Here is a 72089-nt window from a genome sequence, read left to right as displayed (position 1 = left end):
ATGTTTAGCAAATATGATTTGTAGTATTCCTGAATAATGGGTTCATCATACCATTCTTTAAAACCACATTAATTTTTCTCCTACCAATGGGGATGATAACAAAAGACTATTAATTAACATGTTATATAAAAACTATTAACAAACATAACTTTTAATAATAACTTACAACTTGTTAACACATCCAACGTGTGCGCCCTAGATTGCAATTTGACCGACATGGCTTTAAAATCACACGTTTGCCACAGTAACACCTTGGTACGTCATTGCGTCCAAATATGTCATAATTCTTAAAAATGAAAAATTAATGGAAAGTTGTTTTCTTCGTTTGATTACAACGCAAATAATAACTAAAATGTGGGGGATTTTTACAGGCAGATAAGAGTGATTTTAGGTTACCTAATGCATATTGGTGATGTGTTATGTTTCGTGTGCTAATGATTCTTTAGGGTACAAGTAGGTGCAGTTTTTTCAAGTCGACGTGACAATACACATAACACATATTGGCGATGCGCTACGTTTCGCGTGCTAATAATTCTTTAGGGTACAAGTGGGTGGAGCTTTTTCAGGTCGACATGACAATACACATAATGCATATTGGTTATGCGCTACGTTTCACGTACTAATGATTCTTTAGGGTACAAGTGGGTGCAACTTTATAGATCGATAGCTTTTTCAGGTTGACATGACAATACACATAACGCATATGGGTAATGCGCTACGTTTAACATACAAGTTCGTGCGGTTTAGTTTTTCTTAATTTGAACCAACATTTTAGTATTCAAAGACCATTTCAAGAACCATTATAACATCCATTTCAGAAATGCCACTAACATTTAATAAGTGATTTAATAATAGGCAAAAAGGTGAAGGTAGTTCAACAGATCCACATGGAACACATCATAACACAATCGATCCCTACCTTGAAAAACAATATGCTAGGTTGATATACTGATTTGGTTGATGACAAGTGGTATGGTGTTCTACGTCCCTAGGAAAATAAGCCTATCAACATACACACTGATCTTAAAATTACAGGGCACATTATTGAGGCGAAGCACATTCTACAAAGCCTGGTAGTATGCGAATTTGGGGAGAAAAACTATAATGGGTTCCCAATTACTCAAAAAGGTGTGATTATGAAGTACTATGCCACTCGCATGGGCTAGTTGTACCACAAGCACTGTCTGCAACCTTCCAAACAAACACACACAAAGATAAACCATAAGTGATTCAGCATTTGATGAGGGAGATTTTACAGATAGAAAAGGCACTACCGTTCACCATGCATTGGATGATCTTAACTATATGCAAGGAACGAAGGATAGGTATTGGGATTTATTAGAAAATGAAATATTGCATAGAGACATTGATTATCCTGTTTTTCCAACAGTTGTCGAGTGGGAGGGGCTACTTATGAAATACGAATAATGTGTGTAACCTGGGGCCTAGATTACGATGCCCTCGATCCATACGGATGCGTACAAGATGTTGACATAGAAGATGAAAACAGTGACAATGAAATAGTGCTAGACAGTGACGATAATGGCGAATGAAAATTGTTATTTATTTTTTGGGAATATTTTAAATTATTGTATTGAATCTTCAATGTTAAATGTCAATTAGATTTAACCCTATTGGAAAAATAATTTTATTTCAGAAATATTACAAACTGAACCTTTACCGACATTTAGTACAACAAAAATACTACAACAAAACACTAAGTTTATCCTTGATAATTGGGCACATTGGATGATCTGCCACTCAGAGCTGAATTACCACCCTTTCCCAAACCAACTGAAGGACATTTATGGTGACCGTGTCCTGTTTGGAAACATATGCCACATTTACGCGTATAAACGGTATCACCAACATCCATTTGGTTCTAAATCTGTAACGACCCGGCCGGTCATTTTGAGTATTACAACCTCATTCCCCCATTTACTGCTCAATTTATGCCTTACATTTGTTAAGTAACTTGCAGGGGGTAATTGGTTCAGGTCCGGTGAGGTTTTGGAATTATTTGAAACACTTGGTTCCGCGGTTTAGAATTTAAGTTGAAAAGGTTGACCGGATATTGACTTATGTGTAACGACCCCGGAGAATTTTTGCTAAGGAAATTAAGGTTTTGTGGTGTCGAGGTAGATCAATTAGTACAAAGGCGAGTCGCGGCTTGGACCTTTTGGGTTGAACAATACACTGGGGAGTAAAGGAAAATTTGTGGCAGAAAAATTCATTTCTGTGGTCCATTATACGACCGCAGAATCACTCTGCAGACTGCATAATGGTCGTAGAGTGAAGCAGTTGTGAGACAAGATTTGAGGAAAATTTGCGGTGCATTATGTGACTGCAGACACGTTCTGTCGTGCATTATGCATTCGCAGAATAGGTCTGCGGGCCTTACAATGACCACAGACAGGGTCAATCACGCCCAGTTTTGGAGGCCAAATTATGCGGCCGATATGCGGACCGCATACGTGTTATGCGATCGCATAACTGCGTCGGGGCTTCCATTCTTTCTAATTTTTGACCCGACCCAACTTCGATTTATAGCAATTAAAGCTCATTTTTTAACCAAAATATGACATTTTTAGAGAGAAGGGAGAGTGTTCTAGAGAGACGAAGAAGCTCAAGTGCTTTGTTCATCAAGATCTTGTTCAAGCTTTGAAATCCAACAAGGAAATATGACAAGATCTTCACCTAAGAGGTAAGGTTCTAACCCATGGTCTTCAATTTCGAGTTTGGGTAAAGTTGGGTGATTAAGAGTATGATTCTTGGGTGTAAGAGTATTATTTATATGTATCAATAAGGTTTATGGAAAGATTGTTGAGTTCAAATGGGTAAAGATTGGGTTGAAAATGGTAGAAATCTTCAAAGACTTTAACTGAATATTTGAGGGTCGAGTTTATGTCGGAATTTGGTGAAATTTATATGGTTGGACTCGTGGTTGGATGGGCATTCATATTTTGTCGGGTTCTGAGACGTGAGCCCCACGAGCGATTTTTGATTGAATTTTGGATTTTTATTGGAAAATTAGTATTTCCTGGTGGAATTAATTACAATAATTGGTATTGACTGAATTGAATTAATTGTGGATAGATACGAGGCTTTCGGAGACCAATTCTCGTGGCAAGGGCATAGCGGAATAAAGAATTACACGGTTTGAGGTAAGTTACAGTTCTAAATTTGATCATGAGGGTATGAAACCCCGGATTATGTGTTATGTGATTGGTTTTGAGGTGACGCACATTCTAGGTGACAGGCGTGTGGGCGTGCACCATAGGAATTGTGACTTGGTCAAATTCCATGAGACTGTGTAGTTGAAGTATCTGTTGATATCCGTACATTCTCTACGTGTTAGGGAAACTCGACCTGATACTCATATTAAAAATCATGCTTAGACATATGATGTTATTATTGGTACCCACTGAGAGCCCGAGAGACTGGAGAGGTTGATGACTGAGTGAGGCCGAGGGCGTAATTGTGAGGATATTTATGGATCGGGCTGCACGCTGCAACATATTTTTAATGATTTATGCCATGATTGGCTTGATATAGCGCTTGGGCTGAAGGAGCCCCTCCGGAGTCTGTACACACCCCCAGTGAAAGAAAGTACCTACTGCGTGCGAGTGCGAGTGCCAAGAAATTATGAGGAATGAGTGACTGTGAGGAATGTGTGACTGTGAGGAAAGAGTGACTGTGAGGTTGGATTGAATGGGAGGACTGAGTGACTGTTACTCTGAGAGGATGCATTGATTTCATTGTTGCTGCATTTTAGCTGTCGTATATGACTGTTTTGGAAAACAATTTCTAAATGACATTTTCTGTTGTTTCAGTCAAAGTTGATATGAAATTATTGTGAAATTTTGGGTACTGCAGGCGTATCAAGGATGAGGAGGTCATGGGATCTATGAGTAAGATGAGTAGGGGCAGAGCGACAGGGCCTGACGAGATTCCGGTGGAATTTTGGAAGTGTGTGGGGAGAGCAGGTTTGGAGTGGTTGAATGGGTTGTTCAATGTTATTTTTAAGGAGAAGAGGATACCATATGAGTGGAGGTGGAGTGCGGTGGTTCTATTGTATAAAAACAAAGGTGATATCCAGAGTTGCAATAATTATAGGGGTATCAAATTACTGAGTCATACCATGAAAGTGTGGGAGAGGGTGGTTGAAGCGAGGGTGAGGATGTCAGTGTCTGTTTCCGACAACCAGTTCGGGTTCATGCCGGGTCGTTCTACTACAAAAGCTATACACCTTGTTAGGCGGTTAGTGGAACAGTACAGAGATAGGAAGAAGGACCTGCACATGATTTTTATTGACCTAGAGAAAGCATATGACAAGGTTCCTAGAGAAGTTCTCTGGAGATGCTTGGAGGTAAAAGGTGTGTTGGTTCCTTTCATTATGGCAATTAAGGACATGTATGATGGGGCTAAGACGCGGGTAAGGGAAGTAAAAGGCGACTCTGAGCATTTTTCGATTGTTATGGGGATACACCAAGGCTCTCGCTCAGTCCATTCCTATTCGCCCTGGTGTTAGACGCGTTAACACACCATATTTAAGGGGAGGTGCCATGGTGCATGTTATTCGCCGATGACATAGTACAGATTGATGAAACGCGAGTCGATGTTAATGAGAGGCTGGAGGTTTGGAGACAGGCTCTTGAGTCTAAGGGCTTCAAGCTGAGCAGGACGTAGACGGAATACCTAGAATGTAAGTTCAGCGCTGAGCCGGGGGAAGTAGGCGTGGTTGTGAGGCTTGACTCACAGGTCATCCCAAGTAGAGGCAACTTTAAGTACCTTGGGTCGGTTATCCAGGGGGGAGAGGAGATCGACGAGGATGTCACACACCGTATTGGGGTAGGATGGATGAAGTAGAGGTTAGCATCTGGAGTCTTGTGTGACAAGAGAGTGCCATCGATACTCAAAGGTAAGTTCTATAAAGCGGTGGTTAGACCGGCCATGATGTACGGGATTGAGTGTTGGGCTATTAAGAACTCACATATCCAGAAGATGAAAGTAGCAGAAATGAGGATATTGAGGTGGATGTACGGGCACACTAGGAAGGATAAGATCAGGAATGATGATATTCGGGAGAAGGTGCGCGTGACTCTCATTGATGATAAGATGCGGGAAGCGAGACTCAGATGGTTCGAGCATGTACAGAGAAGGAGCCCAGATTCCCCGGTAAGGAGGTGTGAGCGACTGGTTTTGGAGGGCACGCGAAGAGGTAGAAGGCGGCTGAAGAAGTATTGGGGAAAGGTGATCAGGCAAGACATGGCCAGGCTTCAGATTTCCGAGGACATGTCACTTGATAGGAAGATGTGGAGGTCGAGTATTAGGGTTGTAGGTTAGGAGGTAGTTGAGTCTTGCCTTACTTCATACCGTTGTGAGACTAGTCTGGTAGGGTTTTTGTCTAAGCTAGCTAGTGGCAATGTCGTGTCTTACTATTATACGTTTCAATTCCGGACCTATTGACTAGCTATCGTTTTTGCTTTGCATATTTCTTCTGGATTTCATGTTGTTCCTATTTTTCCTATGATTTTTGTGGTGATACTGCTATTGTCTCCTTTTGTCATTTTGTCCTCTGATCTTTCGGAAATAGCCTCTCTACCTCTTTGGGGTAGGGGTAAGGTCTGCATACACACTACCCTCCCAAGACCCCACTAGTGGGATTTCACTAGGTTATTATTGTTGTTGTTTAAATGTTGAACCTGAGAGCATGCCTACCCTTTTTATATTGAAAATTATTGTATTTGGCCTTAGTTGTGAAGCTCGTCATTACTTTTAGTTCTTATTTATTATTGTTACTTACTGAGTTGGTTGTACTCATACTATACCCTGCACTTCGTATGCAGATCCAGGTGATCCCGGACATAGCGGGTGTTGATTCTTTCACACAGTTGATTTTTCGGAGATTCAGAGGTAGTTGCCATATTTCGCATACCTTGTCTTTCCTCCCCTATCTCCTTGTTTACTGTATTTGGTCTTAAACTATTATAGACCGTATTTTCCAGACTTGTAATGTATAGATGCTCATGTACTCAGTGACACCGGATTTTGGGAGTTTGTTTATTTCTAATATTTGTGGGATTTACTCTTAAACTTAATTATTATGTTTTCAGTATTTAAAGGAAATTGTGGGTTATTGATATTGTCGGCTTGCCTAATATCGAGATAGGCGCCATCACAACGGGTGAGATTTTGGGTCGTGACAAGTTGGTATCAGAGCCTAGGTTACATAGGTGTCACGAGTCATGAGCAGGTTTAGTAGAGTCTTGCGGATCGATACGGAGACGTCTGTACTTATCTTTGAGAGGCTACCGAACCCTTAGAAAAATTTCACTTTCTTGTACGGCTGTTCAAAACCGAACCGAAACCGTTAACCGAACCGAACCGATGGCTTATTGGTATCGGATTATCGGGGTAATGGATGGTGAATGGATTGGGATTTTTTAATTGACTGCTTAACAATTTGGGGGCGAATTACTCAATTTTCTTATCGGGTAAACCGTTAACCCATTAAAAAAATTTATATTTACACTTGTACCCTATGTATGTAAACTTGTTACTAGGGTAATTAGAATGGGGCCTGCTCACTTTGGTTTCAATTCAGCAATAGTTTATATTTTAGGGTAAATAATTCTATTGGGATAACCTCTGCAACATCGTAAATCCTAATATGGCAGAATATAGCAGTCAATTATTTCATTAACATGACAGAAAGTAACTAATTTTTTCTCGTAAGGTCTAGTTGGAAATGAAAATGTCCAACCCATTGTTCGTGGTTCTAGTATTTTACTATTTCTTTTGTACACTCCAACAAATCAGATAATTAACCCTTGCCCTACCACCCTAATCTTTTGTAGAAGAACGTCTATATATTCCAAATAATTGTATTGGGTAGGACGTATCTTCTAAAGATTTAAATATTTTTCATCAGCATTTGTTAGATAATATATACAAAAGTAAAGTATTATTCTGTAAGTGGTTACCAGATAACTTACCTTTTTCATTTATCTTTTCGACCCAAAAGCAGAATCTTGTAAACATGTAAACATTTGAGTATGTGAAATATAAAAAAAAAATTTAGCCTCTAGATGAAAATGAAGAACACACAGTCTCCAATATCACAACAATAATTAAGCTTCAAGTATTAGCAAGTTAAATTTTTGCAGTCCAAGGAAAAAAAGGGAATAGGTATTGATCGTTCAAGCAACTACTCTGCAATATTATTTTGTGATATTGATTGTTCCTGCAGTGATCGATAATTTATTATTATTTTGGTCGTTTGGTATTGATTGTTCAAAAAGTTTCTATTTAGTTTAGCCGATTAAACCGCCCGATAACCGTCCGATAATTGTCAACCCGATACCAATTCGCTCGTTGTCTTATTGGATGGCTAGCGGATAACTACATTTATAATCCGATAACCGTTAAGCGTAATTATCCGCCCGATAAGCACCCCTACTTTCTTGTATTCTATCGTGCGAACTTGTTGATTCCGGAAAACTAAAAATTCTGTTATTCATTTCTCTCACGGATGGTGAGGACACATACTACCGGATCGGACGATCAACCACCAGTGCCACCAGTTAGGGCCGCGAGAGGCCGGGGCCGTGGTAGAGGTCATGGCCGAGGTAGAGGTCAAGGTGTCGCTCGTACAACAGTTGGAGCAGCACCTGTAGCACCACCAGTTGCTCCAGTTCAGGAGCAGATTCCAAATGTAGTTGAGCCGGCGGGACCCTCTCAGGCACCAGCTGTGCCTATTGAGAATCCAGGCCTACAGGAGGCTTTGACTTAGATATTGACAGTTTGCACTGGCCTTGCTCAGGTGGTTTCGGCTCAGGCCGCACCAGCCACTTCTCAGGCCGGCGGAGGTACTCATACCCCTATTGCCCGTGCTCCAGAGCAGGTAGTGCAGGGAATTCAGATATTGGGGGCACTACTAGCCCAGTCGGCTACAGCTGCTCTGGCCCCGATAGTCTCTGTTATGGCAGATGATGAGCAGAGGAGACTCGAGAGATTTGGGAGGTTTCGACCTCCATCATTTAGCAGGGTTGAGTCAGAGGATGCTCAGGGTGTTTTGGATAAGTGCCAGCGGATTCTTTGGACAACAGGTATTCTGGAGACCAGTGGGGTCTCGTTCACTACTTTTCAGTTTTCTGGGGCTTCCTTCAGATGGTGGGAGGCTTATGAGAGGCGTAGGGCAATCGATGCAGTACCACTTACATGGCAGGAATTCTCCATTCTCTTTTTGGAGAAGTTTGTGCCACAGTCTCGTAGAGAGGATCTGCGCAGACAGTTTGAGCAGTTACATCAGGATGGCATGTCTGTGACGCAGTACGAGATGAGATTTTCTGAGTTGGCTCATCACGCGGTTTGGTTGGTTCCCACTGATAGGGAAAGGATTAGTAGATTTATTGATGGCCCCACATATCAGCTGCAGTTACTTATGACTAGGGAGAGGGAATTTGGTGCTACTTTTGATGAGGTAGTTAACATTGCTCGGTAGATAGAGATGGTCCATAGCCAGGAACGTTGAGAGAGGGAGGCCAAGAGGCCTCGTGGTCCAGGTGATTTCAGCATTGTTCCTTTAGGGGGACAGTTTTACCACGGTAGGGGTCGTCCTTACAGACACGCTCAAACGGGTCGTCCAGTTCACCATGGTGCATCATCCGGCCATGGTTCATTAGTTCTCATCAGGGTCAGTCATCCCTCGGCACCCTTCCAGCCTAGAGTTCGTCCCGTGCCCCTTCAGTTCAGGGTTTATTTGCACCGGGTGCTTCTAGCAGTTATTCTAGTTCTCGGGGCTCGATTCAGTACGCATCACCACCAGTACCGGGGAGCTGCTTTGAGTGCGGGGAATTTGAGCATATGTGAAGATAGTGTCCTCGTCGCTCAGGAGGTCCAGTGCAGCAGATGAGTCAAACTACAACTTCAGCACTAGTTACTTCTCCACCCGCCCAGCCAGCACGGGGTGGGGGTTTGTCAGCTAGGGGTCGCCCAAGAGAGGGAGGCCGATCAAGTAGCGGTTAGGCCCGATTCTATGCTTTTCCTGCCAGGCTAGATGATGTTGCCTCAGATGCAGTGATCACAAGTATTGTCTCGGTGTTCCATAGTGAGGCTTCTATATTATTTGACCCTAGTTCTACTTATTCGTATGTGTCATTGTACTTTACTCATTATATGGATATGCACCGTGAGTCCTTAGTTTCACATGTTCGTGTATCTACGCCGGTAGGCGATACTATTATTGTGAACCATATGTATCGGTCATGTGTGGTAACTATTTGGGGACTGGAAACTAGAGTCGATCTTTTATTTCTCAGTATCAGTCATGTATGCTATTCTGGATTGTCACGCAAAAACCATGACGTTGACAATGTCGGGCTTGCCAAAGGTTGAATGGAGAGGTTCTCTAGATTATGTTCCTAGCAGGGTAATTTCTTATTTGAAAGCCCAATGTATGGTTGGGAAGGGGTGTTTGTCATACTTGGATTTTGTGAGAGATGTTGATGCAGATAGCCCTACTATTGATTCAGTACCGGTAGTGAGAGAGTCTCCTGATGTATTTCCTGCAGACCTGTCGGGTATGTCGCACGACAGGGATATTGATTCTGGTATTGACTTGGTGCAGGGCACTCAGCCCATTTCTATTCCTCTATATCGTATGGCACCAGCTGAGTTAAAGGAATTACAAGAGCAACTTCAGGAACTTCTTGATAAGGGGTTTATTAGGCCTAGTATGTCGCCTTGGGGTGCACCGGTTCTGTTTGTGAAAAAGAAAGATAGTACTATGCGGATGTGTATCAATTACAGGCAGTTGAACAAAGTTACAATCAAGAATAAGTATCCTTTGCCGCGTATTGAAGATTTATTTGACCAACTTCAGGGAGCGAGGGTATTCTCCAAAATTGATTTGAGATCTGGGTACCACCAGTTGAAAATTCGGGATTCGGATATTTTAAAGACGGCATTCAGGACTTGTTATGGTCACTATGAATTTCTTGTGATGTCATTTGGGCTAACAAATGCCCAAGCAGCATTCATGCACTTGATGAATAGTGTATTCCAACCATATCTTGACGCATTTGTTGTAGTATTTATTGATGATATCCTGGTGTACTCACGTAGCCAGGAGGAGCATGCACGACACTTGAGTATTGTACAACAGAGGCTGAGAGAGGAGAAACTTTATGCCAAATTCTCTGAGTGTGAGTTCTGGCTTAGTTCGGTAGCATTCTTGGGGCACATAGTGTCCTGTGAAGGGATTAAGGTGGATCCGAAGAAAATAGAGGCAGTTCAGAGTTGGCACAGACCATCTTCAGTTACTGAGATTCGGAGTTTTCTCGGCTTGGCTAGTTATTATCGTTGCTTCGTAGAGGGTTTCTCGTCTATTGTTTCGCATATGACTAAATTGACCTAGAAAGGTGCTCCTTTCAGGTGGTGGGATGAATGTGAAGAGAGCTTTCAGAAGCTCAAGACAACTTTGACTACAGCTCAAGTATTGGTGTTGCCTATGGGTTCAGGGTCTTATACTTTGTATTATGACGCATCGCGTATTGGTCTTGGCGCAGTACTGATGCAATACGGTAGGGTGATTGCCTATGCGTCCAGACAATTAAAGGTACATGAGAAGAATTATCCGGTCCATGATCTTGAGTTAGTAGCTATTATTCATGCCTTGAAAATTTGGCAGCATTACCTGTACGGTGTCCATTGTGAGGTTTATACCGATCACCAAAGTCTACAACATCTGTTTAAACAGAAGGATCTTTTTTTGCGGCAGCGAAGGTGGTTAGAGTTGCTTAAGGATTATGATATCACCATTCTCTATCATCCCGAAAAGGCCAATATGGTGGCCGATGCCTTGAGTTGTAAGGCGGAGAGTTTGGGTAGCTTAGCATACTTACCGGTAGCAGAGAGGCCTTTAGCCTTGGATGTTCAGGTCTTGGCGAACCAATTTGTTAGATTGGATGTTTCCGAGTCGAATCGAGTTCTGGATTGTGTGGTTTCTCGGTCTTCTTTATATGATCGCATCAGAGAGAGCCAGTATGATGACCCCTATCTGCTTGTCCTTAAGGACACGGTTCGGCACGGTGATGCCAAGGAAGTCACTATTGGAGATGACGGTGAATTACGGATGCAGGGAAGGCTATGTGTGCCTAATGTATATGGGTTGCATGAGTTGATTCTCCGGGAAGCTCACAGTTCGCGGTACTCCATTCATCCAGGTGCCACGAAGATGTATCAGGATTTGAGGCAACATTATTGGTGGAAGCGAATAAAGAAAGATATAATTGGGTTTGTTGCTCGTTGTTTAAATTGTCAACAGGTAAAGTACGAGCATCAGAGACCGGGAGGATTACTTCAGAGACTTGAAATTCCGGAGTGGAAATGGGAGAGCATTACCATGGACTTCGTAGTAGGGCTTCCACGGACATTGAGGAAGTTTGATGTGGTTTGGGTGATTGTAGATCGATTGATCAAATCCGCGCATTTTATTCCAGTTGGTACTAATTATTCTTCGGAGAGGTTGGCTGAGATTTATATCCGCGAGATTGTTCGCCTACACGGTGTGCCAGTGTCCATCATTTTAGATCGGGGCACGCAGTTTACATTATAGTTTTGGAGCAGCGAGGATTGGGCACACATGTTCAGTAGAGTACAACATTTCACCCTCAGACAGACGGACAGTCCGAGCGCACTATTCAGATATTGGAGGATATGCTACGCGCTTGTGTCATTGATTTTGGAGGTTCTTGGGATAAATTTCTGCCACTCGCGGAGTTTGCTTACAATAACAGCTACCAGTAGAGTATTCAGGTGGCTCCGTATGAGGCTTTATATGGGAGACGATGTCGGTCTTTGGTGGGTTGGTTTGAGCCGGGTGAGGCTAGGTTATTGGGTATTTATTTGGTTCAGGATGCTTTGGAGAAGGTTAAATTGATTCAGGAGTGGCTTCGCACGGCGCAGTCTAGACAGAGGAGTTATGCCGACCGGAAGGTCTGTGATGTTGCTTACATGGTTGGGGAGAAGGTTCTGCTCAAAATTTCACCAATAAAGGGTGTGTTGAGGTTCGGGAATAAGGGAAGTTGAGCCCTCGGTATATTGGGCCTTTTGAGATACTTAAGAAAATTGGAGAAGTGGCTTATGAACTTGCTTTGCCACCCAGTCTATCAGGTGTTCATCCAGTGTTCCATGTATTCATGCTCCGAAAGTATGTCGGGGATCCGTCTTATATTTTGGATTTCAGTACAGTACAGGTGGACAGTAATTTGACTTATGATGTGGAGCCGGTGGCTATTTTAGACCAACAGGTTCGAAAGTTGAGATCAAAGAACATAGCTTCAGTGAAAGTACAGTGGAGAGGCCAGCCAATCGGAGAAGCTACTTGGGAGACTAATCGGGAGATACAGAGCAAATATCCACACCTATTTGAGACTCCAAGTATAATTCTAAACCCGTTCGAGGACGAACGTTTGTTTAAGAGGGAGAGAATGTAACGACTCGGCCGGTCATTTTGAGTATTACAACCTTGTTCCCCCATTTACTGCTCAATTTATGCCTTACATTTGTTAAGTGACTTGTAGGGGGTAATTGGTTCGGGTCTGATGAGGTTTTGGAATGATTTGGAACACTTAGTTCCACGGTTTAGAATTTAAGTTGAAAAGGTTGACCGGATGTTGGCTTATGTGTAACGACCCCGAAGAATTTTTGCTAAGGATATTAAGGTTTTGTAGTGTCGAGGTAGATCAATTAGTACAAAGGCGAGACGTGGCTCAGACCTTTTGGGTTGAATAATGCACTGGGGAGTGAAGAAAAATTTGTGGCAGAAGAACTCATTTCTGCGGTCCATTATGAAACCGCAGAATCACTCTGCGGACCGCATAATAGCCGCGGAGTGAAGCAGTTGTGAGGCAAGATTTGAGAAAAATCTGCGGTGTATTATGCGATCGTAGAACAGGTCTGCGGGCCGCATAATGGCCGCATAATGACCGCAGACCGGGTCAGTCACGCCCAATTTTGGAGGCCAAATTATGCGGCCGATATGCGGACCGCATACGTGTTATGCGATCGCATAACTGCGTCGGGGCTTCCATTCTTTCTAATTTTTGACCCGACCCAACTTCGATTTATAGCCATTGAAGCTCATTTTTGAGCCAAAATCTGACATTTTTAGAGAGAAGGGAGAAAGTTCTAGAGAGAGGAAGAAACTCAAGTGCTTTGTTCATCAAGATCTTGTTCAAGCTTTGAAATCCAATAAGGAAATATCACAAGATCTTCACCTAAGAGGTAGGGTTATAACCCCTGGTCTTCAATTTCGAGTTTAGGTAAAGTTGGGTGATTAAGAGTATAATTCTTGGGTGTAAGAGTGTTATTTATATGTATCAATAAGGTTTATGGAAAGATTGTTGAGTTCAAATGGGTAAAGATTGTGTTGAAAATGGTAAACATCTTCAAAGACTTTAACTGAAGATTTGAGGGTCGAGTTGATGTCGGAATTTGGTGAAATTTATATGGTTGGACTCATGGTTGGATGAGCATTCATATTTTATAATTTTTGTCGGGTTCTGAGATGTGAGCCCCACAAGCAATTTTTGTAATTTCCTTGTGGAATTAATTACAATAATTGGTATTGACTGAATCGAATTAATTATGGCTAGATACGAGACTTTCGGAGATCAATTCTCGTGGCAAGGGCATAGCGGAATAAAGAATTACACGGTTTGAGGTAAGTAACAGTTCTAAATTTGATCATGAGGGTATGAAACCCCAGATTATGTGTTATGTGATTGGTTTTGAGGTGACACACATGCTAGGTGACGGGCGTGTGGGCGTGCACCGTAGGAATTGTGACTTGGTCAAATTCTATGAGACTGTGCAGTTGAAGTATATGTTGATATCTGTACATTCTCTATGTGTTAAGGAAAATCGATCTGAGACTCGTATTAAAAATCATGCTTAAACATATGTTGTTATTATTGGTACCCACTGGGGTCATTCCTGTGGTTGAATTATATGTTCAAATTGTACTTTCACACTCAATCATGTTTATTCATTTCATATCATATCACAATTTCTGTTGCTATTTATTAAAACATCGTATTATAAATTTTGGGCTAATTATCATGATTTCTGAGAGCCCGAGAGACTGGAGAGGTTGATGATTGAGTGAGGCCGAGGGCCTAATTGTGAGGATATTTATGGATCGGGCTGCACGACGCAACATATTTTTATTGATTTATGCCATGATTGGCTTGATATAGTGCTTGGGCTGAAGGAGCCCCTCCGGAGTCTGTATACCCCCCAGTGAGTGCAGGTACCTATTGAGTGCGAATGCGAGTGCCGAGTGTCGAGTGCTGAGTGACTGTGAGGTTGGAGTGAATGGGAGGACTGAGTGACTGTTACTCTGAGAGGATGCATTTATTTCATTGTTGCTGCATTTTAGCTGTCGTACATGACTGTTTTGGAAAACAATTTCTAAATGACATTTTCTGTTGTTTCAGTCAAAGTTGATATGAAATTATTGTGAAATTTTAAATGTTGAACCTAAGAGCATGCCTACCATTTTATGTTGAAAATTATTGTATTTGGACTTAGCTGTGAAGCTCATCACTACTTTCAGTTCTTATTTATTATTGTTACTTACTGAGTTGGTTGTACTCATACTACATCTTGCACTTCGTGTGCAGATCCAGGTGGTCCCGGACATAGCGGGTGTTGATTCTTTCACACAGTTAATTTTTCGGAGATTCGGAGGTAGCTGCCATGTTTCACAGACCTTGTCTCTCCTTCCCTATCTCCTTATTTACTGTATTTGGTCTTAGACTATTATAGACCGTGTTTTCCAGACTTGTAATGTATAGATGCTCATATACTCAGTGATACCGAGTTTTGGGAATGTGTTTATTTCAAATGTTTGTGGGATTTACTCTTAAACTTAATTATTATGTTTTCAATATTTAAAGGAAATTGTGGGTTATTGATGTTGTCGGCTTGCCTAGTATCGAGATAGGTGCCATCACGACGGGTGAGATTTTGGGTCGTGACAGTATCCGCATTCTTTTTTGCACTTGCCGTTGACGCACATAATCCTTGTTACACACCATTTTAAATGGTTCCGGGGGCCAATAATGTTCAGCACCCACTGGTTGGAGGTGACCACTATAGGTGTGTTACGTATGCAACAATACTATATTCTTTATCAATATACATCGTCGCCGCAAAACCTGTATGTTGAAAGCACTTCATGGCATGTGAGCATGTCAAGTGATAGATCGACTATTTCCCACACGAACATAATCTTCTAGATTCATTGATGGTGTGGTTATTATTACCGCGGTTTTGATGCAGAACAGTGCGAACTTCAAAAATATTTCGCTCGCTGCAATACTGCAAAAATTTATGCCACCGTGCTCGCTTATTATATTTCTCAAATCGTTTCATTAGTTGTGGCATAAATTCAACACCCTTTTTCCATCAATGATGATGCACCTCTGGATCTTTCAACAAACCTCTCCGCCATCCGCTTGAATGACATCCGCACCATGGCAGTGGCAGGCAATCCACGTGCAGACTTCAATATCCCGTTGAAAGACTATGACACGTTTGTAGTCAAAATTCCCCATCTTCTACCTCCATCCTTATGCAAAGTCCACTTGTCAAGCTCATGTCGTATCAACCAACGATAGGTTTTTGGGTCTTTCTGCCTAATCAATTCCATTCACCTCTTGAATTTACACTCTTGGTGATTTGTTGCAGCCATTCACATTAAATCATGTAAGTTCTTGTTCGGATGAGCTCTCTAGAAGTTGGCCTTCAAGTGCCTAACACAGTAACGGTGGTATTTATACGGTTCCTGTCATGCACACAAATTCTATACAAAACTTAAAATACCATTATGCCGATAAGATATTAGACAAATACCTAAACGTTGTCTAACAGTGCTCCTTCAAGTGGTTCAAAAATAATGTCCAAGTCTCTTGGCTTTCATTGACACAAATAGCAAATGCGAGAGGAAATATAATTCTACTAGTATGTACTGCAACGACATTCAACAATTTAATATCATACTTTCCATAGACATGGGTGTCGTCTATAGATATTACCGCCCGACAATGCACAAAACAATCAATGGTTGGTTTAATCCCCAAAACACATATCTAAATATGAATTCTTGTATCTCCACTCAAGCTTCCATTCAACCACAGTCCTAAGGTTAAAGTGTTGTAGTGCAGCCATGTACCTTGGTATAGCGGCAAATGACTTATCCCAGTTACCATAAATATCCCAAACGCACGTTTACTCCCGAAAAATGCCTTTCTTTTGGTAATGGTATATCCATATACCTGGTGGACAGATATTGTACACTTTTTAATCTTATACCTTATGGACGATTCAATGTCTGGAATCAAGACAAGAGAAATCAAGTTAACATTCAAATTAAAATGATTCCCACCGAATGTGTCCATATCACGAGTGTGGGTGCCAATGTATTTCCCCACAATCCATATATTTGTTTTCAACTTTCTCGCACGCAGCATCCATGTACAACCTTGAAACCATCTACTACAAATAACCTTGTATACTTCCGGAGATGACTCATGAACCACGATCTCACGACACTCTTTTATGTTGTACATTCGTACCACCCTGCTTTGGCGTGCTTTATCAGCAAAAAGTATATTTTTAGAGAACACCGTTGGTCTAGATTTATCCCACATTGTTGTCCAAATGTCGTCCATATCCCTTGTCAGGGCATCTACATCCGGCATACTGGGCAACTGATTAAGGTACGGAATCCCCCTTGAATGAAAGGGCACATGTGACTCGTACACTCTTGGGTCTAACGGGAGGTGGAGTCTGCATATATGGAGCATGCTCATTGGTGGCATCAGGTTCATCATGTGCTCCCTCGGCAAATCAGGTTCATCATTCTCATTCTCATCCTCATCACCCTCATCAAGGAAGGGCGTGTCATCTCCAAACTCATCAGCATTATTGTCATAATCACTATCATCTTTCTCACTCTGTGCATCTGTCAGATCCTGATTAAATATATCGTCTTCGGGCAATTGCGTAAGGACAGGACCTTTAAGTTGCTCGTTTTCACTGCACAACCAATTAAATAATGAGTTTTTCAAATTCATCCAAACATTACATATAAATGTTATCACTTAACTTACAAATCATAATCTGTTGATATCCCATGATGCACATTATCCTGTTGTTGATGACTCCCGGATGGACCATCATGATCCAACACACCAAAACTGGGCAAATTCCAACTGTCCGTTGGTTCATAACTTCTAAAATTCATATCTGGTCGGTACCCCCTTTGGAATATATGAGTGTTAATACAAATATAATACATAAAAAAATATAGTAATACAAAAAAAAATTAAAATTTACCACTCGGCTTGTGAATTATGTAAACTCGAGAAAAAATTATGTCCTCGCTCCTCATTCGCCTGTGGAGATAAGTTTAGATTTGGACAAACTCTTTCAAACGGAACCTGTTCGGATAAAACTGCTCCAAAAAAACCATCCGATGATTGAGGGTTATCCCTATTTTGCGGAACCTCAATATTGCGAACGTTTTCAGACTTGACGTACATTTCCAATAATTTTATCACAAGAAGTTCCCGATGTTCATCCGGAGTCCTCAAAAAATATGTCAGAGTTTCATCATCTTCGATATTAAACTCAGCATAACAAGTAACCCCTTACGGAGTAACAGAATACGGATATCTTCCGGTTACTTTAATATTAACCGAACGTTTTCTCACACTCATTTTTTTACATAACAATGAAACCAATCTATCGTACTCCATTGTAAGTTGCAACTTAACAATACACTGTGGGGAGCAACTATAGCGTACTAAGTTATTCTCCACCACAACCTCACCCTCCCAATATAATGCAACCCTAATTTTTTGCTTTTCGGACATTATGACAAAATGCAAAATAAGTTAAGCAAACAAATATTTCGGAAGACCTTGAGGATCCTGAATGGATTTTTACCGAAACAATGAAACTCCTTAAATAAGCAAAAAATCAGTCTGGGGTACAATAATTGAGGGTATAGGGTTTAGTAAAGCCTCAATTATTGGTGGATCATTAAAGTTCAAATCAATTATTAGTGGGTCAGTAAAGTTTAAATATAGCGCATGGGTTGCATGCGCTATACCTTAACGGACAAACGTGTCGTTAAGGTATAGTGCATTCAACATATGCGTTATATATAAATTGGTCATCAGTTGAATTTTTCACCTATTTTTGTGCTTTGAGTCCAAAAAAGCAACACTTTGGTTCCGGACTCTCAAAATACCTCTTGATTACGTATATGGATTATAAACTGATTGATATGAAATCAAGAGGTATTCCCTTGTATGCGTCAAATTACGTCTACATTTGTGCAATGGAGGAATTTTTCAGCCCCACGTTATTTCAGTGAATGAAAATATATGTAGTACATGTTTACCAACAGTAGAAATGGCACTGCTAAACTCTTCAAAATGAGACCTGTACATTTCGTATAGAATGTTGAAGAAGAAAGAGAGAATAGATCTTTTTAATTTGGGTAACTGAAAAGAGACGAAAGAAAATGAAAGATAATATTTTCATTTAGGTAACTGGATAGGAAATCCCTAAATTGTAACCTTATCCAAATGATCAACGTGTATTACGGTTAATTGGCTGGAAACAAAAAAATACGAATTCTAAAAGTAAAATGAGGCTATTTAAGTTTATATCCTAAATGGGCTGCTAGTCCAGCTAATTGTTGTTGAATATTCGGGCAATGTGCCCAGATACCCACTTTTGAGGCACCCGCATTGCATAAAATTTTACAAAGTTTACCCACCAGAATTTGAGTTATATATTTTCAATATAGCTTCAGAATCGGTCCGAAATTCTTTTATCTTTCCAATGCAACTTTAGAAAATAGAATCTTAAGTTATTCCATTTTTCCGACGTTACTTCAGAAAATTTAAATTTTAAATAGTTCTATCTTTTCAATGCAACTTCAAGAATTAGATCTTAAGTTCTGAAACATAAAGTTATTCTTCAAATTCAACAATCCAACACACGATTCAACCCAAATCTACTCTAAATGAGCTCTAATTTGAAACATAACTTTCAAGTATCATAAAGAACAAATCTCAACCATCAAACTGTCAAAACAATAACAAATCTAACAAACATATTTTGCAACTAAGAAGAACAAGAACAAGAAACCATAAGCACAACCTACAATAATGTTTTACAACTAAAACGAATAAGAGGAAATCAAATGGCTCCCGGATACATGGGACGTAAATATAGAAAATAAGCAGAAAGCAATAACGAAACTCTTGAATACACGGGACACGAAAGAAAGTTACAGCGAAGAAAAAGAGAAAGGTATATCAATTGGGGTATTAAAATGACTATAAATTAAATGGGAGTGACCAAATAGGGCGCCTCATGAAATGTTTGCTGAATATTCTCTCGAGGAAGTATATTCTTCTTTAATTTATGCCTTTCAGAAAGGCAAAATGGCCTTCGGACTATCTAAACTTGTACACATTTGTCAACCCAATAAATAAACTAACAAGTTTTTATTTGAACACTTGTACTTGAAAAAATGAATACTAATAAATACCTTCGACCATTGATCATGCTTATGTGATAATCACTTAAATACGTGCAAATCACGATAGAAAGGCGTGTGATTATAACAGTTTTGATTAAGAAAATATTAAAAATGAAAAAAGAAAGCAAATAAAAAGGAGAAACAAAGAAAAAAAATTTGCAAAAGCTGAAAACTCACTCACCCCACGCCCTCCCTTCCCCTCTTTCTTCCTTCGCCCTTTCACTTTGTTGTTGCCCCGATTCCCTTCCCCTCCCACTTTCTTTTCTCGTCTCTCCTCCTACTCCCCCCCCCCCCCCCCACCCACCCTATCATGACCACAATTCAAATAGGAAAAGAAAAATGTTGGTTAGAAAAAAATAAAGAATAAAATATCAATTTTGAGAAAATCATTAATTGAGTGTTGAAGATTGAAAATATTAGAGATGATTATGAATGTTTCTCTAAAATTTCTGTTCAGAAAACATAAAAGGAAGAAGTAGAATTGGGGGATGTTGGTTTCTAAGCTAAAATATCTAAGTATCGGTGATCTCCCATTTAAGATTGTTGGGAATTTTTCTTCTTCTTTTTACTAATTTGTATGGAGATTTTTAAAGATAATTTTGGAAAAGATAATGGAAGACAGTTTTTTTTTACTTATTCATCCGGATTTTGGGGTTTTACTGATTTTGTTCGTGTTTTGTTACTTTTTTTATTGATTTGGGAGTTTTAGAGTAGAGAAGGATGGTGTTTATGGTTGATTTTGAGGCATTTTAGAGTGGATGTGGTGGTATTCAAGATGGATAAAACATATAGTGCAGGTACTACCATGGTGAAGAAGAATAAGAGAAAGGAAAATGTTTTAATTTTTTTTTAATAATTTGGTAAAACGTGATTGGGACCTACATAATACTAAGAATATGATGTGTCAGTAATCATTCGGTCAAGTACACTTGTTAACTTATAAGTTTATTTATTAGATTGGCAAACGGGTACAAGTTTAAGTGGCCCACAGGTCATTTTGCCTTTCAGAAAAGGAAGAAATTCAAAAATAGCCAGATTTACAAGTGATCATTCAAAAATAATCACTTTCAAAAGTAATCGAAATTTAGCCACTTTTCATGTAAAGATAAATTTGAACGAAAACACTGTTCAAAATCCGAAAAATATTCCAATATATTATACTGGAATTTCAGCATAAGTATACTGGAACTCCAACATAATATAATGGAGTTCCAGCATAAGTATACCGGTCCAGTATAATATGCTGGAAGTTCATACACATGTGCTCGAATCTCCAGTATATTATGCTAGAACTTTCCGCGTGTTAGAGTTCCAGCATAATATGCTGGAAGTTCATACACAGGTGCACCGAACTCCAGTATATTATGCTGGACCGGTCTCTATTGCAGCAAAATAGTGACTATTTTTTAATGACTTGGCAAACGCCAACTATTTTTGAATAATCAGTCCAAAAACTGACTAGCCAGTGTTATTTTTACTTCAGAAAATCATGTGAAGTTGTAACTTGTAAGTATTAAGTTTTATCTTCCTTTTTCCTAAAAGAAAGCCTTATCTTCCTTCTTTTTGTGATGTTTTTCTCGTGATTGATCTCTTTTGTAATTGAAAGTGAATTTCAATCTATAGAGAACATGTATAGTAGCAAAAAAGGCTTGTTTAGATTAATATAATCCCTACATTTTGTGGATATTATATTTGATTACTATTTTATTTAAACTTTATATTTTATTGAATTTTAAACGAAAATAAAGATACACATAACTTAACAAAAACTTTCTATGTAGATTCAAATATCTTAAATCTTAATCTTAAAAAACAAAACAAAGAAACAACTGTAAGAGTACTTTCACCGCTCTGCTCTGGCAAAAATGAGCAATGCCAAGGTATCCAGAGATTGGGGGAAAAAAATGAAAATATAGCTCTCATAATCATAGATAGCATCTAATTTATCCAACCATAAACAATAGTCAAAAAAACGAGTTGCACCAGAAAAATATATTATAGTCAATCTTAAGATATGAATTCTAATATAAAACCAGCTAAAATTTTCAATTAGAGTACAAAATGAGGAAAAATGATGAAATACTAGGAAAAATCTTTGAGTATAATTAGTTATATCAGATCACTGACAAGGGTTTCTTAGAAACATCCTTCATCAACATACTGAATTCTATTACCCAAAAAAATATTATACTATGGTACTCTCAAGCTTGCTTAATGTAAAACAAGAAACGAAAAATGAAGAGTTAGTTTTTGAACAAAATCACTGCATTCCTTGAGCGTCTTTGCGCCATTAATAAACTTTCAGCCACAAACTCATCTGATGCATCACGAATCGAGGAGTTCTGGTGTCCAGATCTCCATTCAATAATCATCTCCTCAAGGTTAGCACATACCAAAAGAAGATCGCGCAGGAACAGGACTTCTTGACCAGAACGCATTCCTTCAAAGCAACAAATCCTAATCTTTTTAAGGTGAAGACCACAATCTTTAGAAAGCATAGACAGTTGACACCTTCCTCCAACAGAGTAAACATCATATGCAAGTGGAATAAAGCAAGTCTGCAAATGGAAATTCTGTTAGAGCAAAGATCACCAGTCCATATTAAGAGCACTACGTGGGTTAAGAACAATGACTTCTATTTAAAAAACCCATCCATATATTTTGGCCTAAGGAATAGGGCGGGAGGATATCTGGGTAGTAGGCAAGATAAAATAAAAGAGTCAAGAGGCAGATTCAAGATTTAATCTTAGTGGGTTCAAGGGTTTGAGTTCTTTGAGACTACTAGTTCAATATCTATAATATTCTTAAGGACTTTTCACATAAAGATATTTATGGTATAAGCCAAAAATGGTCTGTCCGATTGAACCCTTATTCAGAACTATAATTCCGCCCCAGCCTGATTATATACTTTCAAAATATTAACTATAACATATACACTGTAAGGAGAGAGCATTTGAAATTTTGAATATATCCGCTACAATTTACCAATTGAATGGATGCATTGCATTATTAAGTGAAAAACAAGGTATGAGAGTAGCAAATGCTTCAGACAGAAAACAAACCTCAAACTCGAAGTAGGGTGGGGCCATATGTATGATTAACATCCGAAGGTTGGATGAACTTTGTAGTATGCGTACAATGCCAGGGAGATACCGCTCCTGGATGGGAGTATGCAGTGTCAAACACTCATAACTGCTCATGGAAAACGGCAAACTTTTCGTAGGCCAAGACGACATAACCTTCAAGATGGATGAAAATAAATCCAATTAGCAACATATCCAACCGTCCAGCAAAAATATAATAGTCTGTTTATATCTCCAAACACAAAAATTAAACAAATAGTAGTATATATCTAACCTTCTGAAATACCAGAATGACCGATTACTAAAGTTTATTATCAAAGAATGTAATGCTACACCGTCCATTTTGCGACACTAGACACTAATAAGCAAATTAGGCAAGCATTGATATATTAATATTCCAAACATCCCAAGTATCAGAAGTCAGGAGACTAAGTACAATATTGCTTGAGACACATGAACCAAATAGTACACTTCCAACATAAAGGATCAATTAGGTTAACTTTGCTAACTGGGAAACCATTACAAGATGGGGGTAAGGCAACAACAACAACAAACCCGGTATAGTCCCACAAGGCGTCCGGGGAAGGTAGATAGTACGCAGACCTTTTTTGATAAGGAAAAAAAAAAAAAAAAGGTCTGCGTACTATCTACCTTCCCCCAGACGCCACTTGTGGGACTATACTGGGTTTGTTGTTGTTGTTGCCTGACCCCCATCTTGTAATGGTTTCCCAATTAGCAAAGTTAACCTAATTGATCCTTTATGTTGGAAGTGTACGCAGACCTTACCCCTACAATGACAGTAGAAGGGCTGTTTCCAATATACCCTCGGCACGAGGAAACTGAGAAAAGAGCAGTAGCAATAAGCGAACAAAAATACCAACTCCTTGATGCAATATGTGCATTAAACAAGCAAAAAGTTTGCAGTATATCCATATTAGAGAATCATTCAATCAAGGAACAAAACACACAGTTAAGCTCAAACTAATCATTTAAAAAAGACAACTTTTTATGCTCCAAGACCAACACTTGCAAATAAAAATTAAAAAAAAATTCAAACAAAAAGCACAAACCTCAATGCACCATGTCCCTAACATAACATCCTTTACATGCCTTAAACTCCCAATCATGCCCACCAACATATCAACATAGTTGACACGCTCCTCATCCTTAGTAAACTGAAAATCAAGCTTAACAGAAACACAACTCATCACATTCTTCAACTGAATATTATTCATTCTTCTAAAACATCCATTTAACTCCAACACCTTAACACAAGGTGCTTCTATTTCCACTACTTCAAAATCCAATAACATACTATTCTTCTTTATTGCTTCCCCATTATACCCGTTCACCACCAATTTACTCACTTTCCCACCTACCAAATCCAAACGCTTAAAACCCCAACAATTATCCAACTCCAACAACTCCAACCACGGGCTCCCAAAAACAACTTTCCTCACCATATCATCACAAAATTCGATCGACCCAATTCTTAATTCCCTCAAAGAATCCCATCTGAAAACCTCAACTTTATCAAACTTACAACCAACCCAATTCACTTTTTCAATATAAGGGTTTGAAAATAATCTCTCAGGCAACTTATACAGATCCTCAGCATCACTGGAGAGAATCAAGTTGAGCTCTTTGACTTTATGGGTGATGGCGAAAAGGACCCAGACAGTAACATCGGATGAGAAACAACGTTTGAAGGGGAAATCAAGGTGGAGTTTTGTTATGCTGCTGTGGTTACAGTGCAAGTTTATAAGTGATTTGTCAACAAAAGAAGCGAATTTTTTTAAGGAGATGAAATCTTTGGGACGGTGAATGAAATTGAGGGAGGTGGAGAAGGACCAGAGAGGTTTCCATTGCTTGCAGAGGAGGGTGGTGCGAACGACATCGTCGAAGGGGAGAAAGGAGAGAATGTGAAGCAGAACTGAGTCCGGCAACGAAGAGAATCGGTCTGAAGCTACACCCATTTTTTTTGGTGTTGGAGTTTGGACTGAAAAAAAGTTTTTGATTTTCTTTTGCTTTTGGGGGTTTTGAGGCTTTTCTTCTTATGAAGGTCAAAGACCACGTTTATATGGGTCGCGTGGCGTGGGGTTCCCGGCGGGGGGGGGGTGGGTTCTTTACTGGGGCGTCGTTTCTTGTTTACTCCTACTTTGTTATCAGGAAATGATTTTTTGTGTGAATTTCAGAAATTGGTTCCCTAATTTTTTTGAAATAAAATTCATACTATATAAAACTATAGTCAACGCAAGATTATTTTGCAGGACTTATAGCCTATTGACAATTGGAATCAAACGAGTTCAAATAGTAGGTGGTGAGAATTCATAGAATTGCCTTCAATTATATGAGTGTTATGAAATAAAGACACTAAAGTAAAGATAAGTATAGAGAGAAACTGATATATTATTCAAACTTCAAACATATGTACATAATGATCTGAATTCTCCTCTATTTATAGAAAAAAGGAAGCTGATGTGTAAGCTGCTACAGCAAGCTGCTTGTAAGTTGTTGTTGCAAGCTGCTGTGTAAGCTGCTTGTAAGCTGCTGCTTTAAGCTGTTGTACCAGATATAGATAATCTTCTACCATGGGTAATATTTATCCATAACGGAGTACCGAAAGGATAAACTTCTTCAGGAGGCTTATTTCCAATAGAGTACTAAATAGATAAACATATTTACGGCGGAGCCTCATATGGATAAGCTTCTTCAGGAAGTTTATTTACAACGGAGTACTAAATGAACATCCATAATATAATATATTTATAATACTCCCTCTTGGATATTTATTAAAAGATAATGTGCCTCATTAAAACCTTACTAGGAAAAAACCCTGTGGGAAAAATTTTAGTGAAGGAAAAAGAGTACACATATTTAGTAATACGCATTGCTAGCTGCCTCATTAAAAACCTTATAAGGAAAACCCTGTGGGAAAAAAATCTTAGTAAGAAAAAAAGAGTACATAGCGTATTTTACTCCCCCTGATGAAAACCTTGTTTCAAATATTTAAGTCTCTGCATTTCAATTTTGTATACCATCTTCTCAAAAGTTGAAGTTGGTAAAGATTTAGTGAATAAATCTGCCGGATTGTCAATTGAACGGATTTGTTGCAAATCAATGTCACCATTTTTCTGAAGATCGTGTGTGTAGAATAATTTTGGTGAAATGTGCTTCGTTCTATCTCCTTTTATAAATTCCCCCTTCAATTGGGCTATGCATGCAGCATTGTCTTCGTATAAAATTGTGGGTCTTTTCTCACATTCCAAACCATATTTTTCTCGAATAAAATGAATTATTGATTTCAACCATACGCATTCCCTAATTGCTTCATGAATAGCTATTATTTCAGCATGATTTGAAGAAGTAGCAACAATAGATTATTTTGTGGAGCGCATAGTACCTCCACATGTAAAACGTACCCGGTTTGAGATCTAGCTTTATGGGGATCAGATAAATAACCCGCATTTGCATAACCAACAAGATCTGCACTATCTTTGTTAGCATAAAACAAACCCATATCAAGAGTTCCCTTTAAATATCGTAATATATGCTTAATCCCGTTTCAATGTCTCCGTGTAGGAGAAGAACTATATTTTGCTAGTAAATTAACAGAAAATGCTATGTCATGCCTTGTAGCATTAGCAAGAAACATTAGTGCACCAATTGCACTGATATAGGGTACTTCGGGACCAAGGAGTTCCTCATCCTCTTCTGGAGGTCGGAATAAATTTTTATTCACTTCAAGTGATCGAACAACCATTGGTGTACTTAATGGGTGCGCTTTGTCTATGTAAAAGCGTTTTAAGACCCTTTCTGTATAGGCAGATTGATGGATAAAGATCTAGTTTGCTAAATGTTCAATTTGCAGACCAAGACAAAGTTTTGTCTTTCCAAGATCTTTCATCTCAAATTCTTTCTTAAGATATTCAATTGCCTTTTGGAGTTCTTCTGAAGTTCCAACAAGATTTATGTCATCAATATAAACAGCAAGTATAACAAATTCTGAAGCCATTTTCTTTATAAAAATACATGGAAAAATGACATCATTTATGTAACCCTCTTTTAGCAAATATTCACTGAGGCGATTGTACCACATGTGCCCAGATTGCTTTAAACCGTACAAAGATCTTTGTAATCTGATTGAGTACATTTCCCGAGATTTTGAATATGCTTCAGGCATTTTAAATCCTTCAGAGATTTTCATGTAAATTTCATTATCAAGTGACCCGTACAGATAGGCTGTAACCACATCCGTTAGATGTATTTCAAGCCTTTCACGTAAGCCTAAACTGATGAGATATCGAAATATTATGGCATCCATAACTGGTGAATATGTTTCTTCATAATCGATTCCAGGTCGTTGTGAGAATCCTTGTGCAACAAGGCGAGCCTTGTATCTTTCAACTTCATTTTTATCATTCTTTTTTCGCACAAAAACCTATTTATGACCAACTGGCTTTATACCAGCAGGTGTTTGGACTACTGGTCCAAAGACCTCTCTTTTAGCAAGTGACTTCAATTCCGATTGAATTGACTCTTGCCATTTTGGCCAATCAGATCTTTGTCGACATTCTTCGATCGATCGGGGTTCAAGATTCTCACTATCTTGCATAACGTTAAGTGCAACATTATATGCAAAAATATTATCCACCGCTATTTTAGATCGATTTAAATTAATCCCATCACCAATAGAACCTATTAAAAGTTCCTCACTCACTTGAGTCTCGGGTTCATTGATTTCTTCAGGAATCTCAGAACTAGTCAGATCTTGTGTCTCTTCAGGAGATCCCTTCATAATATCATTTTGATCATTTGTCGATTTTCTTTTTCTAGGATTTCGATCCTTAGAACCCAAAGGTTTACCATACTTCAGGTGTGCTTTAGGTTTACTAGCTCTCATGCTAGTAGATGGTCCTGCTGGGACATCAATTCGGATAGGCACATTCTCTGTAGGGATATGCGACTTAGTTATCCTTTTCAAATCAGTAAATGCATCTGGCATTTGATTTGCTATATTCTGTAAATGGATGATCTTCTGGACCTCCTGATTACATATATGGGTACGTGGATCAAAGTGAGATAATGATGAAACTTTTCACACAATTTCTCTTTTGATTTTTTTTTCTCTCCCCCTAATTGTGAGAAATTTGTTTCATCAAATCGACAATCTGCAAATCGAGCAGTAAATAAATCTCCCGTCAATGGTTCAAGATAGCGAATAATATAGGGTGATTCAAACCCAATATATTCCCAACCTTCTTTGGGGGCCCATCTTACTGCACTGTGGTGGTGCTACTGGCACATATATAGCACATCCAAAAATTCGTAGATGGACAATATTTAGTTCATGACCAAAAACTAATTATGACGGAGAATATTTATTATAATGTGTTGGTCTGAGACGGATAAGTGATGTTGCATGCAAGATAGCATGGCCCCAAACAGTAGTGGGCAATTTTATTTTCATAAGTAGTGGTCTTGCTATCAATTGCATCCATTTAATAAATGACTCTGGAAGGCCATTTTGAGTATGAACATAAGCTACAGGATGTTCAATTTTTATTCCAACTGATAGACAGTAATTATCAAAAGCTTGAGATGAGAATTTTCCAGCATTATCAAGGCGAATAGCCTTTATAGGATAATCTGGAAATTATGCCCTTAATCGAATTATTGGGCTAATAACTTTGCAAACGCCAGGTTGCGAGATGATAGTAGGCACACAAGAGACCATCTTGAAGATGCATCTATTAAGACCATAAAATATCTAAACAGCTCACTTGGTGGGTGAATAGGTCCACATATATTCCCATGTATACGTTCTAAAAAGGCAGGGGACTCAATGCCAACCTTCATTGGTGATGGTCTAGTGATCATTTTGCCTTGATAACAAGCATCACAAGAAAATTCATCATTTGTAAGAATCTTCAGGTTCTTTAATAGATGCCCACTCGAATTTTCAGTAATTCGTCTCATCATTATTGATCCAGGATGGCCCAAACGGCCATGCCAAAGCACAAAAGTATTTGAATCAGTAAACTTTTGGTTTACGATAGAGTGTGCTTCAATTGTACTAATCTTTGAATAGTATAAGCCAGAAGATAAAGTTGGTAACTTTTCTACAATGCATTTCTGGCCAGAAATATTCTTTGTAATGCAAAGATATTCCACGTTCATTTCATCTATCGTCTCAACATGATACCCATTTCGGCAGATATCCATAAAACTCAACAAGTTTTTTCAGGACTTGGAGGAGAATAATGCATTGTCTATAATAAGTTTTATTCCCTTAGACAGAAATACAGTAGCTCTTCCGGAGCCTTCAATCAAACTTATATTACCAGAAATTGTAGAAACATTTACTTTTTCCTTATGCAAATAAGAAAAGTATTTCTGATCCTTGAATATGGCATGAGTTGTTCCACTATCAATTACACAAATATCTTTATGATTGGTCTTTGATCCAAACATAATTTGAGGATTATCCATATTCTTCAAAATGACATAAACAAAATAAATATGATAGTAAATAGCATAACTTTTATTTATGTACAACAATTACATAACCATACTATCTACTACAAACAACAAAAATTAAAATATTTACATTTCTACAAATTCACAACCGATCACATGACTTGTTTCTCCTTCCGGAAGTGCAAAATAACCAGCTACATCCAAATGCATGAAGCCTAAATTATCTTCAGAAATAAAATTTGCTTCAGCATTTTTCTCTGTCTTCTTCAGGGAGGCTTGATACATCTCAACCAGGTGCTTTGGTGTACGACATGTACGTGACCAGTGCCCTTTTCCTACACATCTATAGCATGCATTTTCTGGCTTTGCTGCTTGCACCGCTTCATGCTTTTGTTCCTTTCTTTTCCAGTGCTGGTGGTGAGGAGGGTTCTTTGGCGCATTGTTATTACCACGATTAGAGTTTCCTCCCCGACCATGGCCATGATCATGACTGGGCCACGTCCTCTTCCATGCTTAGCTTGGAGGAAGTTCGTCTCATTCACTTCAGGGAATGGACAAGAACCAGTAGGTCGGCTTTCATGGTTTTTTATTAATAACCCATTATGTTGCTCGGCTACAAGAAGATGTGAGATAAGTTCAGATTACTTTTTGAATCCCATCTCTCGATATTGCTGCTGCAGGAGCATATTCGAGGCATGAAAAGTGGTGAAAGTTTTCTCCAACATATCATAATCAGTAATATTATCACCACATAGTTTCAATTAGGAAATAATTCTGAACATAGCAGAATTATACTCACTGATAGATTTAAAATCTTGCAGCCTTAGATGAGTCCAATCATAATGTGCCTGTGGAAGAACGACCATCTTCAGGTGGTCATATCTATCTTTCAAATTATTTCACAGTATGACTGGATCTTTAACAGTAAGATATTCCATTTTCAGGCCCTCATCAAGGTGATGGCGTAAGAATATCATTGCTTTGGCACGGTCTTGGTTTGATGCCTGATTTTTATCTTTGATGGTGTCTGCCAGACCCATCGCATCAAGATAAATTTCGGCATCAAGCACCCAAGACATGTAGCTTTTACCCGATATATCCAGGGCTACAAACTCAAGTTTAGAAAGATTTGACAATATTTAGAAAAAGGAAGTTCGTACCTCTGATACTTTCAAAGTATTTTCTCGAGATGGCAGAGTCTTGTGCTGATAACATGTTATGAAATAAAGACAGTAAAGTAAAGACAAGTATAGAGAGAAACTGATATATTATTCAAACTTCAAACTTATGTACATAATGAACTGAATTCTCCTCTATTTATAGAAGAAAGGAAGCTGATGTGTAAGCTGCTACTGCAAGCTGCTTGTAAGTTGTTGCTGTGTAAGCTGCTTGTAAGCTGCTACTTTAAGCTGTTGTGCCAGATATAGATAATCTTCTACCATGGGTAATATTTATCCATAACGGAGTACCGAAAGGATAAGCTTTTTCAGGAGGCTTATTTCCAATGGAGTACTAAATAGATAAACATATTTACGGCGGAGCCTCATATGGATAAGTTTCTTCAGGAAGCTTATTTACGATGGAGTACTAAATGAACATTCGTAATATAATATATTTATAACAAGGAGTCATATGTTGTTATTGTTGTTATTGTGATACCTTATTGTAGTAGATGTGGATTACATTAATATATAATTCTGTACGCATAGATGGACAGTATCTAACTCTGATTTCCCAATCTCATTTTTATTATATACTGAAGAAAAATGAGTTCGACTTGAGAAAAGCCAAAAACAGTAGTTTATAAAATATTCTTAGTGTCTAATTAATTAATCCAAATACTTATTAATTATTAGTTTAAATATGTAACTGCTTATTTATAATATAAATGTTAGGGTATGATGCATATTAGCTACTTTTTATCAGTTAGCCTAAACGAGCTCTAACTAGATGGCTTAATATGTTAACAAAACTTAGTAAATGAAGTTTGAATAGATATAAAATTGTAGTGGTGCTTTTCATTTAAACTAGTTTTAGGATACGCGTTTCACGCGTGTACCCCATACTAATAAATATAATTTTAAAAAATTATATAAATAATAGTTAAATAATATATTTGAGTTATAAAAGAAAAAAGAAAAAAAAGTGTAAGTTCTTGAAAGTAGTGAATGTTAATCCCACTTAGCGGACTTAATAAAGAAAGAAATCCTTCTCCACATAAATTCTAAGATGCCTTATTGTAATTTCTAAAAACTTCTATGTGAATATCTTATGAAATTTTATTGTTATTTGTGACATAATACTAAAATAAATATCTATGCATACATACTTTTATCAAATTCTTTAAATATGTATTTAATAATACCTATTTAAAAGTTAAATCTTTATCTCTTTAAAGATTTGCGAATGAAGAGATTGCCCTATAGTTTAAGAACATTTTTAACGATGGTGTATAATATAAAATGACTTATGTCGAGTTGATATTTTACAACAAATAACTTATTAATATATATAAAAAAGATATAGATTTTTTTGAATGAATGGAAAATAAAGAAAATAATTAATAAACGCTCATTTAGAATACGGCAAAAAATTATACGTAGATTATAATGTAGTGATTAAATAATATCAAAAAATTTAATTGGATATAAATTATTTTGGTAGATGTTTGAGTCATTGGATTAAAATAGAATATACGGAGTATAATATAAATATTTGTTTGATTTTATCATATATAAACTTGAATAAATTTTTGTTTTTAATTTTAACCTTAGACTTTTTAAATAATTTAGGCGAAAAACTTTGGAGGAGAATATTTTGGTCATTTTTTTATATTTTTCTGAGGATACATAGCTAATCTCTTTATTATTATCCCACATTAAATATAAAATCAAAATAGTACCAAATTATGGTATAACTATTTTCGTAATTTATTATGCCGAAAATATAAATTCAACCAAACATGAAATTGATTAATCTCACATTCTATCTCAAGATTATTATCCTTCAATATTATTCACGTGAAATTATTTTTACATTATTTACAATTTTCTTATTTATTTTTTAAATGGTTAAGAGTAGTTTCAAGTACTAAACATATAATCGATGAAGAGAAAATACTTAGTGATTTAATTTGTTCATTTACTATAATTCCAAACATTATGAAAGAAACGACGAAGAGAAAATATATTATGGATGGAGGTCAAATATTAAATATATGAAAGTGCCGATAATGACTTCGAAGTTATTTATTGTTGAAAACTAAAAAGTTTCTGTCCAATACAATTTTGAAGATGTTATGTAATATGATTGGTTTACTTTGTTGGAATTTTTTTATATGTTTATTACTTATTTGCATAATATATTTTTTATTCCTAAATAATAGGGCTTCCTACATATATAGTTCAAATGTGGAACAATTTAATAAGTAAAATTTTAATTTAAAGTCCTAAATATTAGGAATGTAAATTAAATTATAATTTTATCCAATGTAATATCGATTTTTAAAGGGTAAAAAAGGCGAACGACATTTCGCTAAGGACTTTCGTGCTTTTAATATAGTACTAGTTTTTCGGCACGTGCATTGCACGTGCATATCTAGTTATGTACTATATCATTTTGTAGAATAAATATCAATATTAATAAAATTAAGCTTTAAATACATAATTAGATATGAAAGGATAAAGTTTAAGTTTATGCGAGTGATCAATGTAGATCGCCGTTTGGTAACTTATTTGTCGAGGTTAAGATAATTGGATATCTCTGAATTTATGAGATGTACAACTAAACTTTAATTAAATGCATGTGATTTTTTACTTATTTTAATTTAATGTGACACAAATATATAATAAGTGTGTATCTCACATAATATTTCTTAAATGATATTCCTGATGTATGTTCCTTTCATCCGTTTTGGTTGTTCTTTTATAATCAAAACTCTTGTTATTGACATTGATATCCCTCTTGAAAGTGCAATAAAAATCGAGACTCTTGTGAATTGAATAAAATTGTTTGTGTAATACCTTTTAAAATTAAGACTCCGACATCACAAAAACAAAGGATAAGTTTATCATCTTTCATTTTTCAAGAATTTCAGCGTCAATTCTCCCCATAAACTAACTATTGTATGATTATACTTATATCTTAACACTTAAAATTTCTTAAATACATTAACTTATCCATATAACACATCAATGATCATTTTTAATGAAAATTAACTAAATAATTAAATTAAAATATCTTATTTAATAATTAATTCAGAATACCTTATCATGAGATTATTTTGACATTATCTTCTTTTTTCTCTTTTAATGTTAAACGTATTCAATCATTATATTATCAAACTTTAGAAAATAATAATAATAAGAATAACAACAACAACAACAACAACAACAACAACAACAACAACAACAATCAGGGCCGGAGCTACAGTGGTGTGTGCGGGTTCGGGCGAACCCAGTGATTTTTTTCGGAACCCTGTATTTGTATTGAAATATTTACTAAATCTATATAAATATATACTGCCAAACCCAGTAACAAAAGGAGTTTTGGTTCAACGGTAAGGGCTCTGGGTTCGCCGGAAAAGATGGGGGTTCGATTCCTGCTGAAAGCAGTATTTTATTTTAAAATTTAGAACCCACACACTTCAAATCCTAGCTCCGCCTCCGACAACAACAACACATTTTGATTTTACATCTAATCAATCTATTATAGTCACAATAACAATCCCTTTTTTCAAGTTTTGTATTGTAATATGTAAATACTGAAGTTTCGGACAACCTAACTATGAAGAAGATACAATCTAAACTACAATATTACGAAGATCAATAAGATTTTGAAATATGAAAGAACCTATTTATTATATTTTTTCTTTAAATTTGTTATAATTAAATTTAGTGACACTAAATGACATGCAATTTCTTTTTCAAATTAAGAAATGTAATATTTGTCGATTTCTTTAGTTTATGAGAACCAAATATGAAAAAATTACCGTTTGAACTACAACATTATGATGGCAAATAAGAGTTTGAAATATGCAAGTACCCAGCGTTTTTAAAGACATTTTTCGGGCGAGCTCCGAGGCAAAGCGGCCAAAAACACCCTAGAGACGTAAATATCGTGGGGCGTAAGACTCAATCTTTCGGGCGTTCGTCTGGGCGTAAGCCTCAATATTTGGATGTTCATTTGAGACGTAAGCCCCGAGAACCTTTCCAAATTTAAAACAAAATTGCTTTATAAATCTTTTTTGGAAAGTTAAATATTCAAAATTTAACTCATAGTAAATTCTCAAACTAAAAAATCTTAAAAAGTCAAAAAGTTTTTTCTAATTGTTTATCTAAATTCATAATCTTTATTTCTCTTTGTTGATTACAGAGTAACATATGCACTTTAGATCTGTGTATGAAGTGTAAATTACAAAGCCAAGAGTTTTGTCCACCAATTTTTACCCTACTTCCATGCTTGTATTTTTCTTCTTTATGCATTATTTTCTTCAAGATTTTTTAGCATTCTTCAACTTATCTTTTAACAAGATAGCTTTTAGTTTTACAATTCTTTTGGTGTCGCTCCAGTGTAGTTTATGTTTTGAAGATTCTAGTCTAGCTATTTGTATTATAATGAATATTAATTTGTTATCTAGTTTTAGGTTTTAAAATAATAATTGTGTTATTGTCATTTTTATCTTTGTATTATTAGGATAGTATCATATTTACAACTCTAATTATGTTTTATCATGATCATGTTATTGCAGCCCTTCAAATAAATCTATTATAGTTATTTATTGTTTTAAGTAGAGTTTATGCTACTTAAAAGGGTATTTTAATAATTTAACTTTTGGGCTTCCTAGTTTTAATATATATATATATATATATATATATATATATATATATATATATATATATATATATATCTAGTTATCTAAAATTTATCATTTAATCATAGTTAACTAATATCTCATGTATTAGTGCAGCTAAGTTTGTATCCTTTACGCCTTCAAAAGAAAATTTATATCATTTAGTACTATTTTCTTTTAAAAAGAAACTCTTTATATTCATTGCGGGGCAAGGGCAATACGAGTATGAGAGCACCAATAGCAGAAGCTAAACAATGCCTTCTCTTGAGTGTTTATTCTTTTGGTTTTGATATTTTTAAAGGGAGATGTCACAGTTTGGATACCCATTGTAGTGCAGGTAAACTTTCCTAAATTTCGTAAACATGATCATTAATGGAGAATTTATAGTAGACAACTATGTGGAAAACTAGATTACTAGGTATTGAACTTTCCGGTCCCAAGAGGTTTGTACCTTTGTGGAGCTCAGTGTCGTTAATTCAGGTCATTTCGTGAAAGCCCCAAGTTTTATATCTCTTCTCAAAAATAGATTTGCTAAAGAAAGGACACATAAAAGAATAACATGAGTTTACTACCTTTTGCTCGACAAATAGCAATTATAGCACAAAAATGCAAAAATGCCAACAAAAAAAAAGGGGATTTTATTACAAAATGAAAAAATGATTGTTAATTAGATGAAGCCAAAAAAAAAAAAGTTAAAAGAAGGACGTTCGTAATTTACTAAGAGAACATAAATTTATTAGTTTAAGTCTCAACTAGAGAAGAAAATGACAGCTTCCCTTGACGACCTGGGAAAGCTTAGCAACTTCTTTGTAAGTTTTTCATAGGAGTTGATTTCGAAGAAATCAATGATGATTTTCTGAAGCACCATTCCATTCTTTAGAACAATTTGCAGAAAAGAAAGGACGTACTCATCGGAGTCCCACCACTCGTAGCCGTGAATCCTTAAAGTCTTGAGATGCAGCACCCAGCAAGGTCTTGATATCCAGTAATTTTCTCCATTGAAATCATTAGAATTCTTAAAATGCGACCCAAAATGATACTGCAATAATGTGTATGACAATATTCCACAAGTAATTGATTAATCATGGATCAACGCATGCAAATGCAGAAGCAAATTTAGAGCTAGTTTTGTATGTTTTTAACTAATCCATTCTTTCACCAACTCGAACTATGTATACTTATACATTAAAAAAAACTTAAAATGTATACATATGATAATACGCTGAATACATAGACGGCCTCCTAAACTTATCCAAATTATTCGTTTAAACACCTAAACTTGCTGTTGACATGACAAACAAAACCAGTAAAAAATGACACATCAGCAACAAAGTCAAAATTTGAAAAAAAAAATTAAAGAGAGAGAGAGAGAGAGAGAGAGAGAGAGAGAGAGAGAGAGGAAGAAGAAGAAGTTTGACCATAAAGAAAAATTCTGGTGAAGCTCCATATAAAAAATGGTGATTTCGAACGAGAACATGAAGAAAGCATAGCCATCTTCATCATGGTCAAACAGCCAGTTATTAACATCCCATGAAAGTACTTATGAATCCCCGTCTACGTCAATCTTTTCATTACCTCTGAATTTCCATTTTCCAGTACCTATATAATATGCAGCACCTTAAGTTATCCACGTATAAATAGAGATAGATCCTCCCCATTCCCCAGTCTTGTAATCAATGGAAATTTCTCTTTCTTTACCACCAAAGTTTGCTTTTGGCTTGTACTGTTTGTTCTCGCACATGTTCCCTCTCAGCACCATGTTTGGATTGTTCAACGGTCTTTGAGCTCGGATTCTGCCCATAAGCTTCTTTGTGTAAATCGCCAATGACAACAACCATTTTTCCATGGCGATATAGAACCGAGATGGAGGTTCAGTACCAGATCCCAAATGTAGCTTTGGAAATATCCCAAAAGATGTGAACATTGTTGAAAAATGGGGAAAAAAACACCGCAAAACACTATAACAGCAGTAACATCTTTATCAACTAAATACAAGATCTAATCAGAAAAATGAGTTTGAATCTAAAAAAAATGGAAGATGGCTTGAAAAAAAAGAGAATGGGTGGTGTGAAGAAGCAGAAAAAGAAGAACTGTGTTCTCCAATCTATGCCCGGAAAAAGGCAGAAAATGAGTTACGAAGGAGAGCAAGTAGAACAAAAATGGCCGAAAAGTCATTTTCCGGCAAATTTTTATATTTTCCAGCAAAAGTGTTTATGCTAGTTTAACATAAATTCATGTCACGCATTTAATTTTAGGAGGCAAACACGCATCTGCCATTTCAGCAACTAGTGTTTAATAGAAACAGTTTGAGTGCTCAATAGGTCATATGCTTAATTTAAGTGTCTAAATGAAAAATTCGGACAAGTTTAAGGGACTATCTATGTATTCAGCCCATATAATAAGATCACACTCAATTATGTACCCACGCGCAACAAATTAAACATAAAATCAAGCAGATTAGAAGAACACTGATAGTAGAATAAGGGGCACTTCGAAATGGTCCTACAACATGTATGACATTCCAAATGTAATTAATTAATCTTTGATCATTGTACATAAATGTAAAGGCAGATCTTGTTCTATATGTTCAACTGAATCCATTTTTTTTTAATGAAGTAATATGTTTTATAAAGAAGGCATCAAGAAGATGCAAAGTTACAAGAGGCACATGAGCTAAATAAACTAAAGATTACAGGAGAATATTGTTTGCCCCCAAACAAAGTCTCAATCTAGGACGAGAGCTAATAAAGTCCCAAAGGTGCCCTGTGCTATTTACGGGGGACAACTTTGTCCAGCAAAAAAGGTTGAGCAGGCATTTAGATTTGAGTATATGGTTCGGGGTTGAGGTGTCATCAAAGCATCTTCTATTCCTCTCGTTCCATAAACACCAAAAAATAGTTACAGGGATCATAAGCTAGATCTTCTTGATGACCTTATCAACCTCCCAAAGACTCCAGCTCATATGTGCCTCTCAGGGTCTGGGTAATGGCATTACCCAGCTTAGACCAAAAATACAAAAGAACATATTCCATAGGTCTGTGGCTACCGAGTGTAGAAGTAGGTGATTAATTGTTTCCTGGTGTCTCCTGCAAAGATAACATCTGTTGACCAGCTGAAATCCCCTTCTGCATAGGTTATCTTGTGTTAAGCAGGCTTCGTGAAGGGCAATCCAGTTGAAGCATGTCACCTTCACAGGTAATTTTGTCCTCCATATCAGTTTCCAAGGCCATGAATGCAATACCTGATTCTGATTGTTAAGTTGCTTGTAGCAATCTTTAACAGTATAAAGACCTTTACATCCCCATCTCATGCTGTCTGGAACATTCTCATCAATGTTGTAGGCCTCTAATTTTGCTAGCATTTCCATCAAGTCTTCTATCTCCCAGTCTTGAACAGATCTTCTGAGCTGCACATCCCAATTATCATTTGCTCTGTTATGAGCAATAGAAGAATTCTTGTCCAAGGCAATGTTGAAAAAGCTAGAATAGTCCTCCATGAGAGCAATGTTGTTTAGCCATTTATCCTTCCAAAACTTAATATGACATCCACTGCCTGGTTTGAAATGAATATTCTGAAAAAATACATTCCCCAGTTTACTAATATGCTTCTAGGGCCCTACTCCATGGGATGCACTAATAGTTTTGGTGCTCCAATTGTCTTTAATCCCATGTTTTGCCTTGATCACCTCTTTCCATAGACTTGGTTCACATGTGCCATATCTCCAGAGCCATTTCATTAGCAAACCTTTATTGTGCTTGTCTAGATCTCTGACCCCTAATCCACCTTTGCATTTAGGTTGTAAGACCTTATCCCATTTAATCAAGTGATACTTGTGAGAACTGTTGTTTCCTTCCCATAGAAAGTCCCTCCTGATCTTGTCCAGCCTTTTAAGAACCTTTTTAGGGATGGGAAACAGTGACATGACAAAAGTGGGTATACTGTCAAGCACGCTACTGATGAGAGTGAGTCTTCCTCCCATAGAGAGGTATTGTTGTTGCCATGAAGCCAATCTTTTCTCAAAATTCTCCACTACACCATTCCAGATATCACAACTTTTGAATTTAGCTCCTAGTGGAAGCCCCAAATAGGTGGTAGGCAATGGCCCTATACTGCAACCGATGATCCCTGCCAACTCCTCAATGTTGCTCACCCGATTGACTGGATATATAATACTTTTCTGCTTGTTGATGTGAAGTCCAGATAATGCTTCGAATAGCTGGAGTGTAAGATTTAGGTACAGGATTTGGACTCTATCTGCCTCACAGAAGATCAGTATGTCATCAGCATATAATAAATGGGAGATAGTGACTGAGTTTCTAATGTTTGTGCCTACACTGAATCCTTGGATCCATTGCATCTGTCTTGCTTTTTCCATCATTTTACTTAAACCCTCCATGGTTAGTATGAATAGGAAGGGGTAAAGAGGATCCCCTTGCCTAATTCCTTTCTGTGGTGAAAAGAAACCAACAGGACCTCTATTGATTAAGACTGAGTACTTGACCGTAGAGATACTGTATTTGATCCACTTAAACCATTTGTCTCCAAATCTCATTCTCCTCAAAATAGATAGCAAGTAAGACCAGTTTAATTGATCAAATGCCTTTTCTATATCCAATTTACACATAACACAAGGTGTGTAGCCTCAAATCCAACACTTCATTAGCTATGAGAGCTGCATCAGTAATCTGTTTGTGTTTAATGAAAGCATTTTGATGAGAAGAGACCAGCTTCCCAATAACCTTTTTGAGTCTTTCTGCTAACACCTTGGCCACAATCTTATAAACACTACCAATAAGGCTTATTGGTCTATAATCCCTAAACTCTCCCATTCTTCTTAGGCATCAAGGCAATGAAAGAGGCATTGTATGATCTCTCCATGTAACAGTGCTGGTGGAAATGATTTAGTGCTTCCATAATCTCTGATTTGATGAAATCCCATGACTTCTGAAAGAAGGCCATGGTAAAGCCATCTGGACCCGGGGTTTTATCTGGGGCACATGATTGAATGATAGCATAAATTTCATCTTCCTCAAAACCTTTTTCAAGCAGCTCACTTTCCTACTCTGATATTCTGGCAACATCTTCAAAGTTGGAAGATGGTCTCCACTCTTCCTTCTCTGTGTAAAGAGCTTGGTAATAGTTTAATATCTCCCCCTTGATCAATTCTTTATCTTCTATAATCTCATTGTTTATCTTGAGCTTGTCAATTGAGTTGCATCTCCTAAAAGAGTTGGCCAAAGACTGAAAGTATTTAGTGTTCCGGTCCCCTTCTTTTAACCATAAGCATCTAGATTTTTGCCTCCAAGAAATTTCTTCAGCTTTAGCAATCTCTTCCAACTCCATTCTTAGAGTCAGAAACCTTTGTTTTTCTACTTGAGTTGGAGCTCTGCTTTCAGTTGCTTGTTCTAAGGCTAAGAGTTCATCAAGAGCCCTGCTTTTCTTAGTGTCTAACATGCTGTAAACTTCTTTGTTCCATTTGGAGATGTCCTTCTTCAAGCTCCTCAACTTTTGAATTAGAACAAAGTCTGGGTTGCCACTTATTGTGTAATTTTGCCACCACCCTTTCGCCATATCAATGAATCCCTCTCTTTGAAGCCACATGTTTTCAAATTTAAAGTAAGATGTTGTTGAGTCCCATTCTCCACTTTCTAGCAATAAAGGTTTGTGATATGAGATGACTCTTGCGAGTGCTAGTTGCTTGATGACTCTAAAACTTTCATTCCATTCTATGGAGACCAAGAACCTGTCAATTCTTGAGGCTTGGAAAATATCCTCCCTTCTTGACCAGATGTATTGGGCTCCATGTAATGGCAAATCCATTAGTTGCAGGTACTCTATTGCTTCAGAGAAGCATCTCATAGCTTTGGTCCTTCTATAACAGTTCAATCTTTCAGATTCATACATACATACATTGAAATCCCCACCAACAACCCATTGTTCCTCCCAGATACCTCTGACTGATCCCAATTCCTGCCAAAAATCTTCCCTTTCAGCATTGGAGTGAGGACCATAAACACCTGTAAACCCCCATCTGAAGTCCTCTTGGAGGCTTTCAAGAAAGCAAGTATTAGTAAAGCACCCCTGGTGAGAGTCAATACACCTCCACAATCTATTATCCCATAGAATAAGAATACCACCCCTAGTGCCACTAGCCTTCACCTCTGCCCATTCAGCCCACCTATTTCCCCCAAATTTGGTAAAGCATATTGGTTGGGATGTTCTCCATTTTGGTTTCTTGGAGACACAGAATGTCAGCTTTCCACTTTCTAACTAGTGATGTGATAGTGCTCTTTTTATCCCTGTCATTGAGACCCCTAATATTCCAGCTTAGAATTTTAACCTTCATCTGGAAAGAGACTTGCATTGCCTTGCCTACCCCTTTCCTTCTTATTCCTTCCTTCATAGTTGATGCCACAGATTAAGTTCTGAACCTCAGTTTCCCCTTTTTTCCTCCCTTTCCCCTTCTTACTAGTTGAAGAGGGTGATCCCCTTTGTTGTATTTGAACCTGTCTTTTCTGGTCCATTCTCATGATTAAGTCAAATTTCATGCTCAAATCCCGCTTCATTGATCCCGAAAGCCTTGCATACTTTACCCAACACCAATTTGGTCCATTTGGAGGTTTCTACTGCTGTAGGTTGTTGAATTCCTTGTTGGAATCCCTGTAATTCCAGTTGTTCGTCATCGTGCCATGGTAGAGAAAGTGACTCAGTGTATGAATCTGTTTCTGAGCGCACTAATGCAGTAGAGGCAACATCAGACCAGCCCATTTGTTGAGGTAGACCCCATAGATTAGAAAGAAAATTTTCCGATTCATCATCAGCTTCTGAGTGTGTTACAGGGGTTGCATGCGTTACTGCTTCAGAGAATGGCACTATGGATTGGGTTTGCTGACAGAAGGTTGAAGAAGAAGATGGAATAGCAATATTGGGATTAAGCCGTAGATCCTGTAGAGGCCCTTTGGCAGTCCATACATGATTAATAGTAGGTTTAGTTGCCTTCATCATTTGTTGGGCCTTCTTTTTGGGGGCTTTGTAATAATTAAAAGATTGGCCCACCATCTTCTCTTTAATGACTCCTGAGGTGCTCCCCTTATTGGTCCTACTTTGGCTAATACTATTATTATTAGCCCGTTTATGGAGAAGGGATGGAAGAGGGCCCAAAAGGTTTGAATTAACGTGACCCTTTGACTGTTGTCCCCCCACGTGCAGTTGTCCCCTCATGTGCAGTTGTCCCCCCACATGCTTTGAACTGACAGAAAACCCTTCATGTTCCCCTAAACCCATCGCCTTAGTTTTGGCCTCTGTTTTTGCAGCAGCTGGCCGGAAAGGTTTTGGCGACGCTGCTACCTCCTTCAGAATTGATATTTCGAAACTCCAACACTCCACATCGAGCTTTATCTTATCTGAACATTCATTATTACCATTGTTAACACAGATTCTTGCCCAGAGAAAGTGATTCTGATGCCTCGTATCTTCGTCAATGTCTATGAAGCCACCACACATGTCGCCAATGATTTTATATGTCTCGAGTTTCCAAGCATTAATGGGAATTCCGAAAGCCTTAATCCATTTTTGACCAGATCTCTGCGAGGCTAACTCAGTGCCCGCCACCGGCGACCACCACTCCAATGAAAGGCGTCGACCGTTCCAGAACCAATCTCCAGCATGGACTCTCACTGCTTCTTTTCTTGATGGAAATTCGAAGAGAAATTGATTGTGGGACATTGGAGTTACTTTCAGACCCTCGCAAACCTTCCATCTATTCAGAAACCATTTTTGTATCACCTCATGGTTGGGGCTGTAGTTGAAGGGATCGTTGAAAGTGCCGACTAAGCACCTTGAGAGAAAATAGTGATTCCCGTCTTCTGTGTGTTGGTTAACTGTATTTACAGTGTTAACCATCCTGGCTGGAAGCTTCGTCACCGGCGACCGAGAAATTTTTGCTGTGTCTGCATAGGCCTGATGAGTAGGAGGAAGACTAGATCTGCTTGTACTTTGTTTCCCCAGAAAGTGTAAAATTTTGTTTGTTATATCTTCCCATCCCAACTTATAATCTGCCTCAGGAATAATCACTGCTCTCTTCCTGCTCCCCAACCATGCTTCAATACGTATGAATCTACCATAGCTATTGAAATTTACAAATGCTCTGTAATAGTATGACTGTGAATTCCACCCCCAACGTCTGTAGTAATTCCCTCCCCTTTTGGTTGCTTGTCTGAGTGTTGTGCAAACTCGCCTGAGACTTTCCTCATCTATGTTAATATTACACGAAAATCTTCTTCCCCTTTCAACTATATTAAACCACCCCTCGCCGGAATCGATGATCTCAAAACATTTCGCACCTGAAATAAAAAATATCTTGGCTTCCATCAGTACCTTCATCTGGCTGCAAGTCAACAAGACATGTTATTTTGATACCTTTAGTTGAGGCAGTATTTCCAGTTCATGGTATATTTATGACCACAAGTTTCAAAAGTATTTCTTTGTTTCTTAAACTCCGTCACCAATCAAACTGTTCCACATGAATAGATATGGAGGGAGTAATTAGAAAAGAAATTTTCCATAAAGCGCCTAAGTGCAGCTAATAGCCCCTTTGAATTGGTTCTAGCTGAATCCATTACTTTCAGCTCAAACTATCTATACATATGCATTGTCCCAATGAGCAACAAATTAAGTATCAAATCAAGAATATAGAAGAACAACAATAGTAGTAGAAGAAGGAGCTTGCGTACCACTTCGAAAGCAGATTCTGCGTTTATGTGCAAGATTTCAACCTGAGGACAGCTTTGTAGAAGGATTGCTATTCCAGGGAGCTCCCATTTCTTCATAGGAGTGTTTAATGTCAAGTATTTGCATCTCATCCTGGGGCATGGCAAATTTTGGATCTCCAATGCCGTAAGGACCTAGGCCATTATATTAATTATCAAAAGATTGGGTTAGAGGTTTAACTTAAATCTAGAATAATACTAGATTAACATAATCAAACTAGATGTTTCTCAAAATCATACTAGTATCATTTTGTTGGATCAGGAATTAATCCTAATTCTAGTGGTCTCATGACCCTATCCCTGATCAAGATCAGTTCTTCCAGTTTTAGATCAGCAAGTCATCATGGTTCAAAAGCAATTAAAAGTGCATCTCTTTCTTTTTTCCCTTTTTCTCTCATCTATTTCTTAGCCCTGTGTCAAGAATATTTCCTGGAATCTAGTAGGGATCAATGTTCACGAATTCTCAAAGTTTTAAATTTATTGGGATATTTGCAAGAGATTCAAATTATTCAAACCAAAGAATTAGCAGATGTTTGAAGATCTGAAGGATGGCGCTACATGCATAACCATTGTTTTTAAAAGCGAAAAGCACAAATGAACAGCAACGGCTATGTGACAATTGAAGCAAAAGCGAGAAGTGAAGTGCATGTTTCACACAATGTACGGAAAATTAGAAATACCTCGCTTTAATTAAGTGACAAAGAAATAACTTTTAATAACATTGTATATAAGCAGAGATCCATGAATGCAGAGCTGCAAATAGAGAATAATGCTTCTGAATCAATACGAGAGTAGTAACACTGGCATAAAGGCATTGCTCTATGGGATGGTACTTCAAACACTTTGCATTGTGCACTAATAAAATTTTCATATAAATGGTAGTACTATTTAGCAAATAAAGAATGGCTATATCCGGATGACTGATTAGAATTAAGTACGGATTCAAACCTGCAGACACCATGTCCCAATGGAGAGTTTCTCAACATGCTGGAGTGATACAAGGAGATTTTTTAACATATTCTGGTCAGTCCTAAATTCATATTCGAGTACGTAGTCATCTGTATTCCTATAGAAATCTAGCTTAGCATCGAGTATAGCTTTTACATCCTCAAGAACAAGTATTCTTCTATGAAAATAACCGCAAATTTCTAGTGAAGTAACATTCCTAGCATATATTCCCAGCTCGTCATCATCATGGTTTTGTCGTCCATAGTCATCGATCATCAACTTCTTCACACTTTTGGAATCAATATCAAAATAATCAACCCCATAACAACTCCTAAACTTGAGAGACTCCAGCGCACGACATCCAGAACAAATCTTTTTAATAACGTCTCGGTTCAATTCAGCATATCCAATTTCTAAAACCCTAAGGGCAGGCCAATAAATTTCCTCTTTTGGTACAAGATTGCAATTGCACAAACTTAGAACTCGTAAACCGACATTGAAGTACATAATCTGGGGTAAATTGTAAATCTCAATCAAATTACCTCGTGACCTAAGATTTAGATCCAGTTCCTCCACATGTTTATTCTTAATGGATATCATCCATCTATTAACGTGTCGAACAAAGCGTTTGCTGTAATTAAAATCGACCGAAAACTTTTTGACTATACTAGACCGGCAAAGAAGTAGTGTATTATCAATAAAGATGACGAATTTATATATACCATTAACATGTAGGCCGGAGTAACTGAAAATTAGGGATTGTGATGAAGTCCACAAGAGGTGCCATCTTTTTGACAAAACCCCAGTTCGTACTACTTCACCCATGTCCAGGGAAGAGAGGATGTGAAGTATCAAAGAATCTGGCAAGGCGCTAATTCGATCTGTTTTGTCGGTTTTACCACGTTTTCCACCAAAGTAGGATTGATCAGAATCATAATAAGAAGAAGAGGTAGAGTATCGTGGAGAAGCGGGAGAGTATCGTGGAGAATCATAATCCAGGTTTTCTTCATGTTCTTCTGATTCAGACATGGTGACATTCAAAGCTGTTGATAAATTTGGGACATAGGGTTTAAACGAACCAAATCGTAGTGACGAGTTTTATCTAGAACAAAAAAAACATAGAACAAAAAAAACCCTTCTTTTATAGGGAAAATGAGTGCAATTCTCATGTCACTCGGATTGCAAGTCTTTGATGTCTACGCTACTTGGCTTGTGACTATTAGGGGCTGTCGATACATCTTTAAAAACCAACTAAACCTATATATAACCGAACCCTATTGAATCGATTATTAAATTTTCTTTAATAAAATTATAGATTTTTATATAAATTTGTAGTCGTACCGAATAATAAGAAAGGTTTTTAATTCTATAAAAATAACGAACCATCCCCAATAAATTTATATACGAAAAATATATTTTAATATACTAAGTTTAAAACTAACAATGTATTAAAAAAAAAAACTCTTGAGTCTTGGATTATGAAAATGGCCACAAGTGATGAATATCTTTCCTCACGTATGATTTAGATTTCTCTAATTGGATACTAATCTTCTAATAAGCTTTGTTTTTGAGTCCCAACATGATTAGTATATTTCCAGTCGTATGATTTATTCTCCTCTCTTTGCTAAATTTATTTTATGTTATCATAGAATAGTGAGATGAATCTCCATTCTGCGTAACTTTCATGTTCCTTTGATCATCACTTTTAAAATAGTTAAAATATCAAGCGAGTTTTGCTAAAGTCCTATACGAGTATATATTTACCACATTATAACTCCGACTAGCGACTTTTGCATGACGTTTTTAAAAAAAATACCGAAAAACTAATCAAACCGTACTAATACCGAAGAGAAATCGAGATGATTGGGACGGTTTTGAAAAATCTAATTTTGGTTGTACAAAATGAAATAACTGTAAAATTAGTGTGGTATAAATTTTATAAAATAACTAACTGAATCGAACCATTGACACTCTAATCACGACCTATGCTATAAATTTATCGTTTTTCGAGTTGTAATATGGTTGTTTTGTAATTTTGTAATGTGTATTTAGTGTGCCTATTTAGTGTGTATTCGTGTGTATTACTCAGGAGAGAGTACATATTTAGGTAGTTATTGAACAACATCACTCATAACGTATATGAGGGATCAATAAGAAAGGTTTAAAGGTAGGATTAGGGATAACGAAATATTGGTGCGATTCGAGTGAGCCATACTTAATGCCAGCTAGCATAATTCGGGAGAATATATCTAGTAAATTGTGGTAATTACTCGGGAGAGAGTTACACCACTCAGAGCACTCATGATCGGTAGAGAAACTTAGGCGAAATTATAGAAGGCATAGCGGGAAGGATTCCGACAATTGAGAAAATCATAACTCTAGACCTCCTTAGTCTTGTCTAAAATTTCATCCTTGTTGGTTGATAAATTTTAGTGCTTTATAATAGTTGTTAGTTAATTAGTTAGAAATAAATATTACAATCTCTATAATTAGAAAATTATTTGGACTTGTGTTTCTTAGCAATATTGAACAGTTGTGGTTAAGCCTTAGTTCTATCTGCGATTCGACTTCGGACTTGTAAACTGGATTATATTTGTAACGACTGCTTAGTCCTTTTTATAAGGCATAGTTGGGCGTGATCAAATTTTGACGTTGTTGCCGGGGAACTAACGGTGTAGTTGTAGGTGTACATATTGCTAGGTTGCAAGTTTGAGCTTTTATTTTTGTTTTCTTGTATTTGATTTTTTATATTTTTGTTTTACTTGTTGATTTTAGAAATATGGCATCTTGGAATTATGAGAGCTTTGATGTTGTCAATTCTACTTTTGATTATCCTTATGCATATTGTGGAGGAAACTACCCATGGCAAAATTATCAAAATATTTTCGAGAGCGAGTTATGTGCACCAACTCAATCTTATGTGTGGAATATGTGTGATATGTGTGGTGGTCAAGATGGTCACTTTCATGGTTGTGCTTATATTTCTTATCCTCCCCCAACCCCTTACTAAAATGGTTCTACTTTTTTTGGTGAACTTAATAGGAACAAAGAACCTAGGGAAACTAACCTGAATGAGATCAAAGATATGTGAAAGTGTTTCATGGAACAAAGTAATGAGAAACAAGTGCTAATACAAAGGCTATATGATACTATCCAAAGGCAAGAGGCAATTATTCATAACCCTGAGGCACAAGTGAGTCAATTAGTTGAAGCATTTAATGTTCAACAATCTGATATTGTGGATAGTAGCCAAACGCAGCATGCATTAGATGCAAAAATTGAGGTACCAATAGAGGGGTCCATAGTAGAACACCAACAATCAATCAAACTAGAATTTGAGGATGCCGATGTTGTAAAAGAGATACTAGAATCAACCAAGGACATTGATGATACATATTTAGTTGACTCTAGTGTCATTGGTGTTGAGGGTGTAGACAGTCCCAATGTTCATACAATTGAGCGCATTGGTCCACACTCCAAGTATTTTTTCATATTATGTTTGGATGATGATATAGAAGTAGAGTCGTCCGAGCCACTTAAGGAATCAAGGAATGAGGAACAAGGTGCCTATATTATAGAATTCTTCTTGTCAGAAAGTCGGAATTACACACCTCGTCTAAAGGCCAAGAAGTACAGAATCTACATTGTTTTATTGGGCCAGTCGTATTCGTTCCACCACCCCAGGAGCATGATCATAGAGCAGAATCAAAACTTGGGGTTCAATTCATAAGTTCAAAGAGGAGGTAGAAAGTGATTCGCTTCGTGCCGCGGCGTTAAATCAAGCGCTTGTTGGGAGGCAACCCAGCTTTATTGCTTTCTTTTATTTTTTATTTTTTTAATCGTATTATGTTTGTAGTGTCATTTTTTGATTTTTTAGGAGCATGAAAAATAAAGCTATTGGAAGGATGCAACAACAAACCAGATGGTTGGAACTAAGTGTGAGGTACCTGCACGAAGGACCAGGCCTGAGAGAAGTCTGAGTACCCCATGAGCTACTAGTGCTTCGGCCTTTGGCCTACTAGGAAGTTTATTTTAACCTCTTATTAATATGGTGTGCATTGGGAACAATGCACAATTTTAAGTGTGGGGTGAGGAGATTGTGTGGGTGACTTTTTACGCTATTTTAGCTGTGTTAGTTTAATTAGATAATATTTTTTTAGAAAAATAGAAAAAAAAAGTGGACTTTTCCCGACGATGGATATCCTAGACAATTTTCTTGAGGGATTAAAGTCTAAACAAAAATAGAAAAATATGTCTTTTAGCTTTCTTTAGGAAGTAATAATCCCATGTGATTTTTCTTTGTGCCTGGGTTCTTTTCCATGCGATGTAGTTTGAACCGGGTAGTAGTTTTTTCTTTTATTTTTTTTAGAGTAGATTAGAATTTAGAAAATAAATGGAGAAAGAAAGATGAGATTCATAGGCGCCCTTGACTTATTTGATAGTAGCATATTTAGGATTTGGCATATGTAGTATCTTCCCTATGAGCTAAAATTGCTTATGATGCCTTGGTTAGTTGGATAGCATATTTTGTGATGCTTACGTCTCATTTTCTTGACTTATGTTCACTTTGTACTTAATACTTAATATCTCGTGACTTCGTGAATACTTGCATTGCTTGAGAGTTAGAATGAGACCATCCTTAGTGAGTCATGTGCCGCATGTAAAGTGAGTTTTTCTGTAGTCCATGTTATTGTGATTGAGTCTAGAACTTGCCCCGTATGTGAGTCGAAGCAAAATTTTAGGTGATGCTAAATGTAAAAAATGATTTTAGGCTTTTTTTGATCTTGTTGACCTTATTGCTTACCATAAATAAAATCTTTCCCTAGTTAAACTTTTTGAACCTATAGACTTTTATTTGGTACCCACATTACAAGCATATACCCTTTTTATTCTTAATTGACATTGTTTTGATTCTTTTACCTCTTAAAGCACTTTAATTGTGAAATGAGTGCTAGAAAAAGTAAAAATTAAGTGTGGGGTGACTTTTGAGTGGAACCAATGAAAAGAATAAAGGTGCACTTATTTGGCAAAAGAATACACCACTAGCGAAAATTGCAAAAGAAAAATAAAATAAAATTTAGATGAATAAATTGATATCTTATTCCTGATAGTGGGTATGAACTAAAGTAGTGCCTAAAGAAAGAGGGAACATTGTTAAGGATGATTTTGTTTGTGAAATTGAAGTGGATTGAGGAATTTGCGCTTAAAGTTATTATGTGATGTGTTAAAGTGCTTAGGAGGGTGAACCACTATTCCTAAATATATCCTATCCATCCCTTAGCCCACATTACAACCTTGAAAAAGTCCTAATTGATTTTAGATCGAGTAAACCAACATTAGTAGAGATTTACATTAAGGGTAAGCCTATGGTGCCGATTGCATGCATGTAACTTCTCTTGTGAGAGTGAGAGATTTTCTTTGATATATATATATATATATATATATATATATATATATATATATATATATATATATATATATATGAGTCATTAAAGTATATTTGAGCATTTGATTTAAGTGTGTGGATTCAACTTACTCTTTTGTTCTTGTTATGAGGGCACATGGTTTCACGAGGGATAGGTAACATTATTAGACTTATCTAGGATGTTGGGTGTTCAAGCCATGGGTGCATTGTGACTTTCGAGTCGATTTTTGGGGCTGGGATTGTTACGAGCATATTGTAGTTGTTGTGAATATTTGTGAAGTATGGCATAAAAAAGGGAAGTGTATGTGATTGCAATTGCTAGAGTTTAATTGTTGCTATAAACCATAGACATTGGTGTAGTGTACCTCAATTGTGTACAAACAAAGTGCTCAAAGATAGTGTAAAGTGTTGGTTGACTCGAGGACGAGCAACGTTTAAGTATGGGGTATTGATGTTTGGCTATAATTTCATATTTTAGTACATTATTTACCTTACATTTAAGTGCTTTAATGTTAAACTATATTATATTTGTGCTTAATTGAGTTTATTTTATGTGTAGGTACGTCGAAGATGAAATTGGGAGCAAAGTAGAGATTTTATGTGTATTTTATGCACTACAAGAATGGAGTTATGATTATTTGATTAGTGAATATGTATGGATTAAAGTGTAATAAATCAAAAGAAAAAAAAGGAACAATTGAAAAAAAAAACAAGGAAGACAAAAACGTGAAAGAATTGAAAAGTTGAAAAAGAAGGACAACGTGAAATGGAATGTTAGGCAGCAAATCAAAGTCAGCCTTCAAGGTGACGCGAGACTCATTGCTCGCGTTAGAGCTCGCGCCACGAGGCCCAAGGCGAGCTGGTGCATGCGTTTGAGCAGGCTAGGCGTGATCTGGCGCGAGGCGACACGTGTTCCAGATTTTTACAACCTATTTTGTCTCCTACTTGGTTTTGGACTTGATTATTTTCTCTAGGCCTTTTCCCTATATATATAAATAGTCATTAAACACCCTATTTAGTGTGTATTACTCGGGAGAGAGTGCATATTTAGGTAGTTGTTGAACAGAATCACTCCCAACGTATACGAGGGATCAATACGAAAGGTTTTAGGTGGGATTAGGGATAACGAAACATTGGTGCGATCCGAGTGAGCCGTACTTAATGCCAGCTAGCGTAAGGAGAATATGTCTAGTAAATTGTAATAATTACTCGGGAGAGAGTTACGACACTCAGAGCGCTCATGATCGGTAGAGAAAACTTAAGCGAAATTATAGAAGGCATAGCAGGAAGTATTCCGACAATTGGGAAAAACATAACTCTAGACCTCCTTAGTCTTGTCTAAATTTCCATCCTTGTTGGTTGATAAATTTTAGTGCTTTATAATAGTTGTTAGTTAATTAGTAAGAAATAAATAATATAATCTCTATAAATAGGAAATTGTTTGGACTTGTGTTTCATAGCAATATTGAACAGATGTAGCTAAGCCTTAGTTCTCTCTGGGATTCGACTCCGGACTTGTAAACCGGATTATATTTACAATGATCGCTTAGTCCTTTTTATAAGGCATAGTTGGGAGTGATCAAATTTTGGCGTCGTTGCCGGGGAAATAACGGTGTAGTTGTAGGTGTACATATTGCTAGGTTGCAAGTTTGAACTTTTATTTTTGTTTTCTTGTATTTGATTTTTTATATTTTTATTTTACTTGTTGATTTTAGAAACATAGCATCTTGGAATTATGAGAGTTTTGATGTTGTCAATTCTACTTTTGATCATCCTTATGTATATTGTGGAGGAAACCACCCATGGCAAAATAATTAAAATATTTTCGAGAGCGAGTTATGTGCACCGACTCAATCTTATGTGTGGAATGTGTCACGCCCCAAACTAGGGGAGGCACCACTGGCACTTGATACTGTATTCGATCGAGTTAGCCACTAAACATACTAGCTAACTAGACTGGGGGGCCAACAGATTAGGCAGCACAACATCTGAAATACTAAGCCTGGACCGTAAGGTTATGACATGAATAACAATAAGCCATATAAACATAGATAGACAAGCCAAAATAATAAAATACTAGCTGGCTGACGAGGCCGCGACTGAAGACATACATGCCTACACACCTATATATACATGCCAAGCCTATGGGCTAGAGACTGAAAGCAGCAAAAAGAAACCCAGAATATTGTGTCCACAATAGCCTCTAAGAGTGTCGTAAGCACTGTCGGGATAAGGCCCCAACTATACCCAAACTGTACAACAAAAGTAACCATCCTATGAAAGCTCCAGGAAGAGGTGGAGCTTACCAACTCACAGCTGAACCCAGAAATCCTAGCGGAGGGGTCGATCAGAGTCCCTACCTGGACCTGCACGCACGAAACAAAAATGTAGTGTCCTCAGGCAACGGGACATCAGTACGAATAAAAATATACTGGTACGTAAGGCAGAAAGTAGAATCATACATAGCTGATGTAAAAAGGTAATAAAGATACCACCTGACACTGAAACTCTGATAGCCTCCATGGCCGACATCCGACCTCATAGTAATAAAATATGCATGGTATGCTCGTGTAATCGTATGTCGTGAATACATATATATTGATGTAAATGCATGACATACCCAACCAAATGCTAGCAATGGCGGTCTCTCCCGGTAGCTAACCGGTATCATATTGCCAACCTGTGGCCATCTGTACAATATATATAGTCTTTCGGGCAAATAGGCCCCTTACCTCCGATTATAGCTCGAAGTCCATGCATAATATGTCATGTATGATATGAACTTTGAATGCACATAATAGGCCATAACAAGAACTTAGCCAACCTTGGCTCATTGGTACTCTTATTCTCATAATCTCATAATCACCTTCGTATCGCATACAAATGTCTCGTGGAACCTCATATCTTTTTTAATAAGTTTGAAAACTTAACTCGACTTTTAGAAAGATAACTTAACTCTGAATATGTTCATAAAAAGCTTAAGGTGCTTCACTTAGTCCTTATACCTGATTTCTTGATAATTAGTAAACGAAAGTATTTCAAAAAAAATCAAATGTTTTAGTAGTTTAAACATAAAAATTATATTTGAAAATTTTGAAATCGACATGTCACTTTAGAGATTTTAAAATATACTTTAATAAGGAAGAAGGACTGATCGAAAATACTAAATGCCTTTATTTTTATGTCACACAACCCAAAGACGAATAAGAATTCATATATATGGACATATATTTAAGAAAGCCGACAAAATGACATATATAGATGTCGAATACCCATTTTAACCGAACGAGTGGAATATCAACCTAATAGCATCATGAAAATACTTCAACTACGATACCAATGCCTTTCACAGAAGGTCTTTCTAGCAACAGAATAGTAAAATATCACATTTTGCGTCTTAGGAATTTTCCAAAATTCGTGCTAAAAGGAAGGACGAAGCTTAGCCTTAACATACCTCTCCAACGAACGTCCGAATGCCTGTAGTTCCTTCACGAAAGTTGTTCCTTACATCCTAAGCTTCGAAACCACTATATATATGCAGCTTATACGCACCTATAAATAGTTCATAAATGAGTTTAAATCGGCAGATTTGCCATATGACCCTAACTTGACGAAACGCCCGTAGAACTTTGTAAAAACGATCATAAAAGAGTCCCAAGATGATTACCTTGGCAAACCAAGTATAAATCCTGAAGAACCAGCAAGAAAAACAATTTCCTATCTTCCAAAAATAGCTCCAAACACAGCTAATAGAAGGGGAAAACGATTGCAAAGCGTAGAGATTGCGCTTCTAGGCACGGGGGCAAACTTTAACGATAGAAATCGTTAAAAATGCACCTTAATCACTCAAGAACACCATGAAACCCTCTCTTAAGCTTTATCACTGTTTTGGGACGAAGATGAAATGTTTTGGGGTCTTATAAGTCGGATTTTCCGACTTATACCACTTGTTTGACCCGACCCGGTTCGCGACCCGATTTCAGCCCGGACAGTCTGCGGTAAAACAGTCATAACGTTTTACTCCAATGTCGGTTTGATGTGATATTTCTTTGGTTGCAAACGAGACTCGTAGACCTTCGATTTGGTAGGTTGTGGGTCCCATAACTCTTTATATATTGGGAGAAATGATCTGATACATTTGACCCAAAGTTTAGAAAATTTATTAGAGAAATTTATGATAACTTTTGCCGACCTTTATTTCGCAACTTGCTTGACTCCAAAACTTAACATGTGACCAGTGTGATATTATAATACCTCATAACACATTATTCTTAGCATATTATACACTCTTAGTCTTATCCCACAGGTGCAAGTTAACTTAAACCTTCCAAACGCGCGGGGTGCTACCCGAGCCATTTCTTTAACCATGAACCTTTGTTTAAGGGATTCCTTTGACTTAAAGCTTTAGTTTAGTTCCTTGATATTACTACACATTTTCAGTCTTATTCTCCCAATGTGCTATATCCAATCATATATACCTAATATAACCACGCCACGTTACGTATATTATGTAAGAGAAGAGAGAAACACCTGGGGTCTCACAGTCTCCCCCCTTAAGAATATTCGTCCGCGAATGGGTCAAGTCAATTCCTTGGTTTCATTTCTTGTCCGCTAATACGTTATTTGCGAGGCTATATTTGTTACATTTTCAAAGCATAAATCAAATTCTGAAGATTCCAACTACTAGGCTTCGTATAGCTATCTCGCAATAAAAAAAAAATTTAAATTGCACTTTCAAGTCATTTAAAATCCAATTAAGTTGCTGTAAAGAAATAATTGGCAATTATTTAAATGCGACTCACCTTAAGTCGTAAATAGGTGGGGGTACTTCTTCCTCATTTCCTCCTCAGCTTCCCAGGTCATTTCCTCGATGTTGTTATTTCGCCATAACACTTTCACGGAAGCCACTTCTTTAGTTCGAAGCTTCCTTACCTGCCGATCTAAAATAACTACTGGTACCTCTGCATAAGATAAGTCTTCAGCAATGTGAATATCCTCAATGGGCGTAATACGTGAAGGATCTCCAATGCACTTCCGCAACATAGATACATGAAACACAGGATGGACTGCTTCCAATTCTAAAGGCAAATCAAGCTCGTACGCCACCCTACCAATCCTCCGAATAATCTTATACGGTCCAACATACCTGGGGCTGAGCTTCCCCTTCTTTCCAAATCGCATGACGCCCTTCATAGGCGATACTTTCAGGAAAACCCAATCTTCTACATCAAACTCTAAGTCTCGTCGTCGAACATCTACATAAGACTTTTGCCGACTTTGTGCTGTACGCAGCCGGTCTCTAATAAGTTTTACCTTTTCCATTGCTTGCTGGACTAAGTTAGGACCTAGCAACTCTGCTTCCCCGACCTCGAACCAACCGATCGGCGACCTACACTTTCGCCCGTATAGTACTTCGTAAGGAGCCATCTGAATACTAGCTTGGAAGTTGTTATTATAAGCGAACTCAATAAGAGGTAAATGATCATCCCAACTTCCTTTAAAATCTAGCACGCAGGCACGTAATATATCCTCAACTATCTGAATAGTACGCTCTGCCTGTCCATCAGTTTGAGGATGAAAAGCGGTGCTAAGATTTACCTGCGTGCCTAGACCCTTCTGAAAAGATTTCCAAAAATATGCTATAAATTGAGCCCCTCGATCAGAGATAATAGATAATGGCACTCCGTGAAGGCGAACAATCTCTCGAATGTAAAGCTTGGCATAATCCTCAGCTGAATATGTCGTCCTGACTGGCAGGAAATGAGCAGATTTTGTAAGCCTATCAATAATTACCCAAATAGAATCATACCTCCGTGGAGTGCGAGGCAAACAAGTGATGAAGTCCATATTTATCATGTCCCATTTCCATAATGGAAGCTCAATACACTGAGTTAGGCCTCCAGGCCTCTGATGTTCGGCTTTAACTTGCTGGCAGTTGGGACATTGGGATACCATCTCCGCGATATCGTTTTTCATTCCATTCCACCAATAGATCTGTCGAAGGTCCCGATACATCTTTGTCGCTCCGGGATGAACTGCATATCTAGAATAATAGGCCTCCGAAAGAATCTTGGCACGGGAGCTCTCCTACTGACGGTACATATAAGCGGCCCTGGTATCTAAGGACTCCATCTCCAGTTAGCTCAAATAAAGGTTGTCGCTACTGTGGAATACTTTCCCTCAGTTTTATAAGCTTAGGATCCTCGTGTTGTCACTCTTTCACTTTAGTAACAAAAGAAGATTTTGCCGTATTCTGAACGAGAATGCGTCCACCCTCTGCATCTACCAAACGCACCTGCAAACTAGCTAGCTGGCATAGATATTTGGTCATCTTGACCTTATCAGCTTCAACATGGCTTAGACTGCCCATGGACTTCCGGCTAAGGGCATCAGCAACAATATTAGCTTTGCCGGGATGATATAAAATATCAACATCATAGTCCTTTAGTAATTCTAGCCATCTTCTTTGTCGTAGGTTCAGCTCCCTCTGTTTAAATAAATACTGAAGGCTCTGGTGGTCGGTGAAAACATCAATATGAACCCCATATAGATAATGCCGCCAAATCTTTAGGGCAAATACAACTGCGGCTAACTCAAGATCGTGCGTAGGATAGTTCTATTCATGTTTTCGCAATTGTTTGGAGGCGTACGCGATAACCTTACCATGCTGCATAAGAAAACAACCTAGGCCAATTCTCGAGGCATCACAATATACAACATAACCCTCGGTGCCATCCGGAAGAGTCAAGACAGGTGCCGTAGTAAGGCTTTTCTTTAGTTCCTGAAAACTTTGTTCACATGCCTCAGTCCACTGAAACTTAGCTCTCTTATGTGTCAGTTTCGTCAATGGTGCAGAGATAGAGGAAAATCCCTCCACAAACCTTCGATAATACCCTGCCAAGCCTAAAAAGCTACGAACCTCTATCGGATTCAAGGGCCTCGGCCAAGTCATCACAGCTTCAATCTTTTGGCCATCAACCTTGATACCATCGCCGGTAATAACATGACCAAGAAAAGCTACAGAAGTTAGCCAAAATTTACATTTAGAGAATTTAACATATAACATGTAGTCCTGGAAAGTCTGCAATACAACTCACAAGTGGTCCGCATGCTCGGCTTCCGATCGCGAATATATCAGGATGTCGTCAATAAACACAATCACAAATTCATCCAATAATGATTTGAATACCCAGTTCATAAGATCCATAAAGGCTACTGGGGCATTTGTAAGCCCGAAAGACATGACAAGGAATTCAAAATGGCCATACCTCGTCCTAAATGCTGTTTTTGGGATATCAATATCCCTGACTCGTAGCTGATGATAACCGGATCGCAAGTCGATCTTCGAAAAGCATTTGGCACCTTGTAACTGGTCGAACAAGTCATCAATCCGTGGAAGAGGATACTTATTCTTGATAGTGACTTTATTTAGTTGCCTGTAGTCAATGCACATCCGCAAGGACCCATCTTTCTTTCGAACAAAGAGCACCGGAGCACCCCATGGGGATGTACTTGGCCTAATAAAGCCTTTATCGAGCAAGTCCTTCAGTTGTTCCTTCAATTCCCTTAGCTCTGCAGGAGCCATTCTGTAGGGAGGAATGGATATAGGCTGCGCATCAGGAAGCAAATCTATAGCGAAATCGATTTCCCTTTCGGGGGGAATTCCTGGAAGCTCGTCAGGGAATACCGTCGGGAATTCATTCACAATAGGAACCGACTGAAGAGTCGCTGGCTCCTTATCTATATCCCTAACATGAACCAGATGGTATATACAACCTTTAGCAATAAACTTCCGAGCCCTAAGGTATGAAATAAACTTACCCTTGGGCGTGGCTGCATTACCTTTCCATTCAAGGACAGGCTCACCAGGAAAATGAAATCGGACCAACTTTGCACGACAATCAATATTAGCATAACAAGCTGCCAACCAATCCATGCCCATAATGACATCGAAGTCTAACATAACCAATTCAACTAAATCAACAGAGGTTGGACAGTCATTAATTAACAATGTACAATCTCGATAGACATGATTAGCTATAATAGAGTCGCCAACTGGCATAGACACCTCAACTGGCTGTGGCAACAACTCAGATCTCATGTCAAGCTTACCAGCAATAAATGGAGTAATATATGAAAATGTAGAGCTGGGATCTATCAATGCATAAATGGCATGAGAATATATTGTCAATATACCTGTGACAACATCTGGGGATGCCTCTGAATCCTGTCGGCCTATGAGCGCATAAAAGCGGTTCTGGCCACCACTAGAACCTGAGGTGTCTCCTCCACCTCTCCCCCTACCACGGCCCTGAGTAGACTGTGGACCTGGTCAGGGAGCACGGACTGAGGGCGAAGAGGCTGTTGTGAATCCTGAAGGCTGAGCTGGTGTACCTCTTCCTAACCCCGGGCGCCGGCTAATATAATGTCCTGTCTGCCCACAATGAAAACATGCACTCGAACCCTATCTACATTGCCCGGTGTGTAGCTTACCGCACCGAGTACATGGAGGAGTAAGTTGTCTTATCTGTGCAGAACGCTCCTGTCGACAGCCCTCAGGCTGGCCTGAGCTCTGCCCCGGTCCTGACTGAATATAATGATCAAACCGCTGGCCCTGCATCTGTGGTGGGAAACTACCTGCTGACCGAGGTGGATATCGATGGAGTGGGGGCCTAAAATCAACTCGTGGCTCCCTATAAGACCCCATAGTACGAGCCCTCTTACTCTACTCCCTATCCCTGCGAGTATCATGAATCCGACGGGAAAGGTCCTCTGTAGTCTGAGCGAAAGCCTGTATGCGGGAAATATCTACATCATCCGATAGGGATGCAACCCTACAGTCTCTAATCAGATGATCCCCCAAAACATCCACATAATGATGAACTCTAGCCCTCATGGTACGTACTATATCTGGTGCATACCTTGCCAAAGAATTAAACTTATGGCTATAATCCCTCACACTCATATCCCCCTGCTTTAGGCTAAGAAACTGGTCAAGACGGGCCTCCCGAACCTCCCGTGGCAAATAATGGGCTAAAAAAATCCTCAGAGAAGTCCTCCCACTCTGTTGGCGGAGCATCAGGTCCTCTAGATCTCTCCTATGCCTCATACCATAGGATGGCTACATCACGTAGTCGAAAAGAAGCCAACTCCACAACCTCGGTGACGGAGGCATGCATCACCCTCAATACTCTATACATATGGTCTATAAAGTCCTGGGGATCCTCAGTGGAACTGGATCCTGTAAATAATGGAGGGGCCAAGTGAAGAAACTCTCGTACCGTCGAGCTTCCTATCCGATCTCTCTGGGCATCTGCTCCTGACTCTAGCTGTCGCTCATAAATAGAAACCATCCTAGTCAGCAACTGAACAGCCTCCCTCATCCCCTGCTCCCCAGTCTCTGATGGGGGAACAATAGGTGCTGGAGGTCCTGTGTCTCTAGCTGCCTCAGGTACCAATGGAACTGGTGAGGCTGGGGGTACTGCATCTCCCTGGGCTCCAACAAGTGCTGGGGAAGCTGAAACTAGGGGTACTGGAGACTCACTGTGAGCCTCTAAGGGAAATCTATCCCTCTGACCCGGTGGGGAACGACTGGTACCTTCTCCCGGATCCATACCTATCTCTCGCTGTGCCATCTCCTGAGCGTAGGTAGCCTGTTAGATAGGAAACACAAAGCACGATTTAGATTTCATATATTCTTATAGCTTCGCTCTATAGCATGATCTATTAATTAAAAGAAATGTAACCATTCCTAAATGCCTCAAAGCCTCCTGATTATAAGTGTGGTGCATAACACACCCATAAGCAAGACTCTACTAGACACGGCTTGTGGACTCCCTGGGATACGACCTGCTTTGATACCAAGTTTGTCACGCCCCAAACTAGGGGAGGCACGACTGGCACTCGATACTGTATTCGATCGAGTTAGCCACTAAACATACTAGCTAACTAGACTGGGGGCCCAACAGATCGGGCAGCACAACATCTGAAATACTAAGCCTGGACCGTAAGGTTATGACATGAATAACAATAAGCCATATAAACATAGGTAGACAAGCCAAAATAATAAAATACTAGCTGGCTGACGCGGCCGCGATTGAAGACATACATGCCTACACACCTATATATACATGCCAAGCCTATGGGCTGGAGACTAAAAGCAGCAAAAAGAAACCTAGAATATTGTGTCCACAATAGCCTCTAAGAGTGTCATAAGTACTGTCGGGATAAGGCCCCAACTATACCCAAACTGTACAACAAAAGTAACCATCCTATGAAAGCTCCAGGAAGAGGTGGAGCTTACCAACTCACAGCTGAACCCCGAAATCCTAGCGGAGGGGTCGATCAGAGTCCCTACCTGGACCTGCACGCACGAAACAAAAATGCAGTGTCCCCAGGCAACGAGACATCAGTACGAATAAAAATGTACTGGTATGTAAGGCAGAAAGTAAAATCATACATAGCTGATGCAAAAAGGTAATAAAGATACCACCTGACACTGAAACTCTGATAGCCTCCATGGCCGACATCCGACCTCATAGTAATAAAATATGCATGGTATGCTCGTGTAATCGTATGTCGTGAATACATATATATTGATGTAAATGTATGACATATCCAACCAAATGCTAGCAATGGCGGTCTCTCCCGGTAGCTAACCGGTATCATATTGCCAACCTATGGCCATCTGTACAATATATATAGTCTTTCGGGCAAATAGGCCCCTTACCTCCGATTATAGCTCGAAGTCCATGCATAATATGTCATGTATGATATGAACTTTGAATGCACATAACAGGCCATAACAAGAACTTAGCCAATCTTGGCTCATTGGTACTCTTATTCTCATAATCTCATAATCACCTTCGTATCGCTTACAAATGTCTCGTGGAACCTCATATCTTTTTTAATAAGTTTGAAAACTTAGCTCGACTTTTAGAAAGATAACTTAACTCTGAATATGTTCATAAAAAGCTTAAGGTGCTTCACTTAGTCCTTATACCTGATTTCTTGATAATTAGTAAACGAAAGTATTTCAAAAAAAAAAATCAAATGTTTTAGTAGTTTAAACATAAAAATTATATTTGAAAATTTTGAAATTGACGTGTCACTTTAGAGATTTTAAAATACACTTTAACAAGGAAGAAGGACTGATCGAAAATATTAAATGCCTTTATTTTTAAGTCACACAACCCAAAGACGAATAAGAATTTATATATATGGACATATATTTAAGAAAGCCGATAAAATGACATATATAGATGTCGAATACCCATTTTAAACGAACGAGTAGAATATCAACCTAATAGTATCATGAAAATACTTCAGCTACGATACCAATGCCTTTCACAGAAGGTCTTTCTAGCAACAGAATAGTAAAATATCACATTTGGCCTCTTAGGAATTTCTCAAAATTCGTGCTAAAAGGAAGGACGAACCTTAGCCTTAACATACCTCTCCAACGAACGTCTGAATGCCTGTAGTTCCTTCATGAAAGTTGTTCCTTATGTCCTAAGCTTCGAAACCACTATATATATGCAGCTTATACGCACATATAAACAGTTCATAAATGAGTTTAAATCGGTAGATTTGCCATATGACCCTAACTTGACGAAACGCCCGTAGAACTTTATAAAAACGATGATAAAAGAGTCCCAAGATGATTACTTTGGCAAACCAAGTATAAATCCTGAAGAACCAGCAAGAACAACAATTTCCTATCTTCCAAAAATAGCTCCAAACATAGCTAATAGAAGGGGAAAACGATTGCAAAGCGTAGAGATTGCGCTTCTAGGCACGGGGGCAAACTTTAACGATAGAAATCGTTAAAAACGCACCTTAATCACTCAAGAACACCATGAAACCCTCTCTTAAGCTTTCTCACTGTTTTGGGACGAAGATGAAATGTTTTGAGGTCTTATAAGTCGGATTTTCCGACTTATACCACTTGTTTGATCCGACCCGGTTCGCGACCCGATTTCAGCCCGGACAGTCCGCGGTAAAACAGTCATAACTCTTTACTTCAATGTCGGTTTGATGTGAGATTTCTTTGGTTGCAAACTAGACTCGTAGACCTTCGATTTGGTAGGTTATGGGTCCCATAACCCTTTATATATTGGGAGAAATGATCTGATACATTTGACCCAAAGTTTAGAAAATTTATTAGAGAAATTTACGATAACTTTTGCCGACCTTTATTTCGCAACTTGCTTGACTCCAAAACTTAACATGTGACCAGTGTGAAATTATAATACCTCATAAAATATTATTCTTAGCATATTATACACTCTTAGTCTTATCCCACAGGTGCAAGTTAACTTAAACCTTCCGAACGCGCGGGGTGCTACCCGAGCCATTTCTTTAACCATGAACCTTTGTTTAAGGGATTCCTTTGACTTAAAGCTTTAGTTTAGTTCCTTGATATTACCACACATTTTCAGTCTTATTCTCCCAATGTGCTATACCCAATCATATATACCTAATATAACCACGCCACGTTACGTATATTACGTAAGAGAAGAGTGAAACACCTGGGGTCTCACAGAATGTGTGTGATATGTGTGGTGGTCAAGATGGTCACTTTCATGGTTGTGCTTATATTTCTTATCCTCCCCCAACCCCTTACTATAATAGTTCTACTTTTTTTGGTGAAGTTAATAGGAACAAAGAACCTAGGGAAGCTGACCTGAATGAGATCAAAGATATGTGAAAGTATTTCATGGAACAAATTAATGAGAAACAAGTGCTAATACAAAGGCTATGTGATACTATCCAAAGGCAAGAGGCAACTATTCATAACCTGGAGACACAAGTGAGTCAATTAGTTAAAGCATTTAATGCTCAACAATCTGATATTGTGGATAGTAGCCAAACGGAGCATGCATTAGATGAAGAAATTGAGGTACCAATAGAGGGGTCTATAGTAGAACACAAATAATCAATCAAACTCGAATTGGAGGATGCCGATGTTGTAAAAGAGATACTAGAGTCAACCAAGGACATTGATGATACATATTTAGTTGACTCTAGTGTAATTGGTATTGATGGTGTAGATAGTCCCAATGTTCATACAATTGAGCGCATTGGTCCACACTCCACATTGGTCCACACTCCAAGTATTGTTCCACATTATGTTTGGATGATGATATAGAAGTAGAGTCGTCCGAGCCACTTGAGGAGTCAAGAAATGAGGAACAAGGTGCCTATATTATGGAATTCTTCTTGTCAGAAAGTCGGAATTACACACTTCGTCTAAAGGCCAAGAAGTGCAGAATACTACATTATTTTATTGGGCCAGTCAGATTCATTCCACCACCCCATGAGCATGATCATAGAGCAGAATCAAAACTTGGGGTTTAATTCATAAGTTCAAAGTGGAAGCAAAAAGTTATTCGCGTCGTGCCGCGTCGTTAAATCAAGCGCTTGTTGGGAGGCAACCCAGCTTTACTGCTTTTTTTATTTTTTATTTTTTTAATTGTATTATGTTTGTAGTGTCGTTTTTTGATTTTCTAGGAGCATGAAAAGTAAAGCTATTGGAAGGTTACAACAACAAACCAGATGGTTGGAACTAAGTGTGAGGTACCCGCACGAATGACCAGGCCTGGGAGAAGTCTGAGTACCCCATGAACTGCTAGTGCTTCGGCCTTTGGCCTACCGGGGAGTTTCTTTTAACCTCTTATTAATATGGTGTGCATTGGGGATAATACACAATTTTAAGTGTGGGGTGAGGAGATTGTCTTGGTAACTTTCTACGCTATTTTAGTTATGTTAGTTTAATTGGATAATGTTTTTTTTAGAAAAATAAAAAACAAATGGACTTTTCCCGACGATGGACATCCTAGACAATTTTTTTGAGGGATTAAAGTCTAAACAAAAATAAAAAAATATGTCTTTTAGGTTTCTTTAGGTAGTAATAATCTCCTGTAGTTTTTCTTTGTGCCTTGGTTCTTTTTCATGTGATGTAGGTTGAACCGGATAGTAATTTTTCCTTTTATTTTTTTAGAGTAGATTAGAATTTAGGAAATAAATGGAGGAAGAAAGATGAGATTCCTAGGCGCCCTTGACTTGTGTGATAGTAGCATATTTAGGTTTTGGCATGTGTAATATATTCTCTATGAGCTAAAATTGTTTATGATGCCTTGGTTAGTTGGATAGCATGTTTTGTGACGCCTACATCTCATTTTCTTGACTTATGTTCACTTTGTGCTTAATGTTTAATATCTCGTGGCTTCGTGATTACTTGTATTGCTTGGGAGTTAGAATGAGACCATCCTTAGTGAGTCATGTGCCGCGTGTGAAGTGAGTTTTTGTGTAGTCCATGTCATTGTGATTGAGTCTAGAACTTGCCCCATATGTGAGTCGAAGCAAAATTTTAGGTGATGCTAAATGTAAAAAATGATTTTAGGCTTTTTTTGATCTTGTTGACCTTATTGCTTACCATAAATAAAATCTTTCCCTAGTTAAACTTTTTGAACCTATAGACTTTTATTTGGTACCCACATTACAAGCATATACCCTTTTTGTTCTTAATTGACATTGTTTTGATTCTTTTACCTCTTAAAGCACTTTAATTGTGAAATGAGTGCTAGAAAAAGTAAAAATTAAGTGTGGGGTGACTTTTGAGTGGAACCAATGAAAAGAATAAAGGTGCACTTATTTGGCAAAAGAATACACCACTAGCGAAAATTGCAAAAGAAAAATAAAATAAAATTTAGATGAATAAATTGATATCTTATTCCTGATAGTGGGTATGAACTAAAGTAGTGCCTAAAGAAAGAGGGAACATTGTTAAGGATGATTTTGTTTGTGAAATTGAAGTGGATTGAGGAATTTGCGCTTAAAGTTATTATGTGATGTGTTAAAGTGCTTAGGAGGGTGAACCACTATTCCTAAATATATCCTACCCATCCCTTAGTCCACATTACAACCTTTAAAAAGTCCTAATTGATTTTAGATCGAGTAAACCTACATTAGTAGAGATTTACATTAAGGGTAAGCCTATGGTGCCGATTGCATGCATGTAACTTCTGTTGTGAGAGTGAGAGATTTTCTTTGATATATATATATATCTATATATATATATATATATATATATATATATATATATATATATATATATATATATATATATATATATATATATATATATTAGTCCTTAAAGTATATTTGAGCATTTGATTTAAGTGTGTGGATTCAACTTACTCTTTTGTTCTTGTTATGAGGGCACATGGTTTCACGAGGGATAGGTAACATTATTAGACTTATCTAGGATGTTGGGTGTTTAAGCCATTGGTGCATTGTGACTTTTGAGTCGGTTTTTGGGGCTGGGATTGTTACGAGCATGTTGTAGTTGTTATGAATATTTGTGAAGTATGGCATAAAAAAAGGAAAGTGTATGTGATTGCAATTGCTAGAGTTTAATTGTTGCTATAAACCATAGACATTGGTGTAGTGTGCCTCAATTGTGTACAAACAAAGTGCTCAAAGATAGTGTAAAGTGTTGGTTGACTCGAGGACGAGCAACGTTTAAGTGTAGGGTATTGATGTTTGGCTATAATTTCATATTTTAGTACATTATTTACCTTACATTTAAGTGCTTTAATGTTAAACTATATTATATTTGTGCTTAATTGAGTTTATTTTATGTGTAGGTACGTCGAAGATGAAATTGAGAGTAAAGTAGAGATTTTATGTGTATTTTATGCACTACAAGAATGGAGTTATGATTATTTGATTAGTGAATATGTATGGATTAAAGTGTAATAAATCAAAAGAAAAAAAAGGAACAATTGAAAAAAAAACAAACAAGGAAGACAAAAACGTGAAAGAGTTGAAAAGTTGAAAAAGAAGGACAACGTGAAATGGAATGTTAGGCAGCAAATCAAAGTCAGCCTTCAAGGTGACGCGAGACTCATTGCTCGCGTTAGAGCTCGCGCCACGAGGCCCAAGGCGAGCTGGCGCATGCGTTTGAGCAGGCTAGGCGTGATCTGGCACGAGGCGACACGTGTTCCAGATTTTTACAATCTATTTTATCTCCTACTTGGTTTTGGACTTGGTTATTTCCTCTAGGCCTTTTCTCTCTATATATAAATAGTCATTAAACACCAATTTGAGAGAGACCGAAATTATACCGAAGATTCGACCTAAGGAGGCAAGAACACACTAGGAGCAAGACGGAGAATTTTTCTATTTCACTTTCTTCTTCCTATTTTCATTATTGGTTATGAATTCTAGTATTGTAGTTATGTATACTATTATGAATAGCTAATTTGTTATCTAGAATTTTGATAGAACCTTTTGTAGGATAAATTCTTGTTATGGTTTTATATAATTGAGTCGTTGGATTTCTCTATTTGTTCAACTACGTTTATATTGTGGTTGGTTGAAGAGCTCTCAATCGACTGTGCCTATTTAGTGTGTATTACTCGGGAGAGAGTGCATATTTAGGTAGTTGTTGAACAACATCACTCCCAAGGTATACGAGGGATTAATACGGAGGTTTTTAGGTGGGATTAGGGATAACGAAACCTTGATGCGATCTGAGTGATCCATACTTAATGCAAGCTAGCGTAATTCAGGAGAATATGTCTAGTAAATTGTGGTAATTACTCGGGAGAGAGTTACGACACTCAGAGCACTCATGATCAGTAGAGAAAACTTAAGCGAAATTATAGAAGGCATAGCAGGAAGGATTCCGACAATTGGAAAAATCATAACTCTAGACCTCCTTAGACTTGTCTAAAATTTCATCCTTGTTAGTTGATAAATTTTAGTGCTTTATAATAGTTGTTAGTTAATTAGTTAGAAATAAATATTATAATCTCTATAAATAGGAAATTGTTTGGACTTGTAGCCTTAGTTATCTGTGGGATTCGACTCCGGACTTGTAAACCAGATTATATTTGCAACGACCGCTTAGTCCTTTTTATAAGGCATAGTTGGGTGTGATTAGAGTACTTTGTTTGTGATCTACCGCTAGTCTTATTAGATTGTTTGGTTTTCCCCCTTTTTTAGGAGAATATTGGAATTTAACATGTCATAAAATAAGATTACATCCAAATTCCAATTAAATAATTTTCGGAAAAAGTACTACTGTATCATTCATTTTTAAAAGGAACTTCCAAAGACAATTAAAGTAACCAACAAATTAAGAATATGTAAGCGACGATAAGGAACAAAAACAAGATGGAAGCATACTTTAAGCAATTTAAATAGTTTCCCTTGTTAATTCGTATTACGATTGATGTATGAGATTACTGAACTTGTGCCTTTCCTAGAAGGTGATAAATTCTGTAATTGATGACACTAGGATATCTTAGAGTAATTGATTTGGTTATTTTGTTGATCCTGTCTCTTTAATACACAAAAGCATGTGCTGTACATTGCTCAATTTGGTTAAATAAAATTTATCTTTTTCGACCAAAGAAAAATAACCCGACAAGGAACGAAAATATGCAAACTGAACAAAGCAATTATTTTCAATGAAATAACTTTGTTTAACCATATATTCACCCTTCCCGCTTTTCTGGTAAATTGTTCTTAGATTTTTCTCTAGCTTCGTCAAGCTCCATATAATTCCATAAAATTATATTCTCCCTTAAGGAATCGTTTGATTCGCGGACAAACTTATTCTGAAATTAATTATGATATTATAATCTTGTGATTAATAATCTCTTGGATTATTTAATGCTATTGCTTTGTTTGATTGATTAGATTGAAAATGGGATATACCATATAACAATCCAAAGCATATGTTTGGTTTGAAGGTAGATAAGCTTGGATAACACTTTGTTTCCTATTTTAACCTTTGTTCAAAAATGAAAAGGTTGCAGTGATAGAAAAGAAGGATAAGCTGGTCATTTTATAACTTTATCGCAGGCTAATTAATCCCGACGTTATTTATCCCACCTAGAAGATCGGTTAATGTAATTTCAATTTGGTATAATTTTATACTTGACTTAATTAGTATCCTAAACCAAACATGGAATAAATTTAATCCCAATTTTATACCAACTTATTCCACATGAGCCAAACGACCCCTTAACAGAGAGAATACCGTTTATTATCTACATATAATTTCGATAGAAATTATTTGAGTGTGATTTATGTGGCATGTGGAAAAGAAGTATACATAAAATAGGACAAAGATGATGTTAACTCATCGATATTAAGTAACAAAGTCGTTGTAGTATAGTGGTGAGTATTCCCGCCTGTCACGCGGGTGACCCGGGTTCGATCCCCGGCAACGGCGTATTTTATTTTTTTCACTTTGAAAATTTTGATTTCATATCAGCTTTGATTCCTTTATCACTTTTTTTTTCTTTCAAAAGTCTTATTGATTCCTTATCAATGGCAAGGTTCCAGCCCCATGATTTCTGAATAACACCAAATTCCTCCAAAATTTACAAAAGATAGTGCGAAGACACTAACTTTTTCAGCAATTCCCAAATCATCTATTCCAATTTCTCAATCAGAAATCTGCGACAATGTCTGAATCAGAAGAAGAAGAAAAGGCGGATTTGCTTCACGTCAAACGTCTTAAAACTGAAAAAACAGATCGAATTAGCGCCTTGCCAGATTCTTTGATACTTCACATCCTCTCTTTCTTGCAGATGGATGAAGTTATACGAACTGGAGTTTTGACAAAAAGGTGGCACCTCTTGTGGACTTCAGCACAAACCTTAATTTTCAGTTACTCAGGACCACATGATTATGGTACATATAATAAGTTCGCTACTTTTATTGATGATACCCTACTTCGTTGCCAGCCTAGTAAATTGAACAAGTTTTCGGTCGATTTTATTTACAGCAGACGCTTTGTTCGACACGTTAATAAATGGATTGCATTCATCAAGAATAAACATGTGGAGGAACTGAATCTTCATCTAAGGTCACGAGATTTGAATGAGATTTACAATTTACCCGAGCTTATGTACTCCAATATGTGCTTACGAGACCTATATTTGCGCCATTGTAATCTTGTACCAAAAGGGGAGATTAATTGGCCTTCCCTTAGGGTTTTAGAAATTGGATATGCTGAATTGAACCAGGATTTTATCAAAAAGATTTGTTTTGGATGTCCTGCTTTGGAGTCTCTGAAGTTTAGGAGTTGTTACGGGATTGGTTGTTTTAATATTGATTCCAAAAGTGTGAAGAAGTTGGTGATCAAAGGATGTTGGGATGACGATGAGGATGATAATGAAGAAGAAAAAGAGCTGGGAATATATGCTAGGAATGTTACTTCACTGGAGATTAGCGGCCATTTTCATAAAAAGATACTTGTTCTTCAGGATGTAAAAGCTCTGGTCGATGCTAAGCTAAATGTTTATAGGAAGCCAGATGAGTACATACATAATTACGAGGGTGATTTTAAAACTGATCAGAATATGGTGAAAGATCTCCTTGTATCACTCCAGCACGTTGAGAAACTCTCCATCGGAACATGGTGTTTGCAGGTTTGAGCTATCTCTCCATACTTCATTTACTCGACAAAGTTTAAGTATTCTTTATTTGCTGAAGAGTTTATAATTCTATGCACTGAAATATTTACACAATCATGTAACTTATAAGATAATTACCGGTAAATTTCTACGATAAGAGTGACCTGATCAAAATGGTCACTAACATGTTATTACAGATTAAGCAACGCGAATAGTATAGACATTCTATACACTATCAACCGATATTGTTTAAATCCTTTGCTATTGTAGTACTACGGTTTATATGGAAAATTGAATTTTTTTTTACTGCACAATGCAAAGTGTTTGAAGTAGCATATGTTAACAAAGCAATAGCTTTATGTTAGTGTTACTACTCTTCCATTGATTCAGAAGCATTATTCTCTCTTTGTACCTTTATATTTATGTATCTCTGCAGTTATGTAGCGCCAGCTTTCAAACATATATTTTGATCTTCAAACAGCTCCTCGGTTGTTCTTACCTTAAACCTGCTTGAATAATTTGAATTTCTTTCAAATTTTACAAAGTTAAAAACTTTGAGAAAGAAAGAGAGAAAAAGGAAAACAAAAGAAAGAGGGAGACACTTTAATTGCTTTGCAACCATGGTGGTTTTGATGATTTAAAATAGGTACCAGAACGGATCCAACAGTATTTTACTAGGGTATTCTTGAGATCTTGGATTGTTTTAGCTGTAAGTTAAACCTAAAACCCAATCTTCTTATAATTAATGGCCTAGGTCCTTACGACATTGGAGATGAGAACCTTGTCATGCCCCAGGATGAGATGCAAATACTTGACCTTAAACACTCATATGAAGAAATGGGAGCTTCCTGGGATAACAATCCTTCTACAAAGCTGTCCTCAGGTTGAGACCTTGAACATAGACATGACATCCCACTTCGAAGAGGTATGCAAATTCCCCTCCTTCTACTACTTTGTTATTCTTCTTATCTTCTCGCAGGATCATTTAAACAGAGGCAAACCCAGGTTCTAGAGTTAATGAGTTCAAAATGATCAGTGTGATCTTATTATAGTTTGAGTTGAAAGCAACAAGTTCAGTCAAATCAGCCCTAATTCTGCCTCTGCCTTATATTTTAGACTGATCCTTGCTTAACCAAATAACTTTGGAACGTTATGTTGCAGTATTATTTTGGGTCGTATTTTAAGAAATGTAACGACTTTAGTGGAGGAAATTACTGGATATCAAGGCCTTGTTGGGTGCTGTATCTCAAGACTTTAAGGATTTACGGCTTCTGGGGTGGGAATGAATACATCCTTTCGTTTCTGGAAGTTGTGCTAAAGAATGCGATGGTGCTTGAGAAAATCTTCATTGGCTCCTCCAAAAACGATTGGATTCCTACAGATGCGGACTACAGAAGAGTTGCAAATAAGATGTTAAGCTTTCCGAGATCATCAAAGGATGCTGTTATTCTGTTCACTGGTTGAGAATTAAACTATGTTTAGATGTTTAATTAAAAAAACATGCTTCTGAAATATTTAGATGTTTTTTCTTTAAGCTCAATGCTCGTCTAAAACATTTTTTTTTTCTCTTGATCCAGTAGACAATTTCTCTCTGTGAATATATATCTTATTCCTTGCAAATGAGGGCTTCCCTCAGCCCTGTTGGCAGTTGATAATTTAAGGGTTCTTCGTGTATCTTAGATTAAACGGTTGAGATAGCCATCTTTTTTTTCTTTATTAGCGTTTGATATTTTTGTGTTGTAATCCTTTTATTTGTTATTTGTGGAGCAGAAGGTAGGAAACTTTTGTTCTATTATTAGTAGTTTATATGCCCTTTCCTTAGCAAATCTATTACTATGTGAAGATTTAAAGAGAATGTAAAACTTGGGAAAGTATTTCATGAAACAACATGAGACAATGGATTTTACATGTTCGTAGTAATAGTAATTGAACTCCACAAACTCTTGCAACTAAATTTTGAATTCATGTGGATATTACCTGTAAATTGTAATGTAGTTTTCCAAGTAGTTGTCCATTATGAAATTCTTTATTTATCTTGTGTAAAACTCAAACTTTACATACATGCACCGCAATGGATGTCTCATAATAGTACAATATTTTACTTGAAAAAGTAAACTAAAACTTTATTAACAAGTAATGTTTTGGTAATAAATAACTATGGAGGTACTATTCTGTTTTGCATCTGCATTTGGTGCTTTCGTACTCGTTTGCACAATGGCAATATGAAGATAAAGAGTTATTTCAAGAAAGGAAATAGTAAAGAAACTTAGTAGCATTTGGTGTTTGTACCAACAAACTAGATTGATTTAACTTTAGAAAAGATCACTAGTTACAAATTTGAGCTAATAGTTAATTAGTAACAGTTAAGTGAAACTCTTTTCATGTATCAAACACTTGCTTTGTATTTATTGATTTAATGCAAACTTATAATTAAAAAAAGTAATCGGATAAAACAAAATAAG

At 37.5% G+C, this 72089-nt stretch overlaps 3 protein-coding genes and 1 non-coding gene across 6 annotated transcripts; 2 read left to right on the top strand and 2 right to left on the bottom strand.

Moving 5' to 3' along the window:
* Nucleotides 1-21695: 21695 nt before the first annotated feature.
* LOC104088157 (putative F-box protein At1g49610) lies at nucleotides 21696-24774 on the bottom strand. The gene is made up of 3 exons (XM_009592795.4): nucleotides 23787-24774; nucleotides 22696-22872; nucleotides 21696-22191 (listed from the first exon to the last, which is right to left on the bottom strand). The coding sequence occupies exons 1-3, from the start codon at nucleotides 24690-24692 to the stop codon at nucleotides 21877-21879; spliced, it is 1398 nt and encodes a 465-aa protein (XP_009591090.1). The 5' UTR covers nucleotides 24693-24774; the 3' UTR covers nucleotides 21696-21876.
* Nucleotides 24775-35664: 10890 nt separating this feature from the next.
* Nucleotides 35665-45987, bottom strand: LOC104095225 (F-box protein At5g03100-like). 3 transcript variants are annotated; one of them, XM_070195624.1, is made up of 4 exons: nucleotides 44764-45987; nucleotides 43780-43950; nucleotides 36746-36941; nucleotides 36037-36646 (listed from the first exon to the last, which is right to left on the bottom strand). In XM_070195624.1, the coding sequence occupies exons 1-4, from the start codon at nucleotides 45790-45792 to the stop codon at nucleotides 36588-36590; spliced, it is 1455 nt and encodes a 484-aa protein (XP_070051725.1). In that variant the 5' UTR covers nucleotides 45793-45987; the 3' UTR covers nucleotides 36037-36587. The 3 variants fall into 3 exon arrangements, with proteins under 3 accessions (XP_070051723.1, XP_070051725.1, XP_070051724.1); XM_070195622.1 differs by lacking the exon at nucleotides 36746-36941 and having other exon boundaries at nucleotides 35665-36086; nucleotides 44764-45984; XM_070195623.1 differs by having other exon boundaries at nucleotides 36037-36941.
* Nucleotides 45988-68366: 22379 nt separating this feature from the next.
* Nucleotides 68367-68438, top strand: TRNAD-GUC (transfer RNA aspartic acid (anticodon GUC)). Its single transcript has one exon. It is a non-coding gene; the product is annotated as a tRNA-Asp (tRNA).
* Nucleotides 68439-68504: 66 nt separating this feature from the next.
* Nucleotides 68505-71313, top strand: LOC104110106 (F-box protein At5g03100). Its single transcript, XM_009619535.4, has 3 exons — nucleotides 68505-69642; nucleotides 70382-70552; nucleotides 70789-71313. The coding sequence occupies exons 1-3, from the start codon at nucleotides 68674-68676 to the stop codon at nucleotides 71089-71091; spliced, it is 1443 nt and encodes a 480-aa protein (XP_009617830.1). The 5' UTR covers nucleotides 68505-68673; the 3' UTR covers nucleotides 71092-71313.
* The last annotated feature ends 776 nt before the right edge of the window (nucleotides 71314-72089 follow it).

The sequence above is a fragment of the Nicotiana tomentosiformis genome, chromosome 2 (assembly GCF_000390325.3).
Source record: "Nicotiana tomentosiformis chromosome 2, ASM39032v3, whole genome shotgun sequence".
NCBI classification, from domain to species: Eukaryota; Viridiplantae; Streptophyta; class Magnoliopsida; order Solanales; family Solanaceae; genus Nicotiana; species Nicotiana tomentosiformis.
The sequence above is the reverse complement of the archived record's forward strand: the minus strand, read 5'-3'. Positions and strand labels throughout refer to the sequence as shown.

Coding starts and splice junctions, on each gene's coding strand:
- LOC104095225 (XM_070195622.1), bottom strand. CDS start 45,792: ATGTCTGAATCAGAAGAACATGAAGAAAACCTGGATTATGATTCTCCA. Junction 43,951..44,763: donor TTGGGACATGGTGTCTGCAG/GTTTGAATCCGT, acceptor ATAATGGCCTAG/GTCCTTACGGCATTGGAGAT. Junction 36,087..43,779: donor CAGAATCTGCTTTCGAAGTG/GTACGCAAGCTC, acceptor ACATTATTGCAG/TATCATTTTGGGTCGCATTT.
- LOC104088157 (XM_009592795.4), bottom strand. CDS start 24,692: ATGGGTGTAGCTTCAGACCGATTCTCTTCGTTGCCGGACTCAGTTCTG. Junction 22,873..23,786: donor TAGGGACATGGTGCATTGAG/GTTTGTGCTTTT, acceptor TCCATCTTGAAG/GTTATGTCGTCTTGGCCTAC. Junction 22,192..22,695: donor CACCCTACTTCGAGTTTGAG/GTTTGTTTTCTG, acceptor TTCCATTTGCAG/ACTTGCTTTATTCCACTTGC.
- LOC104110106 (XM_009619535.4), top strand. CDS start 68,674: ATGTCTGAATCAGAAGAAGAAGAAAAGGCGGATTTGCTTCACGTCAAA. Junction 69,643..70,381: donor TCGGAACATGGTGTTTGCAG/GTTTGAGCTATC, acceptor TTAATGGCCTAG/GTCCTTACGACATTGGAGAT. Junction 70,553..70,788: donor TGACATCCCACTTCGAAGAG/GTATGCAAATTC, acceptor GTTATGTTGCAG/TATTATTTTGGGTCGTATTT.